This window comes from Cyprinodon tularosa, unplaced genomic scaffold (assembly GCF_016077235.1).
Source record: "Cyprinodon tularosa strain WSP-4 unplaced genomic scaffold, ASM1607723v1 ctg484, whole genome shotgun sequence".
NCBI lineage: Eukaryota > Metazoa > Chordata > Actinopteri > Cyprinodontiformes > Cyprinodontidae > Cyprinodon > Cyprinodon tularosa.
The window spans coordinates 1,107,497-1,161,489 of NW_024039212.1; the positions used below are offsets into that span (position 1 = coordinate 1,107,497).

General features: G+C 36.0%; 1 protein-coding gene across 2 annotated transcripts; it reads left to right on the forward strand.

The window, feature by feature from the left end:
- Nucleotides 1-815: 815 nt before the first annotated feature.
- On the forward strand, nucleotides 816-49,841 carry gabra6b (gamma-aminobutyric acid type A receptor subunit alpha6b). 2 transcript variants are annotated; one of them, XM_038302198.1, is made up of 10 exons: nucleotides 816-1,031; nucleotides 1,176-1,294; nucleotides 1,573-1,640; nucleotides 3,301-3,521; nucleotides 5,608-5,690; nucleotides 7,361-7,504; nucleotides 7,838-7,990; nucleotides 20,813-21,099; nucleotides 30,708-30,964; nucleotides 49,279-49,841. In XM_038302198.1, exons 1-10 carry the CDS (start codon nucleotides 973-975, stop codon nucleotides 49,289-49,291), a joined length of 1,404 nt encoding a protein of 467 aa, XP_038158126.1. In that variant the 5' UTR covers nucleotides 816-972; the 3' UTR covers nucleotides 49,292-49,841. The 2 variants fall into 2 exon arrangements, with proteins under 2 accessions (XP_038158126.1, XP_038158128.1); XM_038302200.1 differs by having other exon boundaries at nucleotides 20,813-21,090.
- Nucleotides 49,842-53,993: the final 4,152 nt, after the last annotated feature.

The window sequence follows — 53,993 nt, forward strand, 5'->3', positions numbered from 1 at the left end:
AAAGGTGATCTAAGCAAATTTGAATTTGGCATAGTTTTTGGTGCCAGCTGATCTGGTCTTGTTATTTAAAGAAAAAGAACAATCTGCAGTGTTTTTAACACACAACCACTCACCCCACTGGCTGTAGTTGCCAATAATAGTTCCAGAGCACACCAATCGCATTGATTTAAGGCCACATACAGTTACAATCTGGCTCTGGTACTTGAAGTGACAACAGCAATAATTGCTGAAAACCACCTGTCATAGGAAACCAAAGAACACAGTGACATTAATTCAGCTGTGTTTTTGCAAAACATGCAAAAATCTACTTTGTGGTAATTGCTATATTTAGCTGGGTGTGATGTCCCATTAATCTTGTTCTATGGAGTTTCATAGTGCACTACAGGTACCTACCACCCACTCCACTCAACCCCAGTGTGAATCATACTATTTTTATTTTATTTTTTATTTTGTGTCTATGTCATATACATTGAATACATAGGAGACTAAGAGGGAGCAATAGCAGCTTGAGAAATTATATTGCTATGCAAAAGCTCTATTGATATGCTGGTGAAATTGTTGTTACTGTATACATATACAGTAAGCACTCCTCCACACTTCATCCCATCTCTCTGTTCTTCCCATGCGCTCTATTATGTCCAACCTTCTTAGTTTAAACATTTTACTTACCATTATTAACTATAACCTCACATACTCCCAGATCTTCTTATGTCCAAACCTTAAACATCGGTTTCCATCATAAAGAGAGAAGCGCGTTAACATTAGACACCCCTCCTCACTACCCCCCCTCCTCTTCACTCTGTTGAAAACTCTTTCGGCTTTTCCAGCTGAGCAGTTCAGGATGAGGCGGGCGCAACCGCACTAGAGGGAAAGTCAAGTCGTGCTGGACTGGCGTGATCTTGTCGCACTTATTTCAAATAAAAGAAAAAGGACCAAAACCAGTAAACAACCATGCTTTTAAAATAATGCATCATGTCGATCGGGTCTTTGCGAGGCATGGCTTTCATTTGGACGAGCTTATTTCTGTTTTGGTAAGTGTGACAACTCTTTCTTTGCGTTTTTGGCTGACTTCTTTACGCACGGGAACGCAATCATTCAGTGCATAGAGAAACTCTCCAGTGTTGGAATGATTTGATAGCTAATTGAATTATCTGTTTCAATCCATCTACTTTCAGCGCGAGAAGTGTTTGTGAGACTCAGCACAGCGATACCAGTATCTATTTGGATAATATCACGCGTATATTGGATAGATTACTGGATGGTTATGACAACAGGCTGCGACCTGGATTTGGAGGTACATACATTTATCTTGTTGACTTCCATGTAATCTCATTTTAGTAAATAGTTTAGATTTTTTTTTCTTAGATGATAAAGTTTTAATCCAGCGCATGTGTGCCCAATTTTCTGCTTAGTGCTGAGATTCCAGCAGTATATTTATGCGCAATGTTTCAAATTTCTGTTAATCCTATTTATATAGATTAATAAAAGGGTTTGATTGTGAACTTTTTAGATTTTAAAGAACATGAACAAATATCATCAAAGTCAGAACAAAACCTTGTACTTCTGCTCTAGGTCCTGTCACAGAGGTCAAAACTGACATATTTGTCACCAGCTTTGGACCTGTTTCAGATGTAGAGATGGTATGTAAACCTTAAGAAATACTACTTTTGACTTTCATTTATTCCAAAGATTAAAACAACTGTTTGTAAAATAAAATAAAAAAGATATATAGTTAGTTTTTCTTGTATACCAAAGCATATATGTTCTAACTTATGGCTCTCAGCTTTCATTATTCAGGCATTTGGGCAGGATGTCATTAGTACAGCTTAGGACTTTAATCTGGTTGACAATCCCCCCCAACTCACCCTCATCTCCCCCCAGAGAGAGAAAGAGAGATAGAGATGTAGCTGATGTTGGGACATGATAGGCTGGCAACTCCTGCCATGGGATAGGCTGACTGATGTATGGCTTTTGTGCTCTACTCTCTAGCTTTAGATATTAGTTAACAGCATCTAAAGCCTTTTATATGCTAGAGGCATATGTGTTGTGAAAGCATGTCAGCAGCTCTTAAAAGCTGAGCAAGACCCTTCTTTTGACGATGTGTCACGACAGACTCTTTCCAGACTTTTACTTTGACATTGGTAAAACTATTTCTATTCATTTTAAGATTGCTTTTTTCCACCAAAGGTTAACTTTTTTGGCCACTTTATTGGATAGACCTCTTTAAAAAAATGTAAACACAATTAGCAAAGGAGATAATCAGATAACAGTAATTTAACACAGGATGTTTTTTGGGGCCCACCATGTGGGTTGGAGTATTTCAGAAAAGCTTACCTGCCAGAACTTTCAAGCACAGCCATCCTGTTTAGAGAATGTGCAGTACGCGCTGTCTAATTGGCAAAATACTTTTTGTCATTTTAGAAGTATAAATATAATGTGCAATCTGGGTCTAGATGATGGAAGGAGAAATAAATACTCATGTCAAACTTTGAAGCACATGGCTTACAAAAGCGGCAAACCACATGACCTTTAACTGCTATCATGTAAAAGCAGGAAAATTATGCCAAAATTTGAACAGGCTGATAAAAAATGTCTGAGTCCTGGTTTAATTTGTGACATTTAGCTAGTTTGGATTGGAACAAACCCCATGAAAACATGAATGCTACAGGATTTGTGTCAATGGTTCACATTGTTGTTGGTGGTGGGGGATAAGGAATTAAACTGGCTATGCACATCTCTTCAGTGTACCTAACTTTTACAGTAAATGCTATGAAACTAGGCCAAATAATTTAAAATAACCCAACTAGTTGTTTTTTTTTTTAAATGACAGTGTTCACTGTCCTCATATGGCTTCCACAGTCACCAGGTTTGATATGACACAGTTCCCTTGGAATATTGTGGACTGAGATATTCACATCATAAATGCACAGTTGACAGACATGCAGCCTTGCATGATCAAGTCATATGAGACATACCAAAATCTAGATGAACGATTTAAAAATCATGTTAAATCAATGCTATGGCTAATTTGGTCATTCTAAAGAGAAAGGGGGCCACCTCTTGAAGAAAAAACAAAACAAAAAAATTAATGTGAGTAGGAAAATAAATTATTATACTGCTAGTACTGTATAGTATTGAGATGGCTTCATCAAAGTATGGCTCACAAGCCCATCTGTCATTCTCTCTGGGGTAGCAAATAATAATGACTCAAAATAGTTGACTGTGGAAGCAGAATTAGAAACATGCATGGTTTCAATGTCTGTAAAAGCTGCTATAACATGCATTTGAACCCCTTTCCAGGAGTACACCATGGATGTGTTCTTTCGTCAGACATGGATTGATGAACGGCTAAAATTTGAAGGCCCGATTGAGATCCTGCGGCTAAACAACCTTATGGTCAGCAAAATCTGGACTCCTGACACATTTTTCCGGAATGGCAAGAGGTCAATCTCTCACAACATGACCACTCCGAACAAGCTGTTCCGCATCATGCAAAACGGAACTATCCTCTACACCATGAGGTAACAGTTCTGGACAGCAATAATAATAACCAGCCAAAGCCAGATCAGAGCATAAACCTGGAAAGCTATTCTACTAAATAGGCTTCCAAGAATATGCACAAACATTAAAAAGGACTATAGAGTGCCAAAAAAAGAGAAATGTGCCATCTGATACTCAAAACAGTCCTTGAAAGCAATTCAAACAAACATGACTTCGAAGCTTTGTTCCAAAGTAAATTTCCAGCATGAAAAAACTAGACTCAGTGACAGTAAAATATATATAAAAAAAAAAAAACAACAAAAAAACAAAAAAGCAGATTTAAAAAATAACCAGATTATCTGGGTGGCTCAACTTGACTTTTAAAGGTTAAGATAAAATGTATAAGCTTTAAATAATCCGTTCAATAAACCACAAGAGCCGTTCAAAGCCACATAAAGTCAGATTACATAGATGTTTTCGTGGTACAGCTCATTAAAAAGAGAAATGTAATAAATTCCACAGTTTGTTACTTTTACCAATGTAATAAGTTCTCTAAATGTCCTGTTTTATTGTCTGAAATCAATTTGTATTTAAAATATATATACATTTGTCTGGAAATAAACCCTGGTTCATGTACCCAGCTCATTAAAATGTTATGCATCAGAAACAGCATTAAAATAGTTATAATATAGTTCAATTCTTTTTTTGTTTTAGCAAAGTATTTTGCAGAATATAAACTTTACTGAAGCATGCAAACCTATAGTGAAAACATGTATCAGCAAGAGATGAATTGTTAAATCAATTGGTTTCTTTTTCTTTGATCATTTTCTTAGGCTTAAGATATTTCCTTAATATTTTGACCTACTTACAGTAGAATCAGCTCAGGCTTCTTTCTGTTGTGCAGTGGATAAGCTAGAGCAATGTTATCAAACAATTGCATTATTAAATGAGCTGTTCAGCAATCATGTGTTTCAAAGATTATATTAATTATACTAAATTCTATTCTCTCTTTGGTCCATGTTAAACACCGTTTTAATCTGTATCCCTCTGTCAAATGCATCTGATTAAACTGAGAGTTTTATTTCCAGAGACAACTTATTTTCCACTGCGAATTGTAAATATTTCTACGCAGGTTTTAGGTTTTCAGTTTTTCCTTGATAGATTTTAAACAGCAAAAATGCTGACCTTTCCAAACAAATGCCAAAATCCCTCAGTTTATGGTGTTTGCAGGCAAAGTGCACAGATTTCTGTGGCAATAGTGATGAAAAGCTTTTTGTTGTGTCAGCTTAAGATGTTGGTATTTTGGTATTTTTCCATAAGCCAATCCAAATGAGATTTTAACATTGTTCAATAGAAAATAGGAATCCTTATTGTTGTTGTTTTTTTCACAAGCAGAGAAGTAAAAATCAGAAATCTAATCATTAATGATGTGAATCATTCAATTCAATTGTTGACTAATTCAAATACTTTATGTTTTAAATGGGATATCATCTAAGATACTCTACTATACAGTCTGTTTGTTGAATATATATAAGTGTTTATGTTCTTAAATAGCAGTTTATCCAATGCTTTCCAGGGGCCATGAATCTAACACTTTGAAGAGTATGGAGAGGCTGTTAACTGTATTAAAATGTACTGTTCACATTCAAAAACTAAAAAGGGAAAACATTTCCCTTTGTTAGTTAATTAGTGGGATCTCATGAAAATATAAAATGTCCTTTAAACAATTATTAGATCACTAAAAATGTCATGTGTCACATGCTCAATAGTGCTGGTACTTACAGTAAATTAAGTTGATGAGGCTTTCTCACTGCTAACGTTGCCATATAAGGCCATGCTACCCTCACTCCTGTCATAACTAGGGCTTAATAAGAAATCATTTTTTTCCCCATGGACCATGTCATGGGAATAAAGTAAATAACTGTGATTGGATATATTCATTTTTGATGATAAAACGTATCTATATATTTCAAAGTATCATTCAAAGATGCAGAGCTTTTTTTATTATTATTCCCCCATAACAAAATTTAGAATAACAGCATACTGCAAAATCTATTTTAAAGCAGCACCCGTTGCTCACTGTCAGCTCAAATGTAAAATTGAGTTCAGCTTTCTTTATTCTAACAGATTAACTATAAATGCAGAATGCCCCATGCGTCTCATGAACTTCCCGATGGATGGCCATGCTTGCCCACTCAAATTTGGGAGCTGTGAGTATTGCTTTCTTGTTGAGTCTCTGTTGTTCGACAGATGGTGTCACTCTCGAATAATCACACTGTCACAAAGTAACTGACCATCTGACAAGATTCCTTCTAAGACTGCAGTTTGAAATCTCACATGTGGGAACTCTATTAAATATGCTTTTAATTCAACAGACTGTTTGTTTATTTTGAACTCCTTTTATTTTTTATGGAACACAACAAGCTATTGCATGATTGTAAAAAATAAATGAAATATTTAGATTTTTTTTTTAATAACTTAATATAAACGTGGAAATGTTGGCATATACTTTAATTTAATATCACCAACTCTAGACATTGCAAACGCAGCTTGTGTTACAACTAGATATTTCTCTGGAGTTAGGGTGTTTTTTGTTTTTGTCAGAGATTCTCTATTGGAGTCAAATGTGGATTTGGATTAAGCATTCACAGCTTTCACAATTTTGTTTTGATCTAAATTATGACTAAGTGTTGACTCTTTGTTTAGGACACTTACTAGAAGTTTACTGCAGCCTTTAAAAGGTTTTCCTCTAAGGTTCCCCTGTAATTCAAACCATCCATCTAACCATCAACAATTACTATTTTTTCTGCTTAAACAAATCCTTGGCAAAGCATAATGCTTCTACTATTAGGACTTTTGGTTTTTTGCTAATGTCCACATGTAAGCTGTAAGATTCAGTTTTGGTCAGAACAAATACTTCAATGTATTTGCTGTGTCCAATATGTAGCTACTTGCAAACTGGAAAGAAAAAGTCTAAAGAATACCTTTAGTTGTGGTTTTACTTAAATGTCCCTTCTATAGCACTCACCTACCTGGTGTGTTTATTGGTATCTATGAAGCTGTGTGTTACTATACTCCCATTAAACATCTAAAGTCTTCACAAAACTTCTATTTTTATACTGAGATCCAATTAGACAAGAGTGAACTATTTGCAAGTATGGAGAATATGAAGGCAGTTGGTTTTACTGGATTTTATTTAGGGACAAAGAGCGAAGATAGTTTAATTCAGTTTGGGTTATTCTCAGGCTATTATATTTAAAATGTAAATTCCTTTCACTGTAATTATGCTTTGTGTTGGTATACCACATAATAAGCTAACATAATGCTTTGGAGTGTGGGGTTGTAACTTGACAAACTAAAGAAAAATACATGGAATAAGCTATGTATATATTTCAAAGTTTCATTGATGGTGTTTATAGTGTAAGTTTTGAATGTTCTACTTTTGTTTTAAATTAGTGTTGCACCGATACCAAAACCAGTATCGGACGGGGTCCCGATACTGCCCTAAAATGGTGGTATCGGTATCAGCGAGTACCAACAAATAAGGCACCGATACCATTTTGAGAGCCATAAGTTTATTCAACTATTGTCACCCACTCCTGGTAGGCAATAAAAAGTTCTACTGGTTTCACTTTGTATTAGATTTTTTGCTGCTTCACAAAGGTAGGCAGCAGCTTGACAAAGCCATGATGGCAATTATCGGTATCGGCCGATACTGCACAGCCAGGTATCGGGTATCGGTATCGGGGCCAAAAAATTTCATCGGCGCAACACTATTTTAAATCATAAGAATATATCTTATTATTTCTTCCATAAATTGTATTTCTTTATATCTGAAGAATTTGAATTTTCATAAAGATCTCATGTATTTCCTTTACAGATGCTTACCCCATGAGTGAGATTGTGTACACATGGAAGAAAGGACCTCTGTCTTCTGTTGAAGTTCCACAGGAATCATCTAGCTTGTTGCAATATGACCTTATTGGTCAGACAGTATCAAGCGAAAGGCTGATATCTAACACAGGTCATTAGATTTTTCTTCTTAACTCATAAACTGATTATACTGATTGGATCAGAAAGCTTTCACACTTTTGCTTGACCCATTTATTGTTTTACAGTGTGTAAAAAGAGCCTTCATAAGTATGAGAATTATATTACTTCCAAAAAGCATACATGTTATTATAAGAAAACAGTAAAATTAACCATATAAATTCTGCATTTTTGAGAGATGGACAGGTGAAATATCTCTTATGCATTTTTTGTTTCAGAAATAAATCACAATAAAAACCCTATGAAATGTATTGTGACAGGTTTTATCTGATTCATCTGATTTTAATTCCTCTCTGTACTCCTATAGGTGAATATGTCATAATGACTGTCCACTTCCATCTTCAAAGGAAAATGGGTTTCTTCCTGATTCAGACCTACATTCCCTGCATAATGACTGTCATTCTGGCGCAAGTTTCCTTCTGGATCAATAAGGAATCTGTTCCAGCTAGGACCGTGTTCGGTAATTTATCTTTAAATTCATTTTTTGTAATTAATTCATGTGTTTTCACAAATTTTTTTTTAATAATGCAGAAAGACTAGAATAAAATAAAGATAATGAATGTTCTCCTTCTGAAAGTTAATAAAAAATACAAAACCATTATTATTTTCTTTGTCAAATGATCTTTAAAAAAAAAAAGGAGGGTAGTCCCTTTTAACATGTTTTCTCTATTCTAATTAATAATTATGTTCAAATTCTAATCAATTGTAGCGTTTTAAGTGTCAATCATCAAAATGTATTTTTGTCAAAACAAAGCTTTTGTTTATTTTTGTAATTTAAGTTTGGTAAATTTATCTTAAATGCTCATAATTTCCGAAATATTTTGGATCTAAAGATTAATTGATAATTCCTTAGAGCAGTGCCCTTGCCACAACATGTGAAGGTGTTATGAGGATTGATGTTCTTTTTATGCATTGCATCTTGTTCCAATACACTATAAAATACACTATAACTTTGAATATCACTGTATTAAGGACAACTGCATCTCTTTTGCTGATGTAACTCATGTTGTGTGTTTAGAATATATCAATACCAAGCTTCCTTTCTGAAAATGTGGTGCCTTAAATGTTGTTTACAGTGAACAAAGTACAAAGAAACCCAGTTCAGTGGTAATTTTAAATTGGCTTTTAGATACAATGATACAGTTTTAGATGACTGGGTTGGCATTAGATCCTGAATTTACTTTACAGAATACTTTTTAGTCTTTAAAAACAAAATAGGGTAAAACAGTGTTTTACAACTTTCATGAACAATGAAAATATACCTCCCCATACCTATGATTTTATTCTTCTTATTTACCTGAATGCATTTACCTATCATCACAAATAGATGTGTAATTGGAACAGAATAAATTAACAATTTCCAGATGATTTCTAAATTTGTTAGTCATTCAAAGTTTACCAGCTGCTGTTTCACACTGCCTGCACCCGCTTTTACCTTCAAAACGTGAGAAAAAAGTAATGTTGATGAACATTTTGGCTCTTTGTTCCTTTCTCCTTCATGAAATAGTAATTAAGTTATAATCACTGGCAGGGGAAGTGATTGTTTCTTAGTTGTTGCACCTGTTAGTCTGTGAGGTATTTTTGGCAAGAAAGGGAACCTTTTGTCTTCACAGTGAGTATATTAGGAAATTTGACAGTGTTATATTGGGAAGTCTGTATGACTTAAGCTGCAGTGTAAAGCACTTAGCAAAGTGTTGCTGGAAAACCTAGGGTCTTTCATTGAGTGGCTAAGGACCACAACAAATCACCTGTGTTTAATGAGTAAAATTTAGAAAATGATACTAATGGTGCGGTCACTGCACACGCTTTGAGCAGCAGAAGCAGCGGGTTCATATGCAAAGTAAATCGTTGAGGCCCATCAAGGTGCATGAGAAGGTCCTGCAGCGTGCCTTGAGCAGCAGGAGCAGTGCATCTTAACATATCTGAGCAGCTGAAGCAGTGTCTCATGAGCTTCTGAGCATCTGAGGTGCACGACGAGCTTCACAAGATGCTGGAGTTGGAAAAATTTTACTTTCGCTGCTCAATGCGCCACATCAACCAATCAGAGAAGCAAATCTGGGAGCTGGCACAGAGACAGACACAGTGCTGCTTTTGCATAGCACCATCGTCACTCCCCTGAAACTGTTTATTTGTGTCTAAATAAACTTAAAATGTTGAAACATGATGGTAAAATATGTTTCTCGTAATTATTCTGGTGCCTGCAGTTTGTGTGCATGAAAAACGAAAAACCGTCACAAACAGTTGCAGAAAACCACCTGAAACAGCTGCTGCTGGAGATTTCCAGTGACAGTGCAGCGCCGGTGTACGAGAGTCTGTGTGGCTCCAACAGCAAAATAATATTTTAAGGCAGGATCGTCTTTAAAAGACGCTCTTTAGGAGTGTCTGACCTTAATGTTTGCAAGCATCAAAAATGAAACAGCAGATTTTTTTTTTGCTGCTCAAACTGTGAACGTAGCGTTAAACTAATAGTAATTCCGCATTTACACATACACATCATGTTCTTGGAAAGATCCTGTACAGAAAGGCATCTGGCTTAGGTTTGAACTAAAAACTTCTAACTCTACAAGAAATTTTAGTAGATGAATATTTGGCTTAGATCAAGTGACAATGCCTAATTTTGATGAAGCACAAAAAGTACCTATACTCAATCTGGCACAACTGAGCCAAATTCGACATACTACATGATAGGGAAATTTGTATGATCCTTGGTTTGTATTGAACACGGGCAGAAGCGTTTTGGATCAGCTGCAGCTTTCCGACGGAATTTTTTGGGCAAAACTATGAAGCCACTGTTGCAGTAATCGATCCTACTGAAGATAAATGTATGAATGAGTTTTTTTTTTTTATCCTATTTAAAAATTAGTCCTTAAGGACAGGTGATAAAAGGCTGACTTAGTAACTGCCTTTATGCAACTCTGAAGGTTCAGGTCTGAGTCCATCATGACACCAAGATTTTGTCCTATAATCATGGTTTCTAGCTGTAGTACCTGAAGCTGTGAGATAACTCTGGATCTCTTCATTGGTCTGAAGATTATTACCGTATTTTCACGACTATAAGGCGCACTTAAACGTCTTTTTTTTCCCTCAAAATGTGCGGTGCGCCCTTTGGTGCGGTGCGCCCTATGTGTGTTGTAACTGCAACTTTTGAGACCACCTCATTGAGGAGATGATGAAAGAGTGGCTGAATGTAAGGAGACCAGGTGTTTTTTTTCCACTCATCACCATCGCTGTAAATCTGTAACTCCATGCGTGCCCATCTCACAAATGATGTGAAAAACATGGTGAATCAAATTTACGCTGCTCGCTGTTATTCAACCGCTCGATATCGGTGTGAACCGGACCCAGCAGGTGCAGCTGAAGCAGCGTGTTTACATGCAAGGTCAATGGTTGACGCGCGTATAGGCGCAGCAAAAGGTCCCGCAGCGCGTTTTGAGCAGCAGGCGCTGCGCGTCGGGAGCGTTTAAGCATCTGCCAACGCGCTGCTGCTGCTCGAGATGGAAAAATTTAAGTTTTTCTGCTGGACGCGCCGCATCAACCAATCAGAGAAACTGATCTGGGAGCTGACAGCGAGACAGACACATCGCTCTGATGACACATGATATTAAGGCAAATAAAAAAGGCTGGGTGGACGAGGAGATGATGAAAGCGTGGCTGAGGCAGGTGTATGTGAGGAGACCAGGTGTTTTTTTCCACGCATCACCATCGCTGTTAATCTGTGACTGCGTGCCCATCTCACAGCCGATGTGGAAAAAAAGGTGAATCAAATGAACGCTGTGTTCGCTGTTATCCCGGGAGGTCTGACAAAGGAACTTCAACCGCTCGACATCAGTGTGAACCGGCCGTTCTAAGTAAGGCTGCGAGCGGCGTGGGAGCGATGGATGACAGACGGAGACCACAGTTTAATGAAAAGTGGAAGGCAGCGCCGGGCAAGTTACACCACAGTTTGCGGATGGATTGTTGATGCTTGGACTAACGTGTCTGCTGGCTCTGTTGTTCAAGCTTTCGCAAAAGCTGGCATTATTTCTGAGGAGCCGCCCGGCACGGAAAGTGACTCTGACAGCGTAGAAGGGGAAATTGGCATGTCTGATTTAGCGCAGCTGTTTAATTCAGAAACAGAGGATGATGACTTTGATGGGTTTGATTAATACTTTGTAATAAATACATGAATAAAGCACAATCATACTAAGTTTTGCTCCCGCTCTATTTTTCTACCTGAAAACTTAATTCAACAGCAGCCTCTGGGCCGGGTCTCCTCCGCGTATACAACGGCGGCTGGCAGGTGTTTTTTATCTAAATAATCTAAATCTTGCAGCTATATTTGCTGTGATCAGTGGGTATAAAGTAGTTTTAATATGTTTTTAAGTGAGAAAGGCCACCTGAAAACTTAATAATTGCAGTCAGTTCATCCAGATTATCTATTTCTGTTGGAGGCGCTCAGACCCCCACATACCAGCGGTACACCGACAGTAGAAATCCCTTCAACAACAGCCTCTAGGCCGGGTAGCCTCCGGGTTCACCACGGTGGCCGGCAGGTGTTTTTCATCTAAATAATTTAAACTGCAGGCACCAGGATGCCGGTAATAAAAGCGAACATATTCCGTCGGCAGGTTTCAGGATTTTAAGTTAATTTAGGAGTGATCACAGCGCTGTCATCTGCGATGTGTCTGTCTCACGGCCAGCTCCCAGGTTTGATTAATACTTTGTAATAAATAAATGAATAAAGCACAATCATACTAAGTTTTGCCCCCGCTGTATTTTTAAATACGCAGTAGAGGTATTTAAAGGTAGTAGAGGACATGTACCTGTATATAAAAAACGCGCCCTATAGTCCGGTGCGCCTTATGTGTGTGTTAAATACAGAAATGGCACACATAACTGAGACTGCGCCTTTTAGTACGGTGCGCCTTATGGTCGTGAAAATACGGTACCTCTTTTTTTTTATTATTTAGTTGGACAAAATTATGGCACATCCACATATTGATCTGTTTTAAGAATCTAGCCAAAGCTCTGATGGTTTCAAAGTAACCTGGTTACATTTTGATGTTAAGCTGTGTATCGTCTGCATAGTTATGTTATGTTGTTGTTTGCTATTATCTGAGCTGAGGGGAGCATGTAGGTATTTAATAGGAAGGCCCCCCAGAATGCAGCCTTGAGGACCCCGCATGTGATTTTTCTGACATCTGATTTTTAGTTCACTCCTGACACATAGCAGTGTAAAGGTTTGAAGGAAGTTGGTTGAGGACCCAAATGCAGAGATGAGGAGGCAGAGATGCGTACATGCAGATTTAATCAAATTCCAAAGGCAGCAGAGGCAAAGTTCATAAACAAATACAGAAATCCAAAAAAAAAGGTAAGGCCAGAGAGGAACAACACATGGGGGCCAAAACAATGAAGATAAACCAGTAATGAGGAGCTGCTGGGGTGGTGTATATATGGGGAACAGAACAAAGAATGGGCTAAAGAGCTAATATTGAGCATCTGTGATAGAAGTTACTAAAAGGGAGCTAGGAAAATGAGACAGGCATTAGGGGGGCAGGGAGTAACTCAAAAAAATGCAACACAGCTTTAGTGTCCCAATTTAAGAGTTGAAACACAACTTTTTAAATAATTTTACAAATGAAATGGAGGTTTGAGATGGATCTGTAGTTCTGCTGGATTAATTTGTCCAAGCGTCTCTTTTTCAACAGTGGTGGGTAGTTGCTGTTTTAATGCCTGGGGGAAACGCTCAACATAAGGGATGTGTTTATGATTTCAATCAAATAAGAAGTTTAAACTTATAAAACCTTCTTAATAAAACCTAAGGGTTAAAGATCAAGTGAGCACGAGGAGCTTAGCTGCTGAAGATTTTTTTTTTTTGCTGTTTATTTAGCAGAATTAGAGCATTTAAACAGATTTTATTAAAACAGGTGACAGCCTTGGTACTGGAATTGACTTTCCTTTATAGACTGCTTTTCTAATACCTTGTATTTTCTGTCTACAGAACTTTGCAAAGTCATTGTAGGCCTTTTTAAAAACTTGTTTATCGAGCATGGAGTTAAGAGGGTTTTATAACCTGTCAACTGTGGCAAATAAGGCACAAGCATTTTAAATGTTTTTGTTGATAATCTCAGAGAAGAAAGATTATCTTGCATCTTTTCATTGCAAATTATATATGTGAAGTTTCTCTTTATAGATTTCATAGTGAACTTGTAGTTATATGGCTATATCATCTGCAAGCAAAGCAGATCCAGAGTTGATCATGGAGATAGAGAAAAATGCTTAACATTTTTAATTCTAAAGGTATTTTAAAATCAGTAAGTTATTGTGATTTTTGATTGTGAAACCTTAAAAAGGTGCTAAACTTTAAATGTATTTTACCTGTAGTCTTTACAAATAGGCTTTAGTTGTAATTAGTTGTAATATACCAAACAATACAAGGAACACTGCATGAATTATTACCTACAGTGTAAACTCCTATATTTAGACAGATTTTTTTTTACAAACACTGTGTGTGTCGCTAACAGCTTATTCCGATTATTTCTAACCAATATTGTGATCAAGATTTTATTTCGATTTTCGATTGGACTAACCACAAGCTTGTAGATGTTTTGTTTTGTTTTAGAGTTTCCATTTTTTTCTTGATGTTAAAAGCTTGCTTGTACAGATATCATCAATCAACTTTAGATTGATTCAGAAATCAATGACTCGACTCCCTAATTGCAACCTTTGCAGGAAAAGTGGCTAATGTGAATTTCAGGCCCTGTTTTCTAAGTACAAAATCAGACCCTGGTCTTTTAGAATGCAAAGCGGGAAACGAACAGTTCAAGGTTCTTCCTTAGATTCATGGATCAGGCCTGGTTAAAATATGGGAAAAAGGTTTGCTTGAAGAAATGCTGTTTAAAATGCCATTTTAGGTGCTGATCTCACTCTCATTTGTATTCAGGTTTGCAAACCCCCATCCCAATAGCTACAGTATGTGTATCTCACAGTTTTATTAAAACAATTTTAACTGTTAACAAATAAAATAAGTCTGATGTATTCACAAGTTAATTGTCATTTATAACATTATGTGCTTTAAGTAAGCTATAGTGAAGAATATATACATATACTATAGAACCTGTTTCAATAAAACACACATTTCAATTACAGCACTCTAACAAAGCATACAGTATGTATTTTAATCTTATGCATTTTGAATTAATATTTCCCTGTTTTTTTTTAAAGAACTGTTCCCTACTAGAGATCAACAGAGACAGTGATATTTTGTTGGAACTTAGCTTTATTTTCCCAATTCTACCTTCACTGTGGTGCAGCTTAATTACTCAGGAATAATTATGTGTTTTGGAACTGGTGATTCCAGGGCCGAGAGGATAAGGATGTTTACTTGGCTCTCCTCCGAGCACTTACAGGTTCCACATCCTCGCATTACATTACGCTACAGTTACCACCCAGTTTCAGCCTTGGGAGCAGAGAGGGTGAGACTCACTAAACAAAGACAGGGATGCACTGACACAAGTAACAGGCATGAAAAGAGACAATGAAGAAGAGAGAATTTTTGAAAGTACATGGGAAGAGGTATCATTTGCAAATGCAATTTCACTTCTGGGAAATTCTACAAGCTGCAGCTGAGTAAAATTATACTGCTGACTCTTACAGCTCAGAGCTCTTTCCTCTTCCTCAGAAGTGAGTCAATGCATCAACAACCCTGCACTTTGCTTTAGAGAATAGATCAAGTTATTAGTATCAGGGATGGAGTTTAGACCCCGTGCAGGAATTCAGTCTGTGACAACTCATTGTTATCATTCCCCCTGCTGTTTATTGGTCTCCCACTGTTCCATATAAGATATGTTCATTTTTTTATGAGATACAACTAAACTAGCAAAACAGGAGGATTCAAGATAAGGTTTGTTTTGTTTTGGTCTTGTCATTGTAAGTAGTTTTCAGCATAAGTTGTTAAAGGACAAATCTAATTCCCTTTTCTATCATTGTTCTTCTGCCTAAAATTAGTTGTGTAAAGTACTTCAGTGTATGTTAAAAAACCCACCCCTGAAAAATGCAGGGATGAGACACATAGCTTCCCAAAATAAATATGCCTCTTGAACTAAATCCTTCCCATGAAGCTCTAAAGTGTAACCTATGAAAAGCTGCAAGACTGGCGGAGTCCAACCTGCACTGGTGTGAAGGCAGACAGCTTTTCTAATTTATCTTATTTTATTGTTTAAACTTTGCATGTATTATGGGGACTTTAACAGCAAACAAGTTGCATTGTACTTCAGTTACTATCTCAGCAGTTATTGTCTTAACCCTTCTTTAGATTTGAAAAACCACATTTAGAGTGGATATGGACATTTCCCTGGGCTCTTCACTAATGCTGTATTGGTAAATATGTGTTGCATTGTTTCCAATATCAGGAAAAATGCCACACTGCTCTTCCTAAAGCTTAGGTTCAACAGTCAATGGAATCCTACAAACTAGAATAAGCTTTCGTTATATTTGTGATTCTTCAATAGTTGGTGCACATTGTTGAGTTCCAACTGTTGTGGCAACAAAACAACAACATTAACAACAAAAAAAAACAACAAAAAAAACAATTTTATATTTAAAAATGTTGTTCCATGAGTTTCCCTTATTTTACAGGCCATGGGTCACAAAATAAACCAATAAGGATGGACTCTGTTTAGAATGTGGATGTTTCAGAAGTTCAGGGTCTTTTCCAAACAATTATAGAAATATTAAAGAATGTTTATCAAAATGTTCTGTTTCTTTTTGTGCACTCTAAAAGTTCTGTCGTATTTTTGCACAGTGCATTTTGTATGTAAAATACCTTAAAAAAAAACATTTTCTAGTTGCATTCATATTTTGGATGGCACATTAAAGGGAAGATAAAAAAGGAGAATGAGTACAGCATGGGAGAAGAGAGTGTACATTAAGTCATGATGCCTTGTGCTGGATTGTCAACAACCTCAGCAGAAGCTGAGAGTCCCCCGAGCCCAGGTTTTACAGGCTTAATTGAGTGTGGCCTAATTTGTATCTTACTTTTTCCCTGTAAAAGCACATAAATGCCCCAAGCGTTTTATTTCTATCCTGTCTTTTTATTTCTTACCCATCCCACACTGTTTTGCTCCTATTCTGTTGCCTTTCCCTCCCACCCTGTCAGCCTTTCCTCTCATGTCCCCCTTTGCTGTGATAGAGACATTCACCAATGCTTGACTGGTAGAGGAGGCTGTATTCAATAGTTGTAAGCTCTCACTGTTTAAGCTTATAGAGAATGCTTTTAAAAACATTATGAGGTGCATTAAACTCCTCCATGGTTCCTAACGCTTTTAATGAAATGTGCACAACCAAAGTACACATTTGGTTAAAATGTGGGCAGAAATGTTCAATGACCCTTTTTTTTCCCTGTTTGCTTTAGCTTGATGAAATAATTTAGATATATACTTTACTAATGGGCCCCTAAAAGGGGTTTACTTTGTCAGCATCTTTAATTTAATACAACCAGGTTTGAACCTAAACAAGACGATAGAAAATGTTTTGACCATGGTCTAAATCCTTTATCTGAACATCACATTGTTCTGTATATAACAGTATATAGCACACATTTTTTTGTTCATTTTTGCACAGAATCCCATGGACAACTATTTAAAACTATCCACAAAAAGTACCTCTAAATAAACATTGCCATTCAATTTATTTTCTCTTTTTTTATTTTTTACTTTTAAGTTTATAAATATTCATCCCGTATGCAAAGAAAAGGAAGCTCTATGGTAGGGCACAGGGGTGAGAAATTAATTGCCCTTGCAAATAATAGCAATTTAACCAAATCCAATTTTCCCATTGCAGAAGAACTAAATTTTAATCATTACGTTTAGCAGAAGTAAGATATTGACCTTCTAACTCCAGCCCTTTAGGCATCGGGAATTAACGTGAGTTTGTCACCACACAAAAGGGAAGAGAAAGTTGCAGCTAATGATAGATCCATGCATGCAAGTAAACACACTTTCCACACTCCAGTAACAGCAAAGTCATATGACGATGACCTCTGGACAAGAAAGCCATCAAGGTCATGAAAGCAGTGAAACTCACATCTACCGTATTTTCAGGGTTATAAGCCACTACTTTTTCCCCACGCTTTGAACCATGCGGCTTAAAGGGGACATGGCTTTTCTGTGGATTTTTCCTAACCGCCAGAGAGGAAGTCAAAGTTGTGCTAATTTTCATTAAGCACAAGAAGAAGAACAAGTTTCCCAAATTCACACATTTTTACATTTATTTGCCTCATTAAAGCTGCCAAAACAATGAAGAGACTGGGCTCAACTCCTGCAGAGCTGAAATAAAGAGCTTAAGAAGCCCCATCTTTCAGAAGAAGCTTGTGGGAGCTAGCATTCTTCTTCATCCACCAGGGGCTATATATGGAGCTCCATCAATAGGTTTGATGGGAGACAGTTCAGTAGATATCGGCGCCTTATAGTCCGGTGTTTACATTTTTTTCTACAAAAGTAGTGGGCACGGCTATAGTCCGGAAAATAATATACATGCTTGTGGTTAATCTGAATAAAATCGCAACATTGGTGGAAAAAATACCACAATTTTATTTTTGGAAGGGTCATTTAACCCCAAGTAGGGAAGCTACCAATACCAGGATACTAAGGTTTTAATTTAATACTTAAAAGATACTTAAAAAAATACTTTAAAAAATATATACAAGTATCAGATTACTTAAATATGCTATAGGGATATGATTGCTAAATAGATAAAATGAGCAACACATCAGTAGATAGAAAAGAAAAAGGTATTTTCTAAGAAATATATGCATGGGATTTACAGAGTCGCAATACAAATGCTTTTAATTTGGCAATGCAATATATTGCAGGATTTCCAGCTTAGAATAAAAACTGTCTTTAACATTTTATGGGTTAATGCAGCAATACTATCACCATCTTTTATTGCAAATTATGTTATACCTTACAAAAATAAACCAAAATATTTTGAAAAGCTGCTGAGATCCGTTAAAACATAGTTAAAACATTTGACTTAAATTTAGTAGGAGATCAGAACCAGAAGACACATTAGTATCTAGTAGACATTTTTTCTTTCTGCTACTACTACACTTGCCAGGGTGACAAATCAGATTTGAGGGGGTATTTGCCGAAATATTGTAACTGTAATGAAGCCGTAGATTTTCTCACTGAGAAATTTGCAAACAGCGTGTATTACCTCTATTCAAGGGGCTTTTAACTTAAAAATAAACTTAAATATTTTCTGCTTATTTATTAACTTCTTTTATAAAATGGGAAACTTATTTATTTAATTTAATAATTAAAGATTTACAGTGACGGGAAATGATGTGACAGTGACAAAGATTGAGGAAATTACAGTCAGGAATTTGGAAAGGCTATTTCATTATTTGCATTACATCAAAATTCTTTCCAGTCCATTTATTTTTGTCTCTATACTGTGTCAGTTTGCCATGTTAATCTAAGCAGGGACAAAGCTGCCTGTCCACCACAAAATATATTTCATTATTGAATCCAGCTCAGCAGGAACATTGGGAAAACCAAAGGGACAGGAGCTCAAATTCTCACAGAGGGACCACATAGATTAAAGAAAACCCATTCAGTGGTAGAGTTCTGCCACAAGACTGGGTAAATAATAAAAGACTAGATTTGAATACAAAATGAACATATAATTTTAAAATAAATTACCTCATCCTAATGTTCCTCAGCCTTTAAGAAAAAAAAGGAGGCTATAATTTCTATACTCTGATATATATATATATGTATATATATATATATATATATATATATATATATATATATATATATATATATATATATATATATATATATATATATATATATATATATATATATATATATATATATATATATATATATATATATATATATATATATATTCATCTGATTTATAACATTCTTGCCTTCACCAGTTGGCAGCAGAAAACTCTTTGTACATATCACTAAATTGTTGTTAACAACCATTAACAGCACATTTACCATTGCTGGTTATAGTGCCCTAATTTTATAGATTTTATTCACTCTTATTTCTTTTCTTCATCTGACCAGGCATTATTTATCTTACATTGAGCCCTTTTTGAGAAGGCATTTTTAAACAACTGTTGGTAAAAGAACAATATCCCTCATTCTGCCAGAGTGTTAACTGGATCAATAAAAATGTATTAGAACCTATCTGTGTTTTACTATATGGCTATTAGTGTGAAAGTTGGTTATAACACTAAATTGTTAAATCAAACTCAGATGTATTATTTTGTTTCAGAGCTCTAGCATATATTCTTACTTGTCAAACTTTATTGAACTGCATTAATTCAAGCTACGAAAGTATATGTGGGTGAGTGTGCAAAGGCAGGATGGTAGGTGGGGGTGCAGCTCCTTAAATTATGCTGTTGAATAGCACCAGTACCACTACCCTGTGTGACTATGGAGGTAAATAACATTAGACTTTGTTATCTAGATTAAGCAAGTTAAGCTAGATACCTTCATGACTAGGGGTCATTAGTGCCAGGCACAGGACGAGTGTGGGGGGCAAAATTGACTCTGACCATTAGAAATACAGGCAGGAGGATTTTTTTCAGAAAAGGTAGGTGGTAGGTGTAGAGGCCCCCTCCAAAAAGATTGTGTTTTTCTGGGCCCTAGCAAAGCTGTCAGCTGGCCTGGGATAAGGTATATGTTGCTAAAAGTTAAGGTTAGGGTAAGGGTCTGGGTTAGAACATATGAGATGAATGCTAGTCACTGAAATGTCCCCATATGTCATGAAAAGAAATGTGTTTTTGTGAGTAAAAAAAACAAATAGTATGTCAGAGATTTGCACCAATTAAATGGATTAATCTAATTTTTTAGTGCAAAAATGTTACATTTGCAAAAAATTATAATGGTATTGCTTTGCTTTCACTCAGTTGGTCATTCAAATATATAAAATTAGATGCAGTTGTAGTCAAATAGCAAGAAAAGAAGCAGCTTTACACTTCCTACTCTTTTGGATCATGTTGGGAACATAGTAAAATACACATATATTACACAAAACTGTTTCTGTCTATATTAAGAAGGTTTCAAATCATCTCTCCCTCTCCCCCTTTAAAGCTATTGCATCTTAACAAAAAAGTCATTTTTAGATCCCTTTCATGTAAACGTTTTTCTTTACACCTCTATCCCAACCAAAATGCAATAAACTAAAATGCTTTATTGAAAATGCTGTTGAAGTTTGATGCATGCCAGGTATTTTTATTAAATGCACAGCAGTTTTTAACTTCTTTTTATCTTTTTTTCAGGTATCACCACTGTCCTGACCATGACAACTTTAAGTATCAGTGCACGACACTCCCTCCCAAAAGTCTCCTATGCCACAGCAATGGATTGGTTCATAGCTGTTTGCTTTGCATTTGTCTTCTCTGCCCTCATTGAGTTTGCGGCTGTCAACTACTTTTCAACACTCCAGGCAAACAGAGAGCTGAGGAAGGCAGCAGCCATTAAGGCAGCAGCTCAAGAGGCTGCAGCTGCAGCTGTGGCTCCAGCAGGAAGCACAGGGAATGAGGGAGACATTTCATCAGTAAGTCAGGTGCATTTTTTTTTCACCTTGTATTTACATTATTGTAGATCCAGTATTATGTGTAAATATCGTCCTTACCACATGTGAGCCACTTCTGAAAGTGTAGTACCATATAGGGAGGATCTCCTGCCTTCTGCTGAAAACCACAATATAATTTGTTTTTTGCATTTTTTTTTATCAAGCCTTTGGTTCAAATATTAGCAAAAAAAATTTTCATTGAATAATCCTTTAAAGTTGTTTACAGTTACAGGTGCTGGTCATAAAATTAGAATATCATGAAAAAGTAGATTGATTTCAGTAATTCCATTTAAAAAGTGAAACTTGTATATTATATTCATACATTACATACAAACTCATATATTTCAGATGTTTATTTTGTTTAATTTTGATGATTACAAATGACAACAAATGAAAATCTCAAATTCATCATATCAGAAAATTAGAATATTGTGAAAAGGTTCAAAATTGATGGCCCCTGGTGCCACACTCTAATCAGCTAATTAACTCAAACCACCTGCAAAAGCCTTTAAATGGTCTTTCAGTCTAGTTCTATAGGCTACACAATCATGGGGAAGACTGCTGACTTGACAGTTGTCCAAAAGACGACCATCGACACCTTGCACAAGGAGGGCAAGACACAAAAGGTCATCGCTAAAGAGGCTGGCTGTTCACAGAGCTCAGTGTCCAAGCACATTAATAGAGAGGCGAAGGGAAGGAAAAGATGTGGTCGAAAAAAGTGTACAAGCAAGAGAGATAACCGCACCCTGGAGAGGATTGTGAAACAAAACCCATTCAAAAATGTGGGGGAGATTCACAAAGAGTGGACTGCAGCTGGAGTGAGTGCTTCAAGAACCACCACACACAGACGTATGAAAGACATGGGTTTCTGCTGTCGCATTCCTTGTGTCAAGCCACTCTTGAACCACAGACAGCGTCAGAAGCGTCTTGCCTGGGCTAAAGAGAAACAGGACTGGACTGCTGGTGAGTGGTCCAAAGTCATGTTCTCTGATGAAAGTAAATTTTGCATTTCCTTTGGAAATCAAGGTCCCAGAGTCTGGAGGAAAAGAAGAGAGGCACTTCATCCACGTTGCTTGAAGTCCAGTGTAAAGTTTCCACAGTCAGTGATGGTTTGGGGTGCCATGTCATCTGCTGGTGTTGGTCCATTGTGTTTTCTGAGGTCCAGGGTCAACGCAGCCACATACCAGGAAGTTTTAGAGCACTTCATGCTTCCTGCAGCTGACCAACTTTTTGGAGATGCAGATTTCATTTTCCAACAGGACTTGGCACCTGCACACAGTGCCAAAGCTACCAGTACCTGGTTGAAGGACCATGGTATCCCTGTTCTTAATTGGCCAGCAAACTCTCCTGACCTTAACCCCATAGAAAATCTATGGGGTATTGTGAAGAAGAAGATGCAATACACCAGACCCAACAATTCAGAAGAGCTAAAAGCCACTATTAGAGCAACCTGGGCTATCATAACACCTGAGCAGTGCCACAGACTGATCGACTCCATGCCACGCCGCATTGCTGCAGTAATACAGGCCAAAGGAGGCCCAACTAAATACTGAGTGCTGTACATGCTCATACTTTTCATGTTCATAGTTTTCAGTTGGCCAACATTTCTATAAATCCTTTGTTTTTATTGGTCTTCAGTAATATTCTAATTTTCTGATATGATGAATTTGAGATTTTCATTTGTTGTCATTTGTAATCATCAAAATTAAACAAAATAAACATCTGAAATATATGAGTTTGTATGTAATGTATGAATATAATATACAAGTTTCACTTTTTAAATGGAATTACTGAAATCAATCTACTTTTTCATGATATTCTAATTTTATGACCAGCACCTGTATGTACATTTTTTAATTATGGATATATATATGTACAGACCATCTAAACTGCAGAGTAGCTTTTCCAAATGATTATCAGAACAGATGGTTCTCTAAAAAAAATTATTTTCCTTGGCCTCATTACATGCCTGTACCTGTCTTCATTAATCTCCCCTGATGTGAATGCTTCTATTTTTTTTTTCCTACTTGTAAAACAGAAAGGAGATTCTACAAAATACAGTGGCTTTTATTTGTACTTGCTGAGTTTTCAGAATGTTCCTCATTTTGGACTTTTATAAGCCTCTAGAACATAGAAAATGAAGTAGCGAAAAATGAAGAAAATCGGTAGTATTGCAACACGGCCTAAATAAGGTTCCTCATTTCCGGCCCTTGAGGTCTGGTGTCCTTCATACTTTAGGTGCGTCTTTGCCTCCACACCAGAATGAAATTGTTAAATTACTGTTCCTCTTCAACATGCAGCCAAGTTCCCCAAAGTCCTGCTAATGACCTGATTAATGGACTCAGGTGTGGTAAAGCAGAGGCCCATCTAAAAGGTATTGGTTACCCAGAATAGTGGAACTGTTGTAAAATGTGCATATAAATGATTAAGCCCACTATGACAGAAAATAGAGAAAGGAAACATTTTGTCAGTTATAAGCTAAAATGTGCTTGTTAGAAGAGGAAATTTGGTAAAATCCCTCAAAATAAATGTATTGCAGTAGCATTATACATAGATATACTAACTGACATAGTAATGGGATAGCACAGGGATCTTTAATTTGTGTCCGGTGTCTGGTGTTTTCCAACCTTTAAATGTGACTTTGATTCAACGCATCTGAGGCAAAAAAAATTGTGTCATTAGCAAGACTGGAAAACTTGACTGCAAACTGAAGAGGATATTAAACTTTATACTCAAGGGCATCTTTGGCGATGTTCACACTTCAGGCCTTAATGCTCAATTGAGATTATTTGTCTGAAATCCGATACTTTTCCGACATGTATTTGATGTCCTGTGTGAACTGCATTCACACAACTTAAGTATCCAGCATGCGCAGTAGAGGATGCAATGATGTCACAAGCGAGCATGTTTACGGAAGTAAATATGGATGTTAGTGCTGGAGCGGATCTTGCAGTCCTTCGTTTCTTTTATAGACCTCAGCCAGTGCTTCAACAATACAATCTTTTTAAGAGAGTTTTCAAAATAATGACTGTTCTCTGCATTATCATGTGCCATGGTTGTTTTTCTCCCAGTTTCTGCGTAGCAAGGTGCTGATTAGTGACCTTTGTAGAGTATTTATAACGTTCATGTTGGATGAATGCGGCCTGGCCGTTCAGACACAGGTCACACAGGTCAAACTGTCATGAAAAGGTCAGCTGCAGGCCGCATGTGTCCAAAAAATTGGATTTGGTGCACTTCAGGCTGCTGTGTTAAGGTAGCATTTATGACAGAATATTTCTCCTGAGAGTATTAATTTGCTCAAATAATAATAGCTAGGTCCAAAAGATTCAAATGCACCGTAGAATGACCAAGACCAGTTAAAGTGTGGTCTAGATATGTCTCCCTTTGTTCAAACCCATTCAAGTTTCCCTTCTCTGTTTTATAGTAGACAACTTTTTGTTTAGTAGGAAAAAGTAAATATAGTTTAGCATTTCATCTACTCCAGACTAACAAAACATTAAACCCAATCTACTCTTTATTATTTACAGAGTCTCATGGCAAATAGCACTAAAATGTGCTTTAGAAGATGTGCTTACCAGGGTTTTGTTTTACACATTTGCTGTATTTCTTGGTACAGTATACAAATATTTATTGGCAGGTTGCCAGCAATATATTTTTTAGTAAGAGTGTTTGCTCTCCTCAGGTGTTTATGTATTAATAACAGCTATGTTGGATTTTTTGTTGTCCTTTTGTACTTAACGTATACAAATTCAACACTGGTTATGGAACTGGCTTTTAGGAGTTTTATCGTTGCTGTATTTTGGTGAACAGTTGCTTCATGTAAACTCCCAGATTTCCTGTGTTTGTGTCCAGGCAGAACCTAAGCTTACTTGTGATGTTTAAAGGACTGTTGTGTATGTTTTGATGGATAAGATTGGTTTGTTCCTTCTAAAGGCCAAGTGGCTGTCAGAGTTTTGTGGTAAATGGTCCGCTCTTTCGATGTGCCTACCCCACTTAACCACCTGGCACTATGTCATTAAGTGGAAGCTGTGTAAAACTGTATTTTCTGGAGTTGGTTGGATGATCCTATTAATTTTGCCACACATTTTACCTTGATAAAAACCATTTAATTGTATTGTCATACTGAACAATTCAAAACTCTTTACTGTATAGAGTACCTAGTTTTGGCGTCATTAGCAAAGCACGTCTACTATATTTGTCTATGACTACTATTGTGTCTAAATCTCTAAATGTCACATAAGGGAACTGCAGTGCAATACAAAAATTATTTCTAATTTTGAGCATGCAGAACAGATTTTGGAGGCATGTGGTCACAGTATAATTGCTTTCATCATGATTGCTGGTGCCAGATGCTTTGTGATTGCAAATATATCTGATATTTTTAATGGACAGCATTAAATAGTAAAGATACAGCTGTTAGTTTGCTTTAGTTATGTTTTTTTTTTGTTTATATTCTGAAGTTTTAGTTATACATCAGTTAGTCCTATTTGCTTCAGAAAAAATGCATATTGGCTCTAATTCTATGACTGTTTCCAGCTATCTGGATTGCTAAATGTAATCTCAAGCTGAAAAAGTGCTGCAGCTCTCGGACAAAATCCGAGATTTATTTATTATTTTTTTTTCTTTTTATGTCCCATTAGATCCTCTTAACTTGAAGTTGCTAATAAAACAATTTCTGTATGTCACAGTACAAGTTGCCTAAAGTTTTGGAGACATTGCCGACCTGTGAAAATATGCATGTTTACTAGCTATTTTTTTTTCTTTTTTTTTCAATGAAAAGTAATGTGCCAAATCCTAGTTTATTTTTTGTTTTTTTTTTACCAGATTATTTCAACTTAATTCATAATAGTCCAAAAGACAAAGGCCAAATTAAACTCTTTATGCTAAGTTGTTAATTTTTTAAGTTATTTATTGTAACTGTAAATGAATCCTATAAATGAATCCTATAGTGTCATGATCCATGTGTTAATGTTAGGAAAAAAGATGGTGTCACATAATGAATGAGAGAACAGTCGATGTAACACAGATTGACAGCTAAACAGGATTTTTTTTACTTATTTTATACAATACGAGGTCACAACAGGGCTAACACAGTTATCTATCTAACACACCTTATATAGGAGTTTAACTTAATTAGAGCTAAGCATGGTTAGCACAGTGGCATTATTAAGAAGACTCTTAATGATAAGATTTCCAAGACTGTTAACTTCTTCTAATCCTATACTGTATGTCCCTTGAGAGTGTTACACTAGTAAATAGTATAAAACAGAACATAAACTAATCTTCCTGTTACCTACTGATTTCTGTCCTTATGAATTCTCTCATCTAAGGCTATGTTCCTTTAGCTTGAATGAGCATACCCTTAAAGAAGTGTTTCTCCTTTCTTACAGTGTTTACTTTTCACACCTTTCAAATGTCTTACACATTTTTAGCTTTGTCTGATTTTATTTCTTAACACCCAGCTGATACTTTCTGTATCAATTTGATGGAAACAAAAGATGATTGGTGCACCTTTAGCTTATAAATCAGATGATCATTAATCACAGTCACTCAAGTAATATATTTTCCAGGAGGACATCCTCATATTTGAATGTTCAGTCTATAAATGTGCAAAAACCTTTCATTTCAATCACATAAAAAAAAAAAAAACTTTCACACTGTTTCCAGTATATTTTTCAATAAATATCTTACGGGCCATGGTCCCTTTATAAACCTTGTTGGTTCTATGTTTATGTATATAGGTTTTATTTCTAGTCTCAGATGTGGTTAAAATTTCCCAATGGAATTGGTCTAGCTTTTCTACTTTCTTCTATATTAGATTAACACACATGCCGAACACAGCTTTTCTGTTATATGTTTTTACCTAAGTGATTGATCTCTTAAAGCTGTGTATTTGGTTTCTTTTAACCTATTTTTCTGTGCCTACAGGCACATTTCCAAAATTTCAACTCCCCCTCTCCAACTTCTATTGTTAATGGAAGTGTCATAATTCCCATTTTATTCTGGCTTTTTGCTCTGATCTGCACGCACAACAGATATTCAGACAGATATACATTAATGTGTGCAATTTAGATTAAACTATGTTTGCCCTCCCTCCACGCACACATCCACACAGTTTAGTGCTCCCACTTTCTCATATATTTTTTTTCTCTGTAACTATGTGATAACCACAAAGAGTGACATGAGCAGACAGGGGGTTGCTCTGCAAACGATGCTGCTGCAGATTATGTAAGGGCCATAGATTAAGCAGATCACTGCAAGCTCAGAGGAAGGAGGGCAGTGACCACAATAAAGAGGGGTGGGGACTTAGAAAGCGTGCCCAATCCTTTTTTATGAAACAAGATGGAGAGATGGGTTAGAGTGGGTTGTGGGTATGTGTTGGTGTGTGCATCTCTGTGTTATAGAATCACACAGAGAGAGTAGGAAAAGATAGAGTAGGAGGGATGCATCATGGAAAATGACTGCTTTCACCAAATATGTAGGTGGGAAGACTATTCATGATTTAGAAAAGAAACAAAAGAAAAATCCACCAGGAATAAAGGAAGCCTAGCAGTCATGAGGCAAAAGCGTTAGACCTATAGTTATTGTATTTTTTTTTTTTTTTTTGCTTGTTGTCTTTAAATCAGTACAGCTTTAGAAATGGCTCATATTACAAATAATGCTCTTACACAGTGATTAGTGCCACTTTGTATCAATTTGACTGTATGATCTGGTTGAACTGTAAAGTGCCTTGAGATGACATGTGTTGTGAATTTGGCGCTATATAAATAAACTGAATTTAATTGAATTTAATTGAATTAAACATTTATCAATATTATCCAGCGCTGCTTGTGCATAATTAAATGTCTGAAGTTAGATTCATGCAAATGCTATTTTCATCAGGTTCTAGACCTTGGCTCGGACAGATGGCTTCTCTTTACTGCTTTTAGATTGTTCTAGAGGTTAACTTTGTGCTCTGCTGCCACTGACTGAGATTCTAATTGTGACTTTTGCCAAAGGTTTTAGAAATCTGGGAACAATAGCCTTAACAAACTAATTAGTAATTGGCAAGACTCACTCTCTATCCACCTTGTGCAAATTGTAGCTTCTGTTCCTGGCTCCTCTTCCTTCACCTTTCATAGGGTGAGTAAAACATTATCATGGCCAGAAAAGTAACTGTCCTCCTGTACTCAATATGGTCTTCAGCCTTACAGATGTTGTTACACAACATGCACATGGATGATGCTCAAATTAGGACTACAGCCTTTTGGAAAAGAACTAGGAAAAACAAAAGTTAACCAAATGTAGTGGACAGCTAAAACTCTCCTTTATAAAACGCCCCAAATATGAGGGTGGATGCATTATGTGTCTTGCACAGTACACATCACAGAGTAACGCATATTTGTTAAACTCTGAAAGCGGGGCTGTGCTTATGAATCCTGTCACACGAAGTAAAATGAGAGGCATTGTTTCTATGTGGAGGGTAGGAATATCAAAAGGTACGTACTCTAGACAAACTATCGGAGCATCTTCCTATAGTTTCTATACCATATAGTAGTCTTATACCATTGTCCTCTTCCTTAGTTACTATCAGCGCTAGCGGAGAACACTTATCATGGTGACCGTTGATGCACCTCCACTTTGGCCTAAATGTCCTTACCTTTTAACACTAATTGGATGGACCCTCTTAAATGAGGGTTTTTTCTTTATTTAAATATCCTTGTTTGAATCAGTTCCATGTACACTTAACGTCGTACAATGTACACAGGTAATTTGAATAATGTATATATACGTGTTCTAATTTTTAGATTTAAATAAATTATAAGTTTGAGGGCATTACTGTATGTCAAGATCAAGAGAAATACCTTCTCATTACCCATTAATCTGGAAGAGTTTTTTTTTTTTCTAATTTTTATTCTTTCTGAACATCAGTTCAATGTTATTTGGTCTTCCAGCTATGAAAAAAAGTCTAACATTTAGGGAATTATGAATTAGAAAAGAAAAACTGATTTAATGAACGACAAAGCTCAAACATTGCAAGATTTTACTTATCGCTCATTTCTTGCAACATTTGCAGCACCATGGAGACATTTCATACATATACAGTGGAGCTGCTTTTAAAAAAACATGTTAATGTAGCACTTTGCTTTAATTCATTTCCGTTTATTTAAATAGCATCAGTTCAGAAAACATGACTTTAAGGCTTTTTACAGAGACGATTCAATCAGAAAATCGAGTCAGATTTGTTAAAAGTTTTCAATATTACCAGCTAATTTCATCAAGTTGTTGCCTTTGCAGGATATGCTCCTGCTGGGTGAGCATGTGTACAGTATGGTTAGTTTGACTTAACATTATGTATTTTTGGTCCGACGCATGATATAAACAGTCCCTAAGCCATAGTTAAATAAGGAAATCATGATTAGATGAGCACTAGGATTTTAATCAATCTTTGTTTTTATTTTAATTGTTTGCTCTATGACTATAATGAGAAGAAACTACCCTTGTAAATAACATGAGTGTACAGTAGAAAACAAACCTGCAGTTGACTAATTACAAGAAGTGTAGATTGCAGAGAAAAGACAGAAAATATATTCTTTCATTTTTACAGCTATTGTCACAGTCATGTTTTCAAATACTCCATGTCCTCCAGCCTCTTCTAGGAAACATTTTTTGAGACACACTGAAGTTCTGAGCTCAAACAGAAGAATAAAATATTAAGACAAATCCAGCAGAACTATAACAAGTTCATTTTAGCTCTGAAATGGGGAAATTTACATTAAAGTTTAGCAGTATTTGAACTCAGTAAGAAACTGAGTTTCATTTATTTCATAATTTAGATTAATCTTTTCTTTATCTGCCCCTAGAACTGTTTATTGCATCAGTATGCATCAGCTTTTTAATTATTTAAAAGACTGTTTGATTTACTGCGATCACCCAGAAACATCACAAAGTGACATTTATGTGCTTCACACAGACTTGGTTTTTTTTCTAGACTCTTGGTTTGCTGCAAGGAGCTTAGCTTTTGCTGCTGGTGTTACCAGCTATATTTCCTCTTTTCATACTGTATCTGACTTACAATGAGAGCATTATGTAATGTGAAAATATGAGGTAAAACATATTTAGGTCCAGAATAATCCTGTGCCAGTGTGATGAGTGTTTTATTGTTAAGATATTTGTTAGTTTCCACCAGTGGGAACTATAAACACCCAACCAAAGTAAAATGTTGTCTCTGTTCACTGGATGTAATTTTGATTTCAATTGTTTGCTCTTTTTTAGCTTCTAAAAGATTAGATTCTTACTAACAGGGAAAATATTGCCGGACAACATTTTCTAAACTCCATTTATTCTTAAAGTTAGAAGACACTTTCATTTACTGTATATAAATGCTTAGCACATAAAAGCATATGTAATCCATTAGTTGTTTTTCAATCTGAATTGAGTGAAATATCATGAGATACATGCCCCTTGGAAAGAGGTTATATTTGTAAAGACTTACAGTAGGTATATTTATGATCGGTAAATCTTAGTAAAACAGGATGAGTAATTATAAACGCATAACAATGCATCTTTGTGGCAAATTTCTTCTTACAAGTCTTGTTTCTGTTTTTTTTCTCTTAAAGGTGGATGCCAGTAGTGTATTGAAGAAGAGGATGAACTCTGCACCAGTTTTTGAGCGCCCTGCAAAAACGTTCCCAAACCCTCCTGTGAATGCCCAAGCTTTTCTACAGCAAGGCTCAGCAGTACCGGCCAACAATGTTCTGACAGGCACCAGCATCATTGACAAATACTCTCGCATCCTCTTTCCCCTTTCGTTTGGCGCCTTTAACTTGGTCTACTGGATAGTCTATCTCACCAAGGACACAATGGAGATGTCAAGGTGAATAGATGGCAAGGCCATCACAATACCTTTATTTTACTCAGAGCACAGGATGAAAATATTTGAATTACAAATTGTGTCAAGGTAGAATCCTTTCAATTGAATAACTTGATAAAATTATTATAAGTATTCTTATATTTTTACTGTTCTGTTTTCACATTTTGCTATTTCAACCATAAAGTCATGGGTTCCAAGTTATCGCTTTTATGTGATAGACCAACAAATAGTACTGCATAAATGGTAATTGAAAGAAGAAATAATTGATTCTGAACTTTTTAAACTTTTTGCTGCATCAAAAGCTCCAAGACTTGTGGGTTATGTCTTGATTAGCTACCTCTGCTAATTCATCTCCAGAGTTACCTTACCATTATGAGGCAAAAAGTAACAGTAGTGTTCTTCTTCATACAATTTTATGCGTCTACATTACTACCTTTGCGTCTATATTAGTGCCCTTACAGAAAAAGACAAAACCAAGTTCTTATTTAAATGGCACCCATCACTACTCTCTACTGTCTGCTTATGCATTACAGGTAGTAGGCATTCTAAAAGAACTACATATTCTTCAGATGTTCTTTTATTACCGGTAAGTTTATATTTTTTGCCACAAAAAAAGAGGAAACATACTTTGGTTCAGTTGCAATTTGATTACATAGTTTTGTTTACTGACTTATTTCAGGGATAGCTTCAAAATTTGACAACAAATGAAGTCTTAAAAAAAGGTTTGAGGAATTACATATTCTTGGAAACAAATGGGGGAACATGTTTTATTCTAGGTGACACATTATCTGGACATTAGAGCAGCTTCCTTATCATGTTGACCCCTATTTGAATAAGCAGATTAAAGGTGTAGGAATCCTGCATAGGAAAAAAATTCTTAATTTTTTTTAGCAAAGTTTTTGTTCGTAAGTCATGCTGTCTACTCTTACTACAGCTTACTTCTATGTCTTATACTAATAAAACGTAAGACTTTAAAACTGCCACGTACTCTAGGATGACAGAGATTTTAATGTTGCAGATACTCTTTCTTTACTTACACTAATGTCAGGACCAGAATATCCTTATCTTGGTAAGTACACCATATATTGACAATGGTTTAGCCTAAAATGTTTATGGTACATGGGTTCTGTATTCCCAGTCATAAAAAAAACAACAATGATGATTTTTTCTCAACCCCTTGCTGAAACAGCATATAAACTTGCAGACATGTTTATATGCTCTCTACGACACACATTTAATCTACTACTTCTTTATCCACAGCTGGTGTTATATGTGGCCATATGGCTCATGAACTGACAGCAGTATGGGTTTATGTGTGTGCGTATGTGAGTGTGGTACAATTCTTATGGCATCTTGTGATGGGGCAATAATAGACACTTATTGAGATGGCTTTGCACTGCAAAGACAATATAGAAATAAGTCAACATTTAAGTCAACATTTTATATATTTGAGCGGGTAAATAAAATGATTTACCAATGGAATAAGTATATTTAGTCTTAAAAAAAGATAATTAGATAATATACACTTGAGACAAGACAATGCATTTTAAATGTAAATTGTTGTCATGATGGGGTCTAAGAGAGTAAAGCCCAAGATGCAGAACACACACGGAGAACGTTGGTAAAAAGTCCAAAGAGTTTATTGTAACACAAGCACGTAGTAAATATGCAGGAACAGTTCAGTCCGGGGGCTGGTTCACTGGGGTATGTGCGGGGAACGGAGGATGGCTGGTACTCTGAGATCATGAGGGGCTAAGCTTCTAGCTGTGAGCTTAGCAAGGCTAAGTTGGATCTGAGCTTCCAACTCAACACAGAGAACAACAGGGGATAATCCACACGGAAACCTCTGGGGAAACTCCTCGAAGAAGTCTTCTGGTTTCATCCACGTAGGGATCTGTGGGTTGGCTCACCAGGGCAGTTTAGCAGGTTTGGCTTCCCAAGAGCTTCTGGCTTGAGACTGGTTTCCTGTGACACAGCTCTCCCAGAGCTGCGGGTCAGAGACAGGGTTCCAGTGAGGGTGCTCTCCCTAAACTTCACCTTGAGACAGGAGGTTAAGCTCATCCAGAGCTTTCACGAGAAGACAGGAGGTTAAGCTCATCCAGAGCTTTCACGAGAAGACAGGAGGTTAAGCTCATCCAGAGCTTTCACAAAGAAACAGGAGGTTAAGCTCATCCAGAGCTTTCACGAAGAAACAGGAGGTTAAGCTCATCCAGAGCTTTCACGAGGGACAGGATTCCTGTGAGGCAGAGATAAGGAAGATATTAGAATCTGGTCTCGACCTAGGAACAACCAAGACTCAGTTAATAGCAGAAGGTTCAGGAAGCTAACCAACTAAGATCAACACTGCGGCGTGGAATCAAGGTCTGAAGTCAGCTTATATACTGTGGTCCTCCTGATTAGTAGATCAGCCACAGGTGTGTGGGAGGTTCAGCTCAGGAGGACCCACGGCGCACTCAGCTGGAGGCAGAGGGTAATCTCCAGAACCTTGACAGTGACTCCAGCCCTAAGGGAAAGACAAAGAGAGCAGAAGAGGATCCTCGGCGCCCTCTGGTGGGCAAGCCTGAGGATCCCAACAATTGTCTTGTTCCATTAGCAAAGTGTCTCACTTTCTTCTACTCAATTGAAGACAAAAAGCACTTATTTGAAGTAAAAATGACTTATTTAGATCACATTTTTTGCAGTGTGTAGTGATCATTCATAAGTACTTCTGTTTTGGTTCTTATTTGTTATCATTTAAATTTTTTTAGTATTACTGGTGTCTCACTACGTTTAATGATTTTTGTTTTTGCATTAGGTTTCTTACATTTTTCTACCGATCGCTGTCTCCCTAGTTCCAGTGTGTTTTACTTTTGTTTTGTATGTTTTCAGTTCTCAGTTTCAGTCTCCTTTTCAAACCACAAACATAACCAAATTATTCAGCCCAACAAGAGGCCCAGAGATGTTTTTATATTTTCAGTGGCAGAGAAAAGTATGTGTCTCTTAGAAGGACTTGGTGGATATGCAATCTCTTTTCTTGGGCTTAAGGAAACCGCTCCTCCTGAAAGTGGCCTTTTGCAATACTCTTCCAGAGATGATCGTTAACTCAACCTTGAAAACACCTGCGTTGCACAATGGTAAGAGGTATCCGACACCTCTTACCATTTGGTTGGGCTGTTTCTGCTTAGGCACAATCTAATGGTTCCATTGTTTGCTTTTGTTGGACAATCCAAACTCTTTGGTGTGGCTTTGGGTGCCAGAGTATAATATTTTGGCTGAGCAAAAACAGTTGCACCACCTTTTTATTAATCCAAACGAGAGCTTGCCTAGCACTAAATGCAGGCGGAAGGGCTTGCTACGGTATGCACATGAGGAGCGCCACCCTGCAAGAGATTGCAACCACATTACTAGATGCTGAATAATTTTAACAGTAAAAACTTTTGTCGCTGTAGAATCATTAAGGTTTGCATTGAATGGTCTGTTTGTTTGTTTCTTGGTCACCTTCTTCTGCTGTTTTTATTTCCAGTGGACTTCAGTCTCTGTTTAAATATATTTCTGATGCACATGTCGACACAAGGACGTGGTTGTGAATTGCTTCCTTGTTTGTAAACTTGACCTGGTTTATTGAAAGCACCATTTTAACCTCCAGCTCTAACTCTATCTCCAAGTAAGCTCTGACTCCTGTGTGGTCGAGAAAGCCTACATGTCAACTCAGAGCACCAGAGCCCAGTCCTTGTTTACTTCAAGAGTCTGTCTTCTCTTATTTAGACCTGTTTGGAGACTGTCCTGCCAATATCTGGCTAACTTCCTGCACTCAACTGAAGGCTCTAAAGTTGTTCATCCTGTTGGCTTCTTTGTCCTCCGAGTTGACATCTGAATAAGCTTCCTCAAGGTTTCTCCCCACCACCAGTCGAAAGCTGTTTTATTTATTTATGTATTTATCTATTTATGTATTTATATATTTTGTTCATGGACTGACTGGGTGTCTTCAATCTGCTTTTAAAGGTTGGATGTGTGGATCCTATCGCAACACGTGATCTGCAGTCATTTCATTTTTGGTTATCTTATGTTTCCTGTTGACAGCATTTTGTTATCTATATGTCTATATGTTTATGTTATTCCTTATCTTTGGATATTTTTATCTTCTCTTTCCATTTAGTGTGTCTAGTTTCCATTTTTCAACTTTTTTCCCCTACTGAAATGCTCCACCAGCCACTCTGTGTTCTTTTCTTTATACCCAATGGTTTCCGTATGAGACATGATATCTCCCGTATTTAAGTCTCAATCTTTCTCTATCTTCTATGATTACTATTACTCTATTTCACGTGTGTTCTGCTATTTAAACCTCTGTTGTACGCTTTATCATTGGTATGCAGATAGCCCAGGTCCCAAGTGAGCACCTATAGTATAAAGACAGATTTTTTTTAGGTCGATTGATCACCAGTTTAATTTTTTGTAAGAAAATGGAATCATATCAAATTGCTTTTATTAAGTGTAAACATTCCGCTATTCATACAGTAGATGCCTCTGTTGTTGAAAAATTTGTAGAAAGAGAGTGTGACAGGTAGAGCAAATGTAAAAACACCTCATATAGATTAGACCAGTATATATTATCACATTAATACCCAATGAGGGCCTTCACCTTTCAAAACATGCTGGGGATCTTCACAGAATTTAAAAAATTTGGTACATAAATTCTTTACTGAAAGGCAAATATCTCAAAACTATAATAGAAAAAAAAAGCTATCATTTGTATCATCATTTATTTAGTGCAACACATTGTGTACAATGTAGAAAAGCACTTGAATGTTTTGTTAAGCAATTTCAAATGGATATTTAGAAAATGTTTTACATAATTTTATATTTGACAGCAATTCATTTAAATGTAAATTAAATTACAGATATTTCCGGATTCTTTTGCTTTCTTATAAAATGATTAAATTAATGTGGCTAACAAACATATCCAAAAATCTGGCTCCCAACATTCCTGTCTTAACTTTAGGAACAATAGGTTTTCCCATAATCATTTGCATGACATGACATATAGGTACAGCCCACTTCACAAAGTCTAACAACTTGTAATAATAATTCTTTCATCATCAATTATACTTTATTTTTCCAAGTCTTCTATGTATAACCCATGCAAATATATGCACATTTGTATGGTTTGAATCTTATAATGGAGCACTTCAGCCATTCGCTGCATTTGTTTAACTTGGTTTTTGTTCTTTGTTTTGGAAGCTGTAGTCCCACTTTGACAAAAAAAATGTGTTGGAATTTCTGTCAACTACTGGTGGGCTAAAGGCTGTCCGGATTCAGTACAATAGTCTGGCATTCCTTTCCTACCCCTGATAGTGTCCTTATCATTCTCACAAAAGATGAAGGAATAGCTGGGAACAGGAGCTAGGAGCTACAATTTGCTGTAATCGGAATCTGCCCATGTTTCAGATGTACAAAATAATCTGCACCATCTCTAACCCTGTCCAAAGTCTTTGACAAGAGTGACATAAGGGTGTAATTAAAAAATGCGACCTGGCTCAAAGGACATAAGAAACAGGGAGGCATACCGTGCTATTTTTTAATTTTTTTTTTAAACATACAACAGTTAAAACCAAAACCCTCTATATGAAGTGAGGGAGTCAGTGAAAGAGGTGTATGGTATGCAAGGATGGAGAATGCATTTTGAAGAGTTGCAATGTGCCTACAAAGCAAAAAATCAGCTGCATGCATTACCCGTAGAGAAGAGCAGAGACAGGTTAGTTGACAGCGAGGGTTTAAAAAACTGAGGGCCTTGGTCCTCAACTGTCCCTTATCATCAATTACTGTAAATGTTGAAAGAAAGGCTAATGCCCAAATGCATCACAATGGCTCATAGCACAAAATAAGAGAGACTTCTGGAAAATCACTCAAATATAGATTGCATCACAGCCGCTATTTGGCTAATTTGCTTGCTCAGGTAGGAGGGCGTGAGGAGTTGGCTAGAAAAAGTATTTAATTTCACAGAATGCCAGATAAGATTAAGTTCGTGCATGAAAAAGGTAGGCCTTGGTACTTGTGTTAGTCTTCCAAATAATAGTGTATTATTGCTGAAAGCATCATTGGTTAAATATAAAAAATCTGAAAATATTTTTTGCATACATCAATCCATTATCTACATCTAATCTAATATTGATGTTTTCTTTCAAATATACAAGTGCATAACCAACATATGCTGTTTTTTGCCACTGTTTGTAGATAAAATTGTGTTTTAAAGTGTTTTGATGAATGTACCTTACATCCTCTCAACAAATCTTTTATGGTTTGACACTTTAAATGGATGTCTCGCAGTAAACTACTTAAAAGAAAAAGTTTAGTTTTCTTAAGTTTTAGTGCATGCACGCATATTTTTATTTGATTTAGATTAACCTAGTTCCTGACCAATGTGTAGCTGTGGAAGTGGATCCTTATTCCTTACTCTGGGGTACTCTAACTGTGTACAATTAAACCATTTTGTTCCCTGCCTTGCTCCTTCCCTAGGAAAGGAAAAAGCCCTTAAGGCAAGAACAAGTCAGAGGACACATTAGTGTTGGCAGGCCCAGGATAGCTCTGCATTTCTATTAAATGTTTGAAACAATTGATAGAAATTTTAAGAGAAGTTCCTAAAGAGTAATTGCATGATCAGAGTAAACATTTTTACTTGTGAAAATTGACATACAGTAAAAACAAGAAAATGTGTAAGTTTGTAATGCCTTTGTAGTGCTTGATGATATGATAAAAAACATAGATGCATTGAAAATTAAATATTGGCATATATTCCAAAGAAACATATACAGTAGCCTAACAGTGTTACTGTTCAGATCTGTTCCCATATTTGGTTCTATCATGTACTTTGGTTGGTTTGGTTATCATGGTTTTGTATCATTATTGCCAATAGTCTAGTTGTAAAAAAAAAAAGAAATTAAAAATACATAGCCTTATTAATATTGTCTATTCACCTAAAGCAGTATGTATGGTATGGTTGTTACATGTCAGGTACGTCGGTCATTGACCTTGACAAAGGCACCTTACAGTGGAATTACAGTCAGTACCTGGACTGGCATGGCTATCACTACTCTCCCTATACAGTATAGTTAGGGACAAATTTCCCACTGGGATCATCTTGAAAGTTCTGGTAGGACAGTTCTTTGATTGTTTATTTTGCTACTCGTAAACCCACAGCCCGCCGAATGTTGAAAGGGCAATTGTGTTACCATAACTGTTAATACATAGTAGAAATTTTAAACATTTGGTAATAAAATGTCACATGGGATGGTATGGGGGATGGTCATTTAAGAAGGGGGGGTGATTTTTAAGATTTTTTTAATGAGGGGGATGCCATCCCCCCTCATCCCACCTCAACTACAGTACTGATTATTGCTAAGGTCTTTGATCCATCCACTGATCCATTCCTCTGTGTTAGTTCTTCCTTGTCTTTTGCTCGCCGTGGGTTTTAGTTTAGACATCCCTGTTAATCTAACCATTATCTCTCATTTACTCTGTTTTTTCTGTGTCCAATTTAGTTCCCTTTTTTATCTGTAGTCGCCGTTTTCTCAGTTCCCTGCTTAGATTATCTAGCTGTTCTGCATTCCTACTCACTATTTTTATTTAGATATAATGCCTCCTCTATATTTATCTTTCGGTTTGACACATTCAGTTCAAAAATGTTTCATTGATCCTGAAAGAAAAATGTAATGTTTTAACTTTTATGGTGTTTCTTGATGTTAAAGCAATAAACAGTAGGACTCCCCTGTCTTACAGTAGAGTGGATCTTGAGAAGACTGTTGTTCAATAGTCCTCTAAAGAGGAAGACTTAAGGCTGTCAATTAACCCTTTAAAGGGCACTTTGAAAATCAGAACTTTAAGCTAAGAGTGTTATTGCAGGACAAGATATGGACTAGGGTTAAAAAAAAACGCTAAACTAGCTAACATCTTTTCTAATATTTCCTCATCCTCATCATGTCTGTAGTTTTTCAAGCGGTTTCTTTTGAGGAATTTGTGGGGTAATGGTTGAAATGCAGGTGACAGAGCAGTGTGAGTTGTGTCCCTCTCTGGGCATCCGCAGCCACAGAGCTAAGGAGGTCCTGCTTAAATTTAGCTGGCTTTATTCCTTTATGCAATTTATTAGGCCATTTTTGTAGGATTTAGTGTTGATGTGTTTGTGTGACAGAGATGTGTTAAAATGTAAAAAAAAAAACAGGACAAATCAAATTAGTTTAATTCTAAATGCAATATTTAACTGCCAAATAAAGGACAATTTCATATTATATGGCTGGTAGCCAACCATAACCAAAGAGTGTGACACAGTGCCCTTAAAGATTGTTTGGAAAACAATTTTAAAAAAAAATTGTTTGCATACTTTTTCAAGATAAATGCAGAAATTACATTCTATTTTATTGGAATATAAGAGATAACAAAATATTGCGTTTAAATGTCACCTGTTTATTGAATCAGTATACCTGTCTTTATTCTAATTTAAGTATATAAGCAGCTGGTACATGAGAGCATTCAAGGTTTGTTAGAAAGGTTTGCTTTAGAACTACTAAAAAAGGTCAGAGCCTCCTGTTTTAAAAAAGGAATGAGACCTTTTTGTTCTTGTAGTAGTTTTCTAGTCTAAACTGAAAGACGTTAAGGCGACCAAAGGATTAATCTAAATGTTACACTGCTTATAACCACTTCCTCAAGGATCATAACCTCTTCTAAGTGCCTTGCAAAGTGTGTTTTTAATGGAAATATTTGTACATCAGAAGGGGAAGTCATCTTTGTTTTTATTAGTGCATTTCAGGTGATTAGTGCTTCTGCAAACTCATCCAGTAAGAAAATGGGTGAGCAAACTACTTTGTCTCTCTGAGGGATCAATTCCTTCTCACTACTGAAACAATGGACAAGAAAGCCGTAAGCTGCAGATAATGCTAAAATGTCACGAAGCATTATTATGAATGTGTTGTGAACTTAGTCCTGCTTATGTTTCTGCTGTGCTCTTGCTCTAAGCTCCTTTGGGAAACAATTTTACTGTGCATCACACAATTTTGCAAGCTGTTTGGTTGCTTATACATGATCCAAATTCATTCATGGATGCTGTTCATGCTAGCATTAGCTAACTCAATGACTTTTTTGAGGCCCTACATAAATAACACATTTTAGGAATCGTAAATTTTTATTCTCACAGTAGACCGTAATTTTTTGATGTTGTTGCACATATATGAAATACAGAAAAAATTAAAAACTTTTATAATGAATGAGCATCCTTACAAACCTTCAAGAAGTCATTTTCATGCACATTGTAGCACCAATATATTTTAAAAAGTAAGCAAATGGCTTAAGCTTTCTGTTCTATTGTTTTTAAATTAAAAATGTATCTGTAGCCTACCAAGATAAACATATAAAGGATTGTTAAGGCTGGTGTCCATAATCTTGTAATATGGTAATATTCTGGTTAAATTAAAACTTAATTCTCATAATGTTACATCCTGATTCTGGTAATATTACCACTGTAATCTCATAATGTTACAATATTAATCATAATACAGACATAATATTATGATTTATTTGAGTAACACCACTTTTATATTGTAAATTATGATTTAAATCTCACAGACTTAGTATTATGGCTATATTCTAGTAATAATATTACTTTACTTTTGTAATTATAATGAATTATATCTCTAAATATGCCCCTGACACTCCATTGTAAAAATGCAAAGAGTCACTAGATTATGTGTCAACACACTTCAACAACAAAAAGTCCCAAACAGGGTAGTGTGAAATTTTCCACAACCTGGAGAAGACAGAGCCTAAAGTGCCTCCTTTCAATTTAAAGAGACTACAGCAAAACTAATTCTTGAGAGGGGTACTTTGGAAAGTCCCTCAAATTAACTGCCAAGGAGCTGCATCGATGCCCAATTTGATCAAACCATTGCAGTTCCATTTGATATAGAAAACAACTGAATGATTGAATTAGGAAAAGGAAGGATTTAAAGCATGATATGGATCCTTTAACGGAGGTTGAAGTTTACACATCCAAAGTTTTTTAATTTATCCTTCATCATTGTTAATTTCATCACTCAAATAAGTGATAAAGCTAATCTTCTTACTCCGATCCTACCATGACATGGCATTTCTCCTAAACTGATGGATTGGGCAGGAGGAGCATTTATCCAAAAAAGAAAAAATCAGCCAAAAAGGACATTGCAAAGAAGAACCTAGATGGCTAGAGAAGATGCAGAGCTTCACAGCTCAAGTAGGGAACCTGTATGTGGAGTGATTCCCAGCCCTTTCATTTATGTAAACTTGAACTTTAGGGTTCTGACATTCTGTTTCAGATCTGTTTTAGATCCAGCATAGTAGGGTGATCAAAATATTTTAATACATTCTCACTTTAAAGTAGTCTATTTTTTCAGTGGTTAGGCTAGGGTATTATTTCAAGTTTGTTTAGAAATTTGTGGTTATGCATATGGGTATTTTGCTTTACTTTGATCTTTTTTCCAATTTAATTGTTAGTCTTTAACACCAGTTGTTTTTAAAACGAAATGGTAGAGTCTTGAGGATTTTTAAATATTTACATCAAGCATGGCTGTTGATTTAAGTTATATATGACATGATTTTTAAGGTATTCCTGTAATTATCCTCACCCTACTAAGGCAACAGGTAGCTCCATATGCCTAACAATTAGGTACAAATGTTTTCCACAATTGAGCACCTGATACTCAAAATGTCTGTGAAGAATGCTTGTTAAATCCCTATTTGTCATAACTTTATAAATAATACTCAAAACACTTTAGCATCTGGTTCAAGAACACTAGGTTAACTGCTACCTAACATGTTACTGTAATTTAGCATTTCAGTTAGGCTTCTATTCCTTTGTAGAAATACATTAAAACAATAAAATGAACAAATCCCATCCAATAAGATGTGTTGTGTCAGAAAAAGAAACTGGGGTTTGTGGAAACAGCTAAATAGAACAATGGTAGGCTAACATATGTAGCATGCTACACATACTGCAGCCTATATTTCTATCTGCTCACATAATGTATACAATGGGTGTATATTATGGGACATCTTTGGCTTTATATATAGTGCTTTTCATTGTGCAACATAAATGTTATTCTTATACTGACGTCATACTGTTATAGGGAATAATATGCAATTTGTCACCAAGTTGTTTCTTTCACATCGTGAGCTTTCCAATGTAGTCTCTCATTGAAAATGGGTCTGCTGGTAAATAGGCAATATAAATAGATCATGTCTGGCCTTGTAGGAGAAACATGGTTGTGACCTTTTTTCAGCTAAGAACCTGCATGATTTTATTTACTTAGTTGTCTATTGTGAAGAGTTTTCTTTCATCTATGGAAATGATTGTGATCATCCACAGCTGTTGTCTACTGTGGGCATCCAAGCCATTTAGCATTGATGTGTTCACCGGTGCTTTTTTTCTTTGTCAGAATGTATGAAACTGTAGATTTAGCCACTTTCATAATTGTAGCAATTTCTCAGATAGGCCATTTCTGTTTCCGTAACTGATGGCTTTCTTCACCTGCATGGAGAGCTCTTTGACCGCATGTTTTCTTTAAAGCAAAACCTTTCAAATGCAAGAAAATCACCTCATATCAGCTCCAGGCCTTTCATCTACTTGACTAAAAGTCATATAACAAAGGAGTTACCTGAAATCCTCCGCCTTTGGGTTAATTGTCCTATTATGTTTAGACCCTTTAAAGAGGGTGGTACATATTTGGGGGCTAAAACTTTTACCCTTCAACCAGTTTTAATATGGGTTCCCTGAAAGGAGAGTTGGAAGTCTGGACTATGATGTAACTATGGCCTAAAAATATGTAAGTAACCGGTAAAAAAAGAAAAATTGTAAAATTAATTTTGTTGTTGCAAATATTTAAGGACCTAGCTATACTCACCTTCCCTTATATTAAATAATTTTAAATAAAACACTCTAAAGTAAAAGCCTAATCCACCCTATTTAGCCTCCGCTAATATGATTTATAATAACAAGCAGCAGATGAGACTAATATTCAATTTTGTTGTTAAAATTTTATTTAGCATGTTTATGGTCATATTTAACTACTTTCTATACCTAGTGATATGTATTTCAAAGGGTTGCATTCAGTCAACCCAACTAGAGGAAGAACTTTAGAGTGCATGTAAGTAAATAAGTGAGCATAACCAATCAAAAACTGAAGACAGAATGGGCTAAAAGGTGAGATGGTGGTGGAAATGAGAGGTAATTAATGGTTAAAATAGACTACAGGAGGGATTATAACTGGAAAAAGTTTTGTTTAAATATATGTACATACATGCACAGATATAATATGACTAGATTATAGGTTGCCAGCATTTCATTTATTCATGTGTGTTAACGTCTAGGTCGATTTCTAACGAACGACTTGAAGTATGATTTTTTTTAGGACTGGGTGGGGCAATACACAAAAATAGGTCCATAGCTTTAGTACAATCAAACAAAAGCAGATAACATTGCATGCAGAAAAGCCCTATCAAGTTTTGCATATTGTGCTCTCATAATCGAATGCCCCTCTTTAAAAATGACTAGGTAGAGAGAAAAGATTTTATTTTTGAGTGTCTGCAGGTGGATGTCTGTCAGTACTTCAGAGGAGGTTGCAGGCACAGAAGTATATAAATGTGCAACAGCAGCAGTGCCTAGCAACTCCAGGCTATTTTAATGAATAGCCCCATTCAGGGCAAAAGATGACGGAAACAAATTGGCTGAAAATACTTCCTTCCATGAGGGGCCCCAGCTGGTTGGCTGACTGTTTGCTAACTGCCTAGCAAACTGACTGGACTGTGGTAACTGCAGACGATAAGGCTTACACTCCTTTATTGGCCATCAGACTGCTAGGCTTGAAAAATAATTTTCCCATTGCTGCTTATAAATCAAAATCTTTAAATGCTTTATCCAACTCAATTGCTGTTTTGATTGCAGGGCCATTGCCATAACTGTGGTGTAATAATCACTTAAATACCGACCACTCAGATGGAAGGCAAGGAAGACTGATAGTGGTTTTAATACTTATCATGTTTTACTCTTGGTATTGTAGGAAAATTGCCACTTTATATATGTATATATATATATATATATATATATATATATATATATATATTAGGGATGGGACGATTTATGAAAATCGTCAGAATCGTTCGGTTCGACTGTCTCGGTTCGGTTCGCGTGTGTTTCGTTCGGTTCGTGAGCTGCTGCTTTTTCTCATAGATGAAGCGATTACACTCCAGAGCAGAAGGTGGCAGTACTGCGACCAAAGCCAACCGCAAGTAGTAAACAAGAAGAAGACGAAGCGAAGCAGCTTAGCCGGGTGTAGCAGAAAAAAATCAGTTGTTGTGGAGAATTGTGTCGGACTGGCGAGTGGGAAAGAACAGGAGTTGGAAGACGCGCCAGCAGCATTTTATAGGTCTGCTGTATGGCAGCGCTTTGCATTTAGAGTGACCTACGATGACAGCGGAAAGAAAGTTGTGGATAAAAGTGCAACAGTGTGCAAGCATTGTGCAACACGTTTTGTTTATGCTAACAGCAACATGTCATGCTAACCCCGAAATCCCTCATACTCCGTCAGCAACCCCCGCTCCGCCCCGCTGCGCTCCAGACCGGCTGCTCAAAGCAAAGCCTACAGCCCCCGCTTTGAAAGGCATCTCCTTGTAATTACTAGAAATACTGGCTCTGTCTATCTTGGACTATTTGCAGTAAATTGCAAGTACACACATTTGTTACCTAACTAGAAGTATAGATACTGCAGTTAAAAAACACTCTGGTAAAAGTTGAAGTATCAACTTGACCTCTTTACTCAAGTAAAAGTTCCAACGTATGTGTCATGATTTTTCTAAGGGCTTGGACCCACATGCAGCAAAGTCAAACAGAGAGACACAGTATAAAAGTTCAATGGGTTTTATTGAAAAGTATATGAGTTTGGTGCAGAGATCCTCCGAACTCTGCTCAGCCGGAAACTGGAAGACGAGGGGAAGACAGATTGTTAGGTTCAGGCTCAGTGGGAAATTGGAGTTGTTTATCTTGAAGGAGAGGATTTGTTTCCACTCATGTTTCCAGGGAAGAAGGGACATGTAGACTCCAGTCTGTGTGTTGGTCTTCCAGAGTTTGATTGATTCGGTGGAGGGGGGAACAGGGTTTACCCAGAACTTGGATGGGGTGGAATGATGCAGCTGCTGGTTGCAACTCAGTTTTCCTGTGGTACTTGAACGGGTCGTGGTGAAGATTACTTCCTTACTCAGAGAGTGATCTCAGCGTGCTCAAAGGTGGCTGGATCCAAACCTCCTGTTTGGAATCCGTCGCTCCGTGTATGACTCAGTTGATCCCACTTGGGAGAAGGCGGTCTGAAAAGGTCCAGTTTGCAGGAAGGCTTCCTGCCGAAAGGCAAAGAACAAACAGAGTTGAGACTCATGGAGAAACAAGCGCTCAGTAAAACTCAATGTGATCTCAGCTTGGCTAGAGGACAAAGACTCAAAATGCAAAAACTCAGATTAGACTCAGCATAAACAAGGCTTGGCTAGAGTAGCCCAAACTGGCAAACACTCTGGCGTCGAAGTAGTGGCAACCAGCAGCTTAAGAGCAGTCTGGTGATGAGGCAACAGCTTGCAGGTGTGTGAGGAGGCGAACCGGAGCCAGGCGCCTCCTGGTGGTGGAAGGGAGAAACACAAAAGACAAGACAAACAGACGAACACAAAAACTGGGATCCTGACAGCATGTGCTTAAAAAACTACTGAAAGTAAAAAAAAGTATAAAGTAACCTTAAAAAAAACTGCCAGATGCCACTATACGAATTCAAATCTCAATTTTTCAACTGTTTTGAAAAACTCTACATACAGGGCCAAGGATGTGATGTTTGAATTATATGACTCATCCAAAATACGTGGATGGCGCCAATGATCTGCATTGGATTGTGGACATGACGTGAAGTAAATATTTATAAATATTAAACTGAAGCCAAGAGTAACGAGTAACAAATGTAAGGAATAGAAAGTATAGATACTTGTGTGAAAATGTAATGAGTAGAAGTCAGAAGTAGGAAGAAAGATAAGTAATGGAGTAAAGTATAGATACCTAAAGAGTGTACTTACTGTAAGTACAGTAAAGAAGTATCGGTTCTTCGTTACTTGACACCTCTGATCATCACACCTTTTGCTTTTAACCAGACAGCACTGCTCGCGCTGTTCATCACTTTTTGATTAAACATGACACACTAAAAGCCTATATTTACAGTATGCTAATGTAACGTATTTTACTGACTGAAGAGTGCACCTCACTATGTTCACAAAAATTTTTTTTAAAACAGGAAACATAAATATATAAGCCGCTGATATCTACTAATCTGTCTCCCACCGAACCTGTAGGGGCAGCTCTACGTATAGCCCCCCGGAGTAGGGACGAAGATGGCTACCTACAGTTAGCTTGTTGGCTCGCAGCAGTCAGAGCTGCAAATGAAAGACGGGGCTCCTTCAGCTCTTTACTGTATTTCAGCTATGCAGGAGTTGAGCCCAGTCTCTTCCTTGCTCCGGCGGCTTTAAGGAGGGACATAAATGACAAAACATGTGAATTTGGGACTGTTGTTCTCCGCTGTGCCTGATTTTAGGATGTTCTTGTTCCAAAGGAAAATTAGCTCCTTATTGTTTCATTTCCTAATTTGACTTACTCCTCTGACAGTTAGAGAAAATCCACAGAAAAGTCAGGGCTTCTTATAAGCCACATGGTTCAAAGCCTGGGAAAAAAGTAGAAGCTTATAGTCTGGAAAATATGGTTAATGAATATACATCTAATAATGTTTATTTAGTCCTTCTTGAGCCTGAAAATAATTTTTGCACCATGCTCAATCAGCAGTTATTATTTTAGCACATTGTTTCTATGTGCTGACATTTCCTACTAGCTTCCTACTCACTTTAAATAACTTGGCAGTTTGTGAGGACAAAGATTTATATTGTATGAAAACTTTATATTGCACTTTTAACATCTCTGTCGGGGGAATATGACTTGCTTAGCTCCACTTCTTCCTTATTTACTCATTGCATGCACTCATACCTCCAGTCATTGAAGTAAATATAGAAACCCCAAAAGTTAATTATCACATTGCACAAAAAAAAAGAAAAATACAACTATAAAATATAAGTAGCTAACAGGGTTCATACTTTTTTTCAAAGTCTTTGAATACAACCAGGGTGAGCTATGGCCAAATAATTAATAAACTTAAATTATGTCGCAAGGGCCCTTTCTATTGTTATATCATGATAAATATGTAAATTGTAAAAACTTTTTCTTTTTGATTTTATTAGAACAATTATATTTTACATTATAATGTGATATAGCTGTCATTTTTCTGTTATAGCAACTTTATGATTTAATAGTCACCTGTGTGACCCCATTTATTTGTTTTATTATATTTCACCGAATAACAACTGAGTTGATTTACTTAATGATAAGGCACAGAGAAAACCAACTTCAATTTGGAAACACAATAAAAAAACTATATTGAATACATATCTGTTGAAACAAAGGATTACAAATGTTCATTTTTCATTTGAATGTTTTGTTTCAAGAAGAGAATGTTTCAATGTTTTAAAAGCAACAAAATAAGATAAAATGTTTACAAGTGTGTTGCATCAGTTCTTCTAAAATCTTACCAAGGACAACAAGCTGTACAAAATGGCACAAAAGTTGTTGCTTTTTTTTCTCTCAAAATGTTTTGTCCTATATAGACTGGACTTTCTATTTGGTAAAATATGCCTGACATCAGCCCTTTTAATTCCTTTTTCTAAAACAAAGCTCAACTTTGTATATCAAAAAGACGTGCCCATATAAATGGGCCCATATAAATGGGCACGTCTGGGAATATATGAGTTTAATGTAATTTTATTTGCTTGTACACTGCATGATAGATGGATCATTGAGCAATCTTGCTTTACGAAAGTTAGCATTTTTATTTTTTAGCTAGACCATCATTTTGTTGTTTATAACTCTCTAAAGGCTAACTTGTGCCAGACACTTAGGTATTTTTTTTTAAACTTCTCAAAACAGATTTCTGGAAATTTAACACATTCCACCAGAATGATATGAGCCAGGTTGGTACTGTAGGTTATGTGCATCATGTGCACTTCTGCCCAAAAGTTTTCCATTGTTTTATCAAAACTTCTAATGCTTTCTTTGTCAAGTCTGGTATTCAAATAGTCAATTGTCCATTTAGAAGACTCTTTATAAAATGTATTTGCTCCTAAGTTTTAATTTCCTTATGTCTTGTGAGTTTTGCTCATATAATTTGTACCTGTTGACAAGTAAAGGGTGGATTCTACCTCTTAACTTACTTACTATAATGTTCTTCGGCTTAAAGTCTTAACATTTTTCTTCCTAATGTAAGTTCTCTCTTTGCAGCCAAAAAAAAAAAAAAAATCTACTATTAGTTTATGCAATGTTCTGATTTTGACAAATTAAAAAAAAAATCTTTCAGCAAACTTTGGTCTGATTAAATGCCAGACAATGAGAAAAATAGGTTGTTTTTTCTTATACAGCATTGAGTGCGTGCATAAAAGCCTGGTTAAACTTTTTTTCTTAACTAACATTATGTGACATTGTTTAATTCTGAAAGTCTTTTTGTGCTCTGTAATGTGTCTATAGTGTAGTGTTTTGAATACAACACATAAATAATGCTAAGAAGGGTCATATCAACAAATTACCAAAATAAAATTACGTTTAAACATTTTTATTTATTAGTTTATATTATTGAACCAATAGTATCGTAAAATACACCAACAAAGGCCCACAAGAGTCTTCCTCTCCTTTATTAAAATCGATCTGTGCAGATATTCTTAGTTTTTCGGTCAGTATTTTTGTTTTTTTTCTATTCACCATGTGAACTGACATACTGAAAATGGCTCTCATTGCTGTCAAAAGTGTCTCCTACCTTAACACATCGGGCTGAAGAGGTGGAGGTGTGAAATAGCTGACTTAGGTTTCCCCACAAATCTCAGGAAAGTCTGCATGGATATGAGTTGAGAAAAAGTTTAGAAACTGAATAAGATCAGCTTTCAAATTCAGACTTTAAATTTGTGCAAGCCTTTGCCTGGAAGACCAAGCAATAAAAAGCTGTTACATCATACCCATGTGCATTTGTTCCTGTGTGCAGGCAGATGTAAAAGGATATGCAATGAAGTAGGTGTGCATGTGTAGGTGTATTTATGCTTAAACCAATATGTTTAAATATGATGCAATTTAAAATTATCTACCCGCTGAATGCATGCAGATGCCTTTTTTTCCACTGATTAACCCTTCTTTTCTTCGTCTTTTTGTCTTGCAGGGACACTGTCTAAGATTATGTCTTCCTGGAGAATATAAAGACCTGATTACTCAACATTCACACAATCCCCCATATACCCCCAAACACAAAAACACACACACATTTTTACTCATTAAAATAGATGACAGACGCTTGCCAAGCACTCCAGCATTCTATTTTTTTAAGTTCTCCCTTTGAAAGTAGGCCTTTTGAGAGCAGATGTACCAACTCTGATTGCCAACTTTTCCAGGGCTGCATGTGGGACTCCAATTCCTTGATCCATTTCCAACAACAACTACGCTAATTTTTTCCCGATCATCTAATGTTATGAAAAAATAAGTTATGTTTATATGTAAGGACCTTCTTAATGTGTAGATCTGTCTATTATGCTTTGCCAAATTTGATAGAAAAATACTTAAAAATACCTATATTGAAGAAGCATATACTGTACCAACTACACAGAGTGTCTCTGTCACATGTATTAATTCTTTTTAACTTTAAAAAAATATCCATGCACTTTAAGTGTTTTTGAGGACAAATTCCCTTTCTGGATTGGAAGGGAACCGATGGTTAAAAAAAAAAAAGGACTCCTGGCTCTTCTAACTAATTTCATTGTGACTGGCAGGAACAATTTCTCTGCCAGTTCCTTTTGGTCTTTGTGTTCTTTTATTTCATTCCTATAACATTGTATTTTGTTGTTGGCTTAATATCTCTTTGTTCCAAGAGTAAGGAGGATGAAAAGCAAAATCATCAAAGACATGTGCTTGATCAATATTTTTGCCCTGGTTTATTATACTGTCCGACTCTCACATGTAAGTAAAAACGTGTGAAAACAACAAACAAATGAGAATCTGTAAAATATAAACACATACAGTGCCTTGCAAAAGGATTCGCACTGCTTGGCTATTTTCACATTATATCACATTGTAGCCACAAACTGTTATGTGATTGACCCAATACAAAGTAGTGCTTCAGGGTAGGGTGGAAGAAAAAGAAACATTGTTTTCAGATATAAAAAAAAAAAAAAAAAGTGGCATGTGTGTGTTTCACACCTCTGAATCCTTTCCCTTAAAGTTGTGTTTGTTCTTTAAAAAAAGTTCAAATTATCTGAGATTTGTTAAGTAGTATCTATAAATGTAAATTTAAGGTTTTTATTTACAGGTGTTGAAATGGACGGTTCTCAGAAATATTCCATCTTTACTTTGTGGGTATGTTGCTTTGATACCACTATCATGCACTGTTTTGTTTTTGTTTGTTTTTGCTTTTTTTTTTTTTTCATAATTCCAAATTAGTAAATGTCAGCATGACAAAATCTGGAAAAGTTCAAGGCATATGAATATTTGGAAAGGTGCTGTATATCTAATATTTGCTAAATTAAAGTCAAAAATTAAATACATTTTATTTGCTTTATAGGCATCTCTTTCCTGTGCATGAAGAAGCAAAACCCAAATAGATACAAGCCGAAGCAAGTTTATTTATATGCCATATTTCAGTAGCAGGATGATCCAAAGTGCTGTACATGGGGAAAAAAATATTATATTTCCATAAAGGTAACTCAAATAACAGAATAAAGATGAATATTAAAAAATATTTTTTTTAAATCTTACGCTTTTTTAAATTCTACTTGGTAAATACAACAGTCAGAAATAATTAACTTTTTTAGTGGGAGAAAGTTGTTCATTTACACGAATGCAAATATTGCAAAAAAATCATTTCTTTTACCTTTATTCTTTTTTTCTTATTCCTTATTTGCTTTTGCTAGAATGTATTTCCTAAAGACAACAGATATGAACATGTAAATAACCCCTGGATCCCAAAAAAAATCCTTTTAGTGAAAATCTGACTTTTATCCAATTGATGTGAAAAAAAAAGAAAAGTAGAAAGTCTTTAATCAACACTTTTTAGTTTTTCACTGTGCTGCACATGCCTTGCACTTTAAAGCCTTTTTATTTAACAATGACACCCTAGTAAACTTAATTTACATTTTTTGTAGGTGCCATCTTTAAGGAGCCTGACAACAATCTTTGATTCAAAAGAGGCAATTTGACTTTTTTACCTGGAATGCACCTGTCTTCTTTCTTGTTTGTGTTTATTGTTGTATTTCTGATAAAGCTAGAAGATTTGCTCACATGTTGACATTTAGGTCTTCAGCTGACAACCTTTTTGTGACATTTTCAATGAAAAAGCAGCAAAACCAGTGTATTTGTTCTATCATCAAACCTTATAAAAACACCAAAACATATTCATTTAGAAGCCTTCCATGGATTTGCATAAGATTATCCACTGTTTTTTCATTACATTTGTTGCTGACATGATAAAGCCATTTGGTGTCTAAAAATAAAGATGGTGTGTTAACCATCCATTATCCGGAAATATGTTTTCATTAAACACATCTTTTGTTAATAGGAGCACCCTTCAAATTCAAAAATAATGAAAGCAATGGAATAATCAAAAAGGATTACATGGTAGATTTGAAAAGATGGACCTCAAATTGTCAATGAGGATTTTATTGGAATAAGAATGTGCATTAGTTTCTCTGTATTCAGTAAATGTTTTCTGTGACACTTTTAGTTAACTATTATGTAACAATGCCCTTTCTTACAATGAATACCCAGTTCAGCAGTTCACAAGACAACAAAACAACCTATGCAATTCTAAGACTACATTGTAACTTCAGCAATATTTTAACAATTTTATATCTCATGGAAAATTGAGATCCAAAACAAAGCCATTGATTCCTTATCTCTAAAATTTCGTAAAATGCCAAGTATTAGAGACTGTTTTAGTGTTTGATAAAGGAACTAATAGACATTTGCCTACTTACCATCTATCACAGAAATCAGAGGTTGTGACTGACAAAAGGTATCCGAATTACCTGGCCGACATTTTATTATGCACCCATTAATCACTGCTAAAGACATGGTTTTGGATTTTATTTATGTTTTATGAAATCCATATCAATATCAGCATATTACTTTGATTGTAGATAAAACATGAAATATTGTGCTATGAAATTGATGTTGAATAATTCTTTGGAAGCCTTACATCTGCTTTGACTCACCTATTTTTTTAACAGTACTACTATCTAACAAAAGTAACTACACACCTCAAATTTTGTAAATATTCTATGATGTCTTTAATGAGACAAAAATAAAGATACAACTCTAGCATTAAAAGTGATTATTCCCTAGAGGGATAATATCCATATTGTGACCAGTTTTGTAACTACAGTATGTGGAGTTGACCAAGAAAACCGTATTTGATTCAGTTTATGTCAAGCATGTGTGGTGGAAACCAGTTTAGAAATGCAAAGACAAAAATGTCTTTTCCTCATTAAAGCTAGTTGGTGGGAGTATCTTGATGGTAGGCAGCATGAGAGCTACTGGATGAGGAGAGCTATAGTGTATTGAGGTATTGTATGTACAGTGACATACTGAGCCGAACATAATTCTCTCCTTTTGGAAAGTGGTCACAGGGCAGTATTCCTCCATGAGTACCACTATGGACCAGTACCCTGTTAAAACATCTGGTGGTACAGGTGGTGGGCTGGCCAAACAGATTTTCTGAACTTCAACTCTGTTAAACACCTTGGGGATGTACTCTGAAAGAATCTGGAGAACAAAAGGCATCTAGCATCCAACAGCTCTGTCATTGTGGAGGAGTTGAAGGGGACTCCACTGGCAACACACGAAGATCTAGTAAAGTCCATGCCCAAAGAGAGTTAAGGCAATGCTGAAAAATAAGGGTGACCACAAAAAATCTTGACACTATGGACGCAATATGGACATTTGCCCTCAGGTTAGTTCTCACTTGTTGCCAGGGCTTTAGACACAAATGTCTGTGTACTGAGTTATTTTAAGAAAGTAGCAAATATACACAGTTGTACAGCTTTACACAGATATTATGTAGAATCACATGGATACATTGTTGTCCAATAAAAACAAATGCATAACATATTTACAAGAACATGACAGATTTTCTCACTTTTGTGAGACAATTTAAAACTGAAAACTTCAATTGAAGAAAATATTAAAGATTGTCTTTTGCTAAGAGGCTGTTGCTGAGTTCACCATTGCTTGCTCGCCGATACTATGGCTGTATTACCTAATCGGTAGTCCAGAAGAATCAAATACATCCTTGTACTTTTTCCAATTCTCATATTCAAAAACAATTATAACCAGGCAGATTTATATAGCTGACAAGCTAAACTAACCCAACCATGTGCTTTAATACATGTTGTTTGAGTGAGAAAACAAGCATACCCAGCAATAGTCTCTTGTGAAATTTAAAAGTTAAATAACTACATGCCATTGTAGCCCATGCTTTACAATTTCAGTTTTTTGGGCAGACTAACTGTTATATTCCATTGATCTAAATATATATATATATATATATATATATATATATATATATATATATATATATATATATATATATATATATATATATATATATATATATATATATATTAATAACTGTGAAATTACATCTTTTTCCTTATGGTACATAAGAAACCTTGTTTTTTAAATACCTTGATCCTGACTGAAAAATGCTAACTACTCCTGTATCATTGCCTCCTACCTTTATCACTTCCTTTATCAAGTACAGCAAGCTGCAGAGTAACATTTAGTCTAACAAAAAAACAGAAATCAATAGCAAAAAGAATTGGCATGTTTTTTTGTTTATGAGTGAACCCTTATCACATCACAACGTTTGCTTTGTTAGTACAACATACC

Bases quoted from the DNA above. Each gene is read 5' to 3' on its own strand.
- gabra6b (XM_038302198.1), top strand. From the start codon at position 973: ATGTCGATCGGGTCTTTGCGAGGCATGGCTTTCATTTGGACGAGCTTA. The intron at 1,295-1,572 runs GTACATACATTT...CTTCTGCTCTAG, and splicing joins GCTGCGACCTGGATTTGGAG to GTCCTGTCACAGAGGTCAAA. The intron at 3,522-5,607 runs GTAACAGTTCTG...TTATTCTAACAG, and splicing joins ACTATCCTCTACACCATGAG to ATTAACTATAAATGCAGAAT.